At 51.9% G+C, this 70,132-nt stretch overlaps 1 protein-coding gene and 1 long non-coding RNA gene across 4 annotated transcripts; both read left to right on the forward strand.

Moving 5' to 3' along the window:
* The first annotated feature begins 3,833 nt into the window (after nucleotides 1-3,833).
* MYOM3 (myomesin 3) lies at nucleotides 3,834-56,372 on the forward strand. Of its 3 annotated transcripts, none has more exons than XM_069579051.1 (37): nucleotides 3,834-4,184; nucleotides 6,496-6,674; nucleotides 7,094-7,174; nucleotides 8,000-8,159; nucleotides 8,843-9,000; nucleotides 14,113-14,208; nucleotides 15,711-15,799; nucleotides 18,232-18,276; nucleotides 18,728-18,868; nucleotides 20,292-20,453; nucleotides 21,078-21,219; nucleotides 22,202-22,401; nucleotides 23,504-23,557; nucleotides 23,948-24,075; nucleotides 25,535-25,718; nucleotides 28,491-28,665; nucleotides 30,923-31,044; nucleotides 31,425-31,612; nucleotides 31,846-31,972; nucleotides 33,017-33,195; nucleotides 38,895-39,009; nucleotides 40,141-40,297; nucleotides 41,000-41,109; nucleotides 42,568-42,612; nucleotides 43,547-43,683; nucleotides 45,352-45,496; nucleotides 45,639-45,698; nucleotides 46,065-46,132; nucleotides 47,330-47,440; nucleotides 49,557-49,644; nucleotides 50,148-50,186; nucleotides 50,455-50,563; nucleotides 51,679-51,842; nucleotides 52,041-52,077; nucleotides 52,247-52,269; nucleotides 53,830-53,885; nucleotides 54,874-56,372. In XM_069579051.1, exons 2-37 carry the CDS (start codon nucleotides 6,514-6,516, stop codon nucleotides 55,132-55,134), a joined length of 4,317 nt encoding a protein of 1,438 aa, XP_069435152.1. In that variant the 5' UTR covers nucleotides 3,834-4,184; nucleotides 6,496-6,513; the 3' UTR covers nucleotides 55,135-56,372. The 3 variants fall into 3 exon arrangements, with proteins under 3 accessions (XP_069435152.1, XP_069435155.1, XP_069435153.1); XM_069579052.1 differs by having other exon boundaries at nucleotides 4,180-4,231; XM_069579054.1 differs by lacking the exon at nucleotides 23,504-23,557 and having other exon boundaries at nucleotides 4,077-4,184.
* A 4,608-nt stretch (nucleotides 56,373-60,980) lies between these two features.
* Nucleotides 60,981-62,793, forward strand: LOC138434398 (uncharacterized). Its single transcript, XR_011254765.1, has 2 exons — nucleotides 60,981-61,519; nucleotides 61,609-62,793. It is a non-coding gene; the product is annotated as an uncharacterized lncRNA (long non-coding RNA).
* Nucleotides 62,794-70,132: the final 7,339 nt, after the last annotated feature.

The following is a 70,132-nucleotide window of genomic DNA, read 5'->3' on the forward strand; positions in this document are numbered from 1 at the left end:
TAAATCCAAAGAGGGCAATGAAAAGGAAAAGGAAGGGGAGAGGGTATGAAGTATTTAAGAAGCACTACCCATGGGTTAGAACTTCCCAGAAGGCGAGGGCCTCCCTGGTGCTTCAGAGGTAAAGAATCTGCTTGCAATGCAGGAGATACAGGTTCAGTCCCCGGGTCTGGAAGATCCTCTGGAGAAGGAAATGGAAACCCACTCCAGTATTATTGCCTGGGAAATCCCATGGACAGAGGAGCCTGGCAGGCTACAATCCATGAGGCCACAAAGAGTTGGACACAACTTAGCGATTAAACAACAGCAAGCCGTGAGTTAAGTATTATACCAGGCATTTCATGCATTTTAACCTGATTTAAATCTCGTAAACATTCTTCAAGACAGGCACTCATTCATTCATTTTTAACAAGTATATATCAGAGACCGGGTTGTACACCAGCACTGTTCTTGGGGCTGGGGATACAGTGAACAAGATAGGCAGGCAATTTCTTGTTGTCTCAGAGCTTGCATACAATTTGCAGATAAAGAAGCAGCCCAGAAAGGAGGCCAAGTTCACCCCATTAGTAAGTACAGGTGCCAGAGGTTGGTATTTAAACCAAGGTTCATAAAGCACCAAGTCTGACCTCTGCTCTACCTCACGGCCTGAGGCTTGGTTGTGCTCACATTAAGGCACCCCAGGAAGAGTGAGGGCCTCACTGGGATTTGGTCTGCAAAGGGTTACGTGGGAATACCACACCCAAAGGAAGGCAGAGAAAGCTCTCCGTTTTCTTAGTCTCGAAGTTATTGGTGGAGCTCTCATTTAATGTTATTGGCAGTAGACTTTGTGCAACAGGCTTCAAGTTTCCTGATTTAATCATTTCAATCAGACTGCAAGGCAGGCATCACTGATCCCATTGTACAGGTGATAAAACCAAAATGGCTTAGTGACTTGTTCAAGATCATAATTTAGAAGTTATTCAAGATCATAGAACTTGTTCAAGATCATAGTGATCAGTAGCTCCTCCACCAGGCTGCTTTGGGGGAAAGGGGTTTATAGAACCAGTTTAAACGGCTGTCTCCTGCTGGATTGGAAACTCACACCTCTTGGTTTTATATACAGGTTCACACTCACTCCTCACAGTGAACGCATACATGTGGAAATCCCTTCTTAAGTTGGATCAGTATAAGATGGGAGAGAGCAGCCAAATGATCTCCCCCCAAAGGGGCTCTTAACACTGCAGTCAGGGATGAAGGGAGAATGCTTAGGAAAGAGTTTTCAAAAAGATCAGGAGACTAAGATTTTCTATTTTAATATTAATGTTTTTGTTGAGGTATAGTTTATGTATACAATATTACATAAGTTTCAGGTGTATGACAGTGATTCACAATTTTTAAAGGTTATATTCCATTTATAATCTTTATAAAATATTGTATATTCTCTGTGTTGTACAATATGCCCTTGTACATTATTTATTTTATACACAATAGTTTGTACCTCTTAATACCCTACCTTCATCTTCCCCGTCCCCTTTCCTCTGTCCTCAGTGTAACCGCTAGTTTGTTCTCTATATCTGTGAGTCTGTTTCTTTTTTGTTATGTCCACCCATTTACTTCATTTTTAAGATTTCATATATAAGTGATGATATATCATACAGTATGATTGGAAGGACTGATGCTGAAGCTGAAGTTCCAATACTTTGGCCACCTGATGCAAAGAACTGACTCATTAGAAAAGACCCTGATGCTGGGAAATGTTGAAGGCGGGAGGAGAAGGGGACGATAGAGGATGAGATGGTTGGATGGCATCACCGACTTGATGGACATGAGTTTGAGCAGGCACCAGGAGTTGGTGATGGACAGGAAAGCCTGGTGTGCTGCAGTCCATGGGGTCGCAAAGAGTCGGACACGACTGAGCGACTGAACTGAACTGACCATACAGTATTTGTCTGTCTCTTTCTGACTTATTTCACTTAGCATAACATCCTCCAAGTCCATCCATGTTGTTGCAAATAGCAAAACTTCATTCTTTGTTCTGGCTGAGTAGTATTCCATTGTATATTCTTACCACATCCTCTTTATCCATCCGTCTGCTGATGGACACTTGGGTTGCTTCCATATCTTGGCAATTGTAAATAATGCTGCTATGAAGATTGAGGTTCGTGCATATTTTTAATTAATCTTTTCATTTTTAAAATATGTAGCCAGGAGTGGAATTGCTGGATCATATAGTAGTTCTATTTAATTTTTTTGAGAAGCTTTCATATTATTTTCCATAGGGGCTGCACCAATTTATATTCCTGTGAGAAATACATGAGAGTTCCCTTTTAGGAGGCTGAGATTTTGGCTGAAGCACTCACTTGTGTGTTCTGTCTGTCTGTCTGTCTGTCTGTCTCTCTCCCCTGAGGAGTGAGTCCCCAGGGCACTGGGAAGGATGACAGGCTCAGCGTTGCTGGGCCCCTGAGGCCCCAGGAAGAGGCCAGGCAGGGAGCTGTGTCTCTGGAGTGGAGCCAGTACCGCCTTCCCAGACCTGCGCATCCCCTGAGACTGGCTCAGGCGCCCCTCCTGATCACCCCGTGCTGTAACTGCCTGTCTCCCCACCTAGATGAGACTTGTATCCCAATGGCCAGCATCTTCTCTCTCCTCCTCTGCTTCCCTAGTGCCCTGCAGGCCTAGGTGTGAATATTCGTGAGGGGAGAGGATTGAGACGGGGAGGAGGAGCAAAGGTCCGGAAGAAAGTTCCCCAGTGGCCACTCCGGAAGCTTGGGAACTTTGGATGGGGAAGGAGGAAATGACTTGCCCTCCTCGGCTGCCTGTGCCACATCCCCCAGACTGCCCACACAGCCTCATCCACCCCACACACACCATCGCACACCCTCACACCCTCACACTCAGCCCACACACCCTCACACTCAGCCCACACACCCTCACACTCAGCCCACACAGCCTCACGCCACCCCACACACACCATCGCACACCCTCACACCCTCACACTCAGCCCACACACCCTCACACACACTCCACACACACCTCATACCCTCACACACACACCATATACAATCATACACACATTCCACACACACTTCATACCCTCACACACCACACACACACACAGCCTCATACCCGCACACACAGCCCACACACAATATCACACACATCCCCACACGCATCTCATACCTTCCTACACACCCCACACACCCACACACCCACACACCCACACCCCCTCATACCCACACACCCTCACACACACCCCACACACCCACACACACACCCTCATACCCGCACACACACAGCCCACACACAATCTCACACACAACCCCACACACACCTCGTACCCTCACACACCCAGACACCCTCACACACACACTCACACACAACTGCACACCTTTATGCACACCTACACACACTTCATACCCTCACACACACACCCCACACACTCTCACACCATCACACACACCCCACACACCCTCACATACACTCTCACACACACCTGTGCACCCTCACATACACGCACACACACCCTCACACAAACACACACCCTCACGCCCCTCACCATAGGCGAGCAGGGCCAGTCAGTAGCTGCTGTGTGCCGAGTGGGGGTATAGAGACGAGAAGAAACCCACTTTTATTTTAGCAGTGATACCTTATGAGCACTAAAGGGTCCTTTTTCCAGTCACACATCATGTCTTCCTGATGTCTGGGGGCCCAGCCTCGCTGTCTCCACTTTCAGAAGGGGAATCAGATCTGAGAAGCTGCGTGTCTTCCCCAAAGCACCTGTCACTGGGGGGAGCCGGGGGAGGAATTCAGAGCAGAACTCCCAGCAGCTGAGAAAGCTGTCCCTGATCCATTTTCCATACACCCAGGCCTGAGCTATGAGCTTCTTTCCACTGCAGCAGGGGGCGAGGGTTGGGGAAGGGATGGAACCCAGGGGAGGAGCTGTCTGCGGGACGTGGGTGGGGGGTGTGGGGACAGCTCCACCCGTCACTGCGGCCCGGCAATGCTGGACCCAGGGAACGGCCCCTCCCCTTCACCTCCCCACCATAGTTCTCAGCCATTGTCATCACACTGCTATATTTAAGGCCCATGCAAGCTCCAGGATCACATTCTTCTCCCGGTCCCCGCTGAGTCTGGGGCAAGAAGAAGCCAAGGACCCTCTCATCCTCAGGAATCGTCCCCCCAGAGCCACCTGAGTGAGCACAGCTGCTTCTGTGAGTCACCTCCAAAGATCAGGGGAGAGGAGAGAGACCTCCAGATAGTGAGACCCTCAGCTTTTCATTCGGAAGTGCGGTAGGGGTGTGGGGGGTGCGGGGGGGATTCTGTGAGATCAGGAAAGAAGAGGCAGACTTATGCTCAGCCATGGAAATGAGAGGAGATTCTAGAAAAGAAATCCCTGCCCTGCCTCACTGTTCTGTGTGGCCCTGGGTCTTCCGAGCTGAGCCTTCTGTGATATGAAAGCCACAACACACCCCCCACCCCGCCCAGATCCCTTGGGGATGCCCTGGGAAGTGGAGGCTTTCCTGCAGGCATCGAGGATCAGCAGGGACCCGGGTGGGCTGGCAGGTCCGGCCAACCTAGAGCTGTCCTGGCGGAGCCCTGCTTGGCCCGCCCAGCGGGCAGGGGATGAGAGCAAGGCCGCGGGGCCCACATCGCAGGGCTGGGAGGGCGCTCATCCAGCCTGGACTCACTGGCACCAAACCCAGGCCAGCACTCCCGCCTCAGAAACTGGTGGGGAGCATTAAGCGCGTCCCCGCCTGCCCAGACCCCCAGGTAGGCTGTGTCTCCACTCCTGCCCACAGGACCCAGCTTCCTGCAGTCAGGGCTCAGAGTCTCTCGGGCTCATACGCTTCTCTTCCCATTCTGAGGAATTGGAGAGACCTCCTTGACCCTTCTCACTGGGAGATGCTGTCAGAGAGCTGGGGGATGGTGGGGGGGCATTGCAGACAGGGCAGTGGCCAGACTGAGGCTTGGGAGGAAGGTGGAGAAAATGGAGTGGGTGGGGAAGGCCACAGGGCAGGACCCCTGGTGGCTTTGCACCCTCACGGGAGGGCAATGGGGGTCGAGGTCCCCTCCTGACCCACCACGCATCGCTGACCCCTCCCCAGCAGGCACACACTGCCTTCTGGAGAGAGAGGGCTGGAAGGCTGCAATCTGCTCACGACCTAATCCCAAGCCTCAGTCAGCGCTTTAAAAAGAACCGATGTCTCATCCCTAAAGCCAGGGGTCTGGTTGCGGGCAGCCCAGGAGGTCAAGGATGAGCGCCAGGCCCAACCCGCTGCGCCCGTCAGGAACAGAGCATCCGGGGAAAACAGCCAGCAGCTGAGGCCAGGGAACGTTAACCCTCCGCTGCTGGGGCCAGGGCCATGTCCCAGGCAAGCCAGGGCCTCCCTCGCTGGCACCCAGAGGCTCTCTTCTGGGCTGAGGGGAAGAAGGCACAGAAAGAGCAGGCCAGTCACTGTCTGGGTGCAGGCAGCCTCTTCCTCGGGGGTGTGGGGGTGCTGGATAGGAAGGCCAAGAGATGACGTCCTGTTGTGTTCAGCAAGGTCATTACAGGAAGCCTCACGGGCAGTCCTTGGTCCCAGCTAGGTCACTGCAGAGTGACCCAGGCTCTCCTGGGGGTTCTTTTCTGGATGCCCAAAGGGAGCAAACTTTAAGGAACCAGAAGAAATAAATTCCCATTAAGACTGACCCTTGGCAGCCTGAGCCCTCTGACACCCCAGAATAGGCCTTTCCGGGTCAAGGATCTCTGATGAGGCCAGCATGCCCACCTCCCACATCACGGACTTAGAGACATGGCCCTCCACAGGCGTGTTCAGGTCAGAACACAATACACACACACACACTCCTCTAGCTTGGCCAGCAGGCCCCGCAGGAGAGGCGGGGACAGGGCAGAGCCTAACCTCACAGAAGCAGGCAGAAGAGGGCTAAGGTGCGGGCCTCCCCTCCTGTCTCCTTCGTGCCCAGGGTCTACATCAGGGCCAAACCCAGTAAGGACCTTCCCAGGTAAGAGGCCTATCCTAAATTCCCACCTGGAGGAGCATGGAAGCCAATTCCAGGGGTTCCACCAAGAAGCACCCTAGGGCTTCAGCATCAGAAGGTCCTCAGAGGCCCGGGGATAACATTGTACCCCAGATCCGGAAAAAAATGTACTGCAAGAACTCAGAGCCAGCTAGCTTGGGGCACCACTTTCCTCCCCAATTCTCCTTGCCCTGAACATCACAGTGCTCAGTCCCTCAAGTGTGGGAAGCTGAGGCTGGAGAAGGGAAGGCCTTGCTCAGACCACGTGGAGGGGCAAGGACAGAGCACAGCTGGAAGCCAGGGCCTGCTCCTCAATGCGGGGCAGCCCATGGGGTGGTGGGCGAGCCAGGCTCCCTGCTGGGTCTTGAGATCGCCTGCCTGCCCACCATAGAGAGACACCCCCGTCCCCTGCCACCAGCAGACCTCCGGAGAGATGCTGGCGGACGCCATGGGGAGGGGGCGGGTGGACACCAGGTGGAGTAACCTTGCTCCTCGGCTCTGCAGGATTTTGCTCTCGAAGCCATGACTCTGCCTCACAGCCCGGGAGGTGTGGGGGAGCCCCGGCCCCCGCAGGCCGTGCAAGTGCACCGGCGGGAGCATCGCCGGGAGGAGGAGCAGCAGGAGGAGCGGCAGCACAGCCTGCAGATGGATTCCTCGATGCGGAGACGGACCTTCCGCAGCAGGTGGGGCATCAGGGACCGCCCCCCGCCCCGCCCAGCCACCGCCCTTCCCCCAGGACCCCCAGTCTGAGCAGGGAGGCGCAGCCTGAGCTCTGCATACTCCAGTCCAAGCGGGGAGGCACAGTCCTGCTCTCTGGAGGCCTCCAGTCCAAGGCGGGGGGCCCAGCCCTGACCTTGGGAGAGTCCTGGTGGAAGGGGAGGGATGACCCTTCTTTTTGGAGAACCCAGTCTGAGACGGGAAGCACAGCTCTGCTTTGCTGAGCCCCCAGTCGAGGAGAGGAGGAATGGCCTGTTCTGAGACCACGGTTTGAGGAGGGCAGCACAGCTGTGCCTGCTAGCACCCTGAGGTGGGTGGATGGAGCCCCCAGCCAGACCCCCAGCCAAATCTGCAGGAGCCACGAACTCTCTTTTCCCTGGGGCAGTGAGGAAGAGTACCAGTTCAGCGCTGCAGACTACGCCCTCGCGGCAGCCTTGGCTCTGACAGCCTCCTCACAGACAACATGGTAAGTCGAGTGACCTTTCCAGAGAGCCCTGGGCTGGGAAGAGGTCATCTTGTCCAGTCCCCTGCCTCCCTACTGGGCTCCCACACTCAGCTTTAAAAAACGTGCCTGAAATTACACACCTAGAGCGGGTGACTAGTCGGAGGTTTAAGCCCAGGGCTGACTGATGGCAAAGCCCACTGCACCACCCTCTGATGGGTCCACAGGCAGTAGTGAGGGACCATCCCTAGGGGAGAGGATGGGGGTCCGTGCTTCACCACCCAGCTTCCATGGCGGGGAAGGAGTCTAGGGATAGAGCTAGGAGAAGCAAGTAAACCAGCCCACATGTCGAACCCAAGCCCTGAGATGGGATAGCCTCTAAGCTTGGGAGCATCCTTAGGCCTATGTCCTGCTCCTGGCTGGCCCAGAGCAAGTCACTCAGCCTATAAAGCAAGTCTCTACCCGGTCAAATGGGGAGACTAAGCCTGTCTGCTTGGTTGTAGTGAAAAAAAGAGGAACCATAGCTTGGAAAGACCCTTGTGAACAGTATCGATAATATTAAGCATTAGTCATTCAGTTGTGTCCAATTCTTTGTGACCCCATGGACTATAACCCACCAGGCTTCTCTGTCCTTGGAATTCTCCAAGCAAGAATATTGGAATGGGTTGCCACGCCCTGCTCCACCTTCTAAAACCCAGACCCATTCTGGGGATTTTGGAGGCAAGAAAAGATTAAAGTTGCCCTTGTCCTCAAGAAGCTTCAAGCGTGGCCGGCAAGGCCGGGCGTAGGAGAGGCAGGGCTAGGGCGGACCCCACGGGCTCTCAGCCTCGACGGCCTCTGTCACCGCAGGGAGGCCCAGCTGAGGCGCCAGACCAGCGCTGTGGAGCTGGAGGAGCGGGGGCAGAAGCGCGTGGGCTTCGGCAACGACTGGGAGAGGACAGAGATCGCCTTCCTACGGACCCAGTGGCTGCTGCGCCAGAGACGAGACCGGAAGGCGCTGAGACGGCGGGTGAGAGGGCTGGGCGGGGCCCTGGGCGGGGCCCTGGGACCTGCAGCCCTTCTCATGCTGCCCGCCCCGACCCCACCCCCTTCTCCAGAAAAGCTGGACCTCCCAGGGCCCCCACCTTCCAGCTGCACCTTGGGCAAAGCAATGACTCTAACCGAGCCTCAGTTTTCTCGTCTGTAAAATGGGCGTATGTGGTCCAATACTGAGCGTTGACATGGGAAGTAAATAAGAACACGCTTATAAAACCACTTTCCCAGTGCCTAGAACACAGAAGACACTCGGGAAATGTCAGCGATCTGAAGCCACCTCCGTACCCCATCCCTGGGCAGGACAGGAACAGCTGTAAATACTTACATGGTTGTTATCACTGCCCATGTTTTCCACACAATGACTTAAGTAATCCTCCCTACAACCCCACAGGAGGGTGGGGCAATATGATTATCATCCCCATCTTACAGATGAGGGAACAGAGGCCTGGCCTATGGTTGGTCTCATAGCTGGTAAGTGGCAGAGTTTGGCCTTGATTCCAGGTCAGGTCCCAAAGCCCCACGCCCTGCCCCCTATGCCATGCTGCCTCTCAGCCACTGGCAAGGAGAGTCCAGCCTGGTGTCAGGGGAGAGGTAACAGCAAAGACCAGGGAGGTGGTGCCCCGGCTCCTGGGACTCACAGGCCCTTCCTGCCTCCAGACAGAGGAGAAGGTCCGGGAGGCCAAGGAGCTGCGGGAGCTGTGTTCCGGCCGTGGGCCCTGGTTCTGGATCCCTCTGCGCTCCCACGCGGTCTGGGAGCACACCACGGTCCTGCTGACCTGTACCGTGCAGGGTTCGCCTCCACCCCAGGTCACGTGGTAAGCCCCCAGGGTAGGGGAGAAGGGGTCCTTGCCCTGCCTTCAGGCTCCAGGCCTCAGGGATCCCTTGAATGCGACTTCCTTACACCCACAGTTCCCCTCCAGGGGCCCGGTCCCTTCCCCAGAAGATCCCGCTGCCTTAGAAAAGCCACAGATCCACAGCCCTGAGCTCTGCCCTCCCCCCAAAACAGGGCAGCAGCTGCTGAGGAAGCTCAGGAGGGCTTATTCTTAGCTGCCTCCCAGCTATCCTGGGGCTAGAGCTCTGGGCCACCCAGGGAGCCGGCACTTGTGAAAATATGATTCTGGTGGCATGAGAAGGCAGCTGCCCCGAGCTGGGCGTCTCCAGGGTTGCAGGAAGATGGCAGAGGCATGCCCAGGGTCAGGGCAGGAGAGGAGGCAGGGAGGGTGGGGACTCTCAGTGAGAAGGAGCCCAGGACCAGCTTGCTCTCTGCTAATTCTGTGTGTGGTCTCAGCTATGATTCAGCCTCTCTGATCCTGCCTCAGTTTCCTGGTCTGTAAAACGGGTTGAAGCCCTCCTGTCCAGCTTGCCTGTGGTAAGGATTTAATGCCATGACAATGTGGAAGCCCTCAGAACTTGAAAGCTGCTGGGAAAGCAGGAGGTGCCATTCCTGGGAATGTACTCATAACAGAACCATGGAGTCGAGGCCTTGCTGGCAGAGGGGAGCAGAAGCAGGAGTCTTCTGAAGGGACCTCAGGAGGTGGGCATGGCAGCATCTGGGGTCTCACTTCACCCCAGAGAGAAATGTGTCATTCACACAGCTGAGTTCAGTCTGTCCTGAGCTCCCCAGGGTCTAAGGCCCATTGTCAGTATGCTGGGAGACAAGGAAAAAATTTCAACAAATATTTACCAAGAACATAATCTGTCCCAGGCCCTGGCTCAGGCAGTAAGGCACAGAAATGACCCAGACACAATCTCACTTCAAGGAACTCTCAGTCCAGAAGAGAAATGTCAACACAATGAAAAATATGTCCAAGGGTGATATTTGAGATAAGAGTGGAGGTGAAGAAGGACAGTAGCTGCCTCCACCTGGAGAATCCAGGAAGGCTTCTCAGACGAGGTGACATATAAGGCCGATCTCAAGGGTGTACAGACCAGGATTTTGGTAGGAGAGAGAAGATAAGCACATAAATAACTGAGGTCACAAAGGAAAAAGCAGCATCTTACACTTGAACCTCCCTTACACTGACCCAGCACTTTTCCTCTCATTTGAGCCTCTGGACCATTCATGAGGTTAGGACTATATCCCCATTTCACAGGTACGGATATAGAGGCTCAGAGAGGTAGTGTGACTTGTCTAAGGTCACACAGCTAGTGTGAACCCGAATTCAAATTCAGGTCTCTTGCCTCCCAGCCCAGATCTCTACTGGCCAAGAGAGTTGGAAAGTGATCATTACAGGTGTTTTGGGGTTTTGTTTTTCTTTAAAGCACCTATAATGCCTCTGAAGTGAGAGAAAGGGAAAGAACTTAGGCCAAGAGCAATAAAGAAAAATGTCCTGAGGGAAGTGTCATTGCTGGTCGCTGCCAGATGGCATTCACTCAAATTCTGTGGGGACCAAGGCAGGCGGTAGGAAGACCTGGGCTAAGTGGCAGTCAGCCTGGCAGCCAAGCCCTGCCCTACCCTGGCACCGAGGCCCACATCTAAGGCATTCCATGGGAGCCTCTTGGGAGGGAGACTTGTTTCCACCCCTGCCAGCAAGGTTGCCACAACAAGGAGCTGAGCATTCCTTGCAAGTGGTGGAGGCCAAGGCCAGGCCCACCTCCAACCGGAGGGACTCAGGGGGTCCCCGGGGCTCCAGGCTTTGGGGATCTGGTTTCCTATCATCAGGCACCTCTGGCAGGGCCAGCTCATCCTGGATTGGCCTCCAAAGCTTCATGCAGACCCTGGTAGAGACCCAGCCCAAGTCAACAGGATGATCCTGGCTCCCCAGGCTTCTCAGAAGAGTCCATTCATTCAGCAATTATTGAGCACTTCCTGAATGCAGGGGCAACAAGAGGGCATGTCAGACAAGGTCCAGGCTGGCTGTGTTTACTCTGCGGAAGTGGGTCCTGGCCACAGTTCATGAACATCAGAATCACTCTCCCAGGTCAAGCCACCTGCAAAAGTAAAGCTGACACCAAAATATGGCAAATTCCCTGGCCATCCAGTAGTTAGGACTCAGTTCTCTTACTGCCGGGAGTGCAGGTGTGATCTCTGGTCAGGGAACTAAGATCCCCCAAGCCACGCAGTCAAAAAATTTTTTAATTTATAAAAGAGGTTGGGGGTGGCGGGAGGAAAAGTACCCACTAGAATATGTAAGGGAAAATACACTTGGATAAATAATAAAAAATCTCACTCTTTTATGTAGGCCTTGCTGAGCCAGGCTCTGGGTTGGGCACCTACCTCAGCTGTCTTTTAATGCTGTTTTATGATTGGCAGCCATTCAGCCTCATCCACGCAGCCAAGCCTTCAAGGGCCTGAGGGACCAGCAGGAGACTGACGCCCAGAGCGGGGCAAAGAGAGAGCTGAGGTCCCGGGCTGTCCAGGTCATGCCCAGAGCTGCAGCTGCTGCTTTTTCTGGGAAAGGCAGAGGCTGGCCCAGGCTGAGGTGTTTGGAATGTTCCTGACAGCTGGGGGATGGGGGGGGTGCTGACCTTGGCCCCCCAGGCCTGGGAGAGGTGGAAAGACTGGGCATCCAGATTAGGCACCACCCTCCCCACAGAAGATTTAACTGGGCTCCTTTCAGAAGAGGGCACGGCCTTACGGCTGCCGTAAGGTGGGATGTGGGTACAGCAGTGTTTGGTTGCCATGGAGACAAACAGGGCATGGGGGAGTGGGCAGGTCCAAAGAAGGTGATATACTGAGGCTGGGGCGCCCTCTTTTGGCCAAGGCCTCCTCTTTGACCTCAACTGCCACTGGGGCTGGGCTTCCCTGGTAGCTCAGCTGGTAAAGAATCCGCCTGCAATGCAGGAGACGCCAGTTCGATTCCTGGGTCGGGAAAATGCCCTGGAGAAGGGATAGGCTACCCACTCCAGTATTATTGGGCTTCCCTGGTTGCTCAGATGGTAAAGAATCCTCCTGCAATGCAGGAGACCCAGGGTTCAATCCCTGGGTTGGGAAGATTCCCCCGGAGGAGGGTATGGCAACCTACTCCTGTATTCTTGCTTGGAGAATCTCATGGACAGAGCCCAGCGGGCCACAGCCCATAGGGTCGCCAAGTGTCGTCGGACATGACTGAAGCGACTGAGCATGCTCACACGCACACCTCTGGGGCCGACTCTTCACACAAAGGCCTCATGGACACAGAGGCCCAGAGAGGGGGAGTGATTTGCCCAAGGTCACACAGCAAACAGTGTCAGGAACCCAGGCCTCCTAACTTTCAGAGACATTCACTCATCAGATCTCCAGAACATACCCCAGCGGGCTGTGGGCAGAGGCAAAGACACCTGGCTGTCCAGGGCTTGCAGCAGAGGGAAAAACTTCACAGAAAATGAAAGGAAGTATCCAGGGTACAGTGGGGTGGGGCCGTGGTTGGGAATCACCTGGCAAGTTTCAAAATAACTGATGCCCAGATTCTACGCCCAGAAATTCTGATTTCATGGATCCGGGCTAAAGCCTGGGCATGGAGTTTTTTTAATGACTTAAAGAAGATAGATATTTTTCCCCCTTTCATGTAAATGTCTGATGTAGACAGGGCGGGGCTGCATGGCAACTCCACCCCTCAGCTTAGGGACTCAGGCCTGTTGCCATGCACTGCTGGAGACCTCGGGTCTTCCTGGTTCAAGATGGCAGCCGTATTTATGGCCGTATTCTTGCCTCAAGATTGGAAGGAAAGATGATGTGAAAACAGGCAGAGAGTGTTGTCAGAAGCAGCTGTGTGACGCTTGGACTTATTTCTGTTGACAAGACTTAGTCACGTGGTCACACCTAGCAGAAGCAGAGACTAGGAAACATGTTAGATCTACTTTAGAATAAGAGGAGAATGGCTGGTGGAGGACAGGGAGAAGTTTATGTTTTAATATTTATTTAATTTATACTTGGCTGCACTGGGTCTTAGTTGCAGCTTTTCTCTAGTTGCAGTGTAAGGGTTTCACTGTCCTGTGGCATGAGGGATCTTAGCTCCCAGCCAGGGATCAAACCCACATCCCCTGCACTGGAAGGCGGATTCTTAACCACTGGGCCACCAGGGAAGTCCCTGCAATGAGCAGATTCTGATGCAAATTCTCAAAGGCTTACATTCAGACTCTGAGCATGGAGATTTTTAAATGAGATGGTTGGATGGCATCACCGACTCAATGGACATGAGTTTGGGTAAACTCCAGGAGTTGGTGATGGACAGGGAGGCCTGGCATGCTGCAGTCCATGGGGTCACAAAGAGACGGACATGACTGAGTGACTGAACTGAACTGGTGATTTTAACAAGAACTGAGATTACAAAAAGGAAGAGATGGAGAACTTTCCTTGGTACCCCTTCAGAGAGGAAGGAAAAGCTGGAGACTGGTCCTTCAGGGTACCCCTGGTAAGGGAAGGGGCTGCTGCTTCTGCTAAGTCACTTCAGTCATGTCTGACCCTGTGCGACCCCATAGATGGCAGCCCACTAGGCTCCTCTGTTCCTGGAATTCTCCAGGCAAGAACACTGGAGTGGGTTGCCATTTCCTTCTCCAATGCATGAAAGTGAAAAGTGAAAGTGAAGTCTCTCAGTCGTGCCCGACCCTCAGCGACCCCATGGACTGCAGCCCACCAGGCTCCTCCGTCCATGGGATTTTCCAGGCAAGAGTACCGGAGTGGCGTGCCATTGCCTTCTCCGAAGGGAAGGGGCAGATACCCTTAATTATGGCTCCCTCTTCTCTGCCCTCCAGAAGAGAATAAACCCTTGAGCATCCACAGCCTTCAAACTTTACATATCTTATCCCATTTAATCATCACAACAACACTGCAAGATCAGTGCGATTATTCCCATTTCACAGATGAGAAAAACTGAGGTTTGGAGCTGCCCTGAGTCACACAGATGAATAAGCAGCACAAAACTGAGGTTGGGATCCAGGTCTAAGAGGCTCAGGATCCTTCCCGCTCAGAACCACGTTGCCTCCCACACTCCACTGTGTCTCCACAGGTACAAAAATGACATGAGAATTGATCCCCGCCTCTTTCCTGCCGGCAAGTATCGAATCACCAACAACTATGGACTGCTGACACTGGAGATCAGGAGGTGAGACCGTGAGCCCCAGAGAGACCCATGGTCCTGAGCCCCAGCACTACCAAGGCCAGAGCAGGTCCAAAACCCTCTTCAGAGCTATGAACCACGTCAGTCTCAAAATAGTGAATGTGGGATGGACCCTTCTTTAACTCCTATAAAGTCAGATTAAATAGGTCTGAAGTGGGGCCCAGGAATTGGTATTTAACAGACACCCCCATGTGATTCCAATGTCTTAGAATACACAGTGAGAAATTTGGACTTGGCTAGCAGCTAGGCATGTGGGGAGAGTTCCTTGCTGCGGCGAGAATACACACACATATACACACGCACGCGTGCAAGGGGAAGCAGAAGAGAGAGAGTTAGGTAGGCCTTTCAGGAGGTAGTGAGTCTTAAGCACAGTGTTGAAGGAAGAGACAGCGTGCTTGGAGAAAATGAGCGCAGTGTTCCCCAAAGTACGCCCTGTTCGTAGGAACTGCCAGGCGCCGAATTCCTCCAGGCACCAAGCCCTGTGCTCGCTGCTTTCAATACAGTTGTCAAGGCCCACCCTCATTCTCTCAAGGAAGCATTGTTGCATCCATGCGACAGATGAGAAAACTGAGGCTCTGAAAGATTCAGGCTCTTGCACAACTTGCACAGGGCAGGGCCTGGGACTGAGTCAGTTCTTTCCACCTGGGTTCTTTCCAATACACCAAACCCTCTACCTCAACCCACTGGGGCTCTGGGAGACACGAATATAAACAGGAGGCTCCAGAAGCCAAGTGGGGCCACGTGGACATAAATGCCTGACCCTACAAGGCTCCACAGGGAGGTGCCCTGTGGACCGCACCATCAGGGACAGCACGCAGGGCCGGGGCAGCCTCGGGGAGCAGGTGGAACTGACCTTTGAAACCAGAGGGATCCCTGCTCCTAGCAAGCAGAGGAGGAGAGAGGGCACCAAGGGGCCTCTCTGCTTGCCGATGGGGCCAGATACGCCCTACCGCCATGGTGGCCCTGGGATGGAGCCAGCCCCAGGCTCCACGAGGAACAGCGTTGGCCTGGCTGGTGGTGAGCCCCAGGCCTGGGCTTGAGAACACCTGGGCAACTGGCCCAGGTCTGGCACAGGCTGGCAGTGTGCCCAGGTTTCTCCTGCTCCAGGGTTCTGCCCGGGATATGTTGACAGAGCAGGGAGGCCATGCCCGAGAGCGGGCTTGTCCCCTTGAAGTGGGGCTGAATTCCAGTTGTTCTGTGACTCTGGACCAGTCACTTAGCTCAAATGATATCCTAACTATCGTATTTTCAAAGCGCTTTCACCTTAAGCCACCGTGTTATGTTTTCCCCATTTTTCAAAGGAGGGGCTGGAGGTGTGGAGAGGGACGGGGGCAGCCCAAAGGTACCCAGCTTCTCGGGGCAGGCCCTGACCTAGAGCCCAAAGTCCTCCCGTAACCGCCCCCTTCCCCACCCACCCTGCTCTCGGGACTTGAGTTTTCCGTGGAGCCCAGCAGCCTCAGGGAAACATCTCCCTCCCTCCTTTTCAGATGCACCGTTGAGGATGCAGCCACCTACACGGTGAAGGTCAAGAACGCCTACGGCCAGGCCTCCTCCTTTGCCAAAGTCCTTGTCCGCAGTGAGTCCTCCCGTGCCCAACAGGCCAGGCAGCCCACAGCAAACCCCGAGTGGGCAGATGAGGACGCAGGTCTGCGCCAGACTCGGGGTCGGGCAGGGGTATTTGTCCTGGGATTGAGTAATCAGAGCAGCCACCCGGACTCCTGCTTCCCCGAGGCCTTCAGAGCAAGTGAGATTATCCACCCTCAGGCTATACAACCTATATCCCAGTTCAGTGCCTGTTCAAGAGCAGGCTTGTCCCACTGGGTTGGGCTTGGGTCCAGACCCAGCTCAGGACCTCTGGGAAGGCAGCGTGGCCCCCAGCAGTCCTCAGGGGGCAAAGGCCGAGTCCTACCACCTCCCCTGCTGACCCTCACTGCCCTTTTTAGCTTCTGGTGTGTTAGCTCAGGCTCCTCCTGGACATTTATCAGAGCCCAAAGCAGGAGAGACCCTCGAGTCCACCAGACCCCAGACCACAAGCTTCCTCTGATGCTGATGGGCCGTGTGAGCCTGGGCGCCATCTCGCTTCTCTGACCTCCCCACCTGCAAACAGGGAGCCCTCCTGCCACCTCAGATGCTCCCGTGGGTTAAATGAGATGGTTTAGGTAGAGGAAATGGCAACCCACTCCAGTGTTCCTGCCTGGAGAATCCCATGGACGGAGGAGCCTGGTGGGCTAGTCCATGGGGTTGCAAAGAGTTGGACACGACTGAGCAACTTCACTCACTCCACTCACTCACTCAGGCGGATCTTGGCTGCCGCAAGCTCTTGGAGAAAGAAATCCTCCTCCCCACCCTATCAGCCCATGGCCCAGGCAGAGTCTAGCCAAGGAGGCCACACCTTTGAGCCTCAGTTCAGTTCAGTTCAGTCGCTCAGCCGTGTCCAGCTCTTTGTGACCCCATGGAATGCAGCACTCCAGGCTTCCTGTCAATTACCAACTCCTGGAGTTTATTCAAACCCATGTCCGTTGAGTCGGCGATGCCATCCAACCATCTCATCCTCTGTTGTTCCCTTCTCCTCCCGCCTTCAGTCTTTCCCAGCATCAGGGTCTTTTCAAACGAGTCAGCTCTTCGCATCAGGTGGCCAAAGTACTGGAGTTTCAGCTTCAACATCAGTCCTTCCAATGAATATTCAGGACTGATTTCCTTTAGAATGGACTGATTAGCCCAAGGCCTTGCCCTAAGGACCCAGAGAGAGAAACTCCATGTATGCAAATTCAAACACACACTCACACACACACACTCACACACACACACTCACACACACACTCACACACACACACTCACACACACACTCACACACATACTGGGTGGCAGGCAGGCTGGAGCTCAGCCGCACCCCCCCAGCTCTCATCATTCCCTTGTTAAACTGTCCTTCACAGCCTCTCCACCCCTCTTCCCTGTTCCCCAAATAGCTCTTGGGAGGCAGTTGTCCCCGCTGCCGGGCCAGGCTCTCTGGGTGGAATCTGAGCCATCCAAAGTCGAGTGCAAGGTCAGGCATGAGGCCCTCAGACCCTGCCTCCCTCTGTCCGCCTCTCCTTTCCATCACCTCCTCTGAATCCCTATCCCTCCCTCCATCAGAGCCTTCCCAGGGACAAGTGTCATGTGGTGGTTTCAGGCTGGTTGGGGTGCTCGCTGGGTGATCATGCCTCAGTTTCCCCATCTGTATTAGAGGATAATGATGTCACCAACAGACAAGGCTGCTGTGAGGATTAAATGAGTTAATAAGAGCACGTGGTGCGTACTATGTGAACAAAAACTGTTCTCACTGTCCCCTGGTGATCCGTGTCCACACCAACTTGGACTTCACCCTGAAGCCTCCAGGAGACTCTCCTGGTGCTGCCCTGAACCTACCAGAAATCCCAGTCTGACCATGCTCCACCCTAGGACTCTGATCCTAGCAGTGGGTGGGTTTTGTCCATGGCGATTCTCCAGGCAAGAATACTGGAGTGGGTTGTCATGCCCTCCTCCAGGGGATCTCCCCAACCCAAGGATCGAACCCAGGTCTCTCACATTGCAGGTGGATTCTTTAACATCTAAGCCACCAGCAAAGCCCGAGAACACTGGAGTGGGTAGCCTATCCCTTCTCCAGGGGATCTTCCTGACCCAGGAATCGAACCTGGGGTCCCCTGCATTGCAGGTGGATTCTTTACCAGCTGAGCTACCAGGGAAGCCCTTGGGAAGAAAAACACCATTTATTGAGCACCAACTGTATGCCAGGGTCTGGCTAAGGGCTTTGTTCATGGGAACTCAGGTATTCAGAACCCACCCCCAACCCCACCAGGTAGGACTCAGGAAGGTACAAAGGCACAGATAGGCCAAGGAATGTTCTCCAAGCCTTAGAGGGAGGCCCTGCTAGACCAGGAGTTGAACCCACACCCAAAGGCCACGCCCCCAAAGCCCAGTAGGAGTGAGGGTGCTGAGCCTTCTCCAACTCCCATTTGCTCTGGGTTTCAGCTTACCTGGGGAAGGACGCTGGCTTCGATTCGGAGATGTATAAAAGTAAGGAGGCTGGGGAGGGATGGGCTTTCAGGGAAGAGGTGTGTGGGGTCCCTTTAGAATATAACCATCCATTCCCCACAAAGGGATGTCCACGTGGGGATTGCCTATAAACTGTTAATACTTGTGGACTGGCTTCTGGGGGCCCCTAAGCACCCCAGAGCTGCCGCTATCCCCTGGGCTGTCCAGTGGCCAAAGCTGAATGAGAAAAAGGCAAAGCCAGACAAACAGATATTTGCCATTTCAGTTCACCTGGTCCCACCTAAAGAAATCTCTTCCCCACGCCGCAGCCCCCAGCATCAGGCTCTTCTCGTTAAGACCACCTGGAAAACTGTGAATCCTGACCCAGAGGAGTGGGGACACCCCAGAAGGGTCCTCCTCACTCCCATCTAAGCCCCAGGCTAAGCCGACACGGCCTCAGAAAACTGCTGTCCTAAATTTCTGTTCCCACCAGGACTGATGTTTGGCCCCAGCGTGGAGTTCACATCAGTGCTGAAGCCCGTCTTCGCCCGTGAGAAGGAAACCTTCTCCCTGAACTGCCTATTTTCGGAAGATGTGCTGGACGCCGAGCAGAACATCCAGTGGTTCCGAGACGGTGAGGAACCCCGGTCCCGGCCCCCAGCCTGCAGAGGCGGAGATAGACCCCTGGTGGAGAGAGGAACTCAGCTATGCCCCTCCCCCAACACGTACAAGCCGAGTGATGAGCGGGGTCGAGGCAGAGGGAAGCTGAACAAGCCAGGTGGGCTCAGATCAAATCACCCTGCAAAGGGCCACTGAGCATTCGTGGTGCCAAGCCCTGCACTGGGTGCCAGAGCAGGGGTAGGCACAGACACGCCATGAAGTCAGGGGACCCTCCATCCGAGAGAGGGCGGGAAGCCAAAACAGCTGCAGCCTCTGCCGCTCGAGAGCCTCTGGTTGAGAGCCCTTGACGCACTCACGACAACCGCCATCAGCACCCCCGGGCGAGGCTGTATGAAGCAACAGGAACAGAGGCCAAGCGCAGGAGGCGGGTCAGCCTAAGGAGGGTCAGGGCACTTGCCTCGGGCTTTTCAGAGTCCGTTTGTGGGTGCAGGCGAGAACTGCTACTCATGAGCTGGAAGACCTCTGGGGGATCACAGGCCAGGGCTGGGGAAGGCCCAGTCAGCTCAGGCAGGAAGAGACGGACCAGCCAGGGAGGAGACAGACGGCTGGACCTCCTGCCCTATTCCTGACCAAGCCGGCAGCCGAAGGGCCGCGAGTGCAGCACCCCCAGCAGCTTGAGCCTAGGGAGGTGCCCCTTGGGGGGCCAGGGGCAGAGGAGTAGAGAAGCCACGAGCCCCAAGAAACAGCTGTGACAACAGCCAAGATGTCCCCCAAACCCGCAGATCCTCGGGAACAGAGGTGCTGACAGGGAGGAGGGGCCTCTGCGGGGTCAAGGAGCAGCATGGTGCACAGCAGGACCTCGGGCGAGGCCTGGCGCCCCTGGCCCCTGCCCTGAGTCCCCGGCCCTCTCCCCAAAGTCCCACCTGCCGACCTCCCACCCTCCTCCCTGACCCTGACCCTCCTCACCAACACCCCAACCCTCTCATTAAGTCCTCTCCCCCTTTCCTGAGTCCCCATCCCCCAAACAAGCCCCCTCCCTTCCTTGAGCTCACAACCCCCACCCACCAAGCCCTATCTCCTTCCTTGAGCCCCCAGCCTCCCAAAGAGCCTCTGCCTCTCACACCAGGCCCCCACGGCTCTTGTTTCCACTTCCTCAGAGAACTTCCAACTCCTCACCGAGCCAGCAGCCCCCGGCCCCTTCCTCAGGCGCTCCTCACCCCCTACCCCCACCCCCACTAAGCCTGCTACAGAGGAGAGTTCATAGACCACCTTGGCAGAGTCCTGAAGGTCACCACCCCCTTCCCCAACTCCCCAGCAGAGCCTCGGTCTCTAGCCCAGCCAACCGCATCTCTGCCTGTGAACCCCAAAGCACCTACAGGTTCCCGGGTGAGCTCCAGATCGCCCAGGAGCTCACCCTGGAACCCCTCTCCCCACAGGGAGGCTGCTGAGGTCCTCGGGTCGCCGGCAGATCCTCTACTCTGACCGCCAGGCAGTCCTGAAGGTGGCCTGCGCCTACAAGGAGGATGAGGGCCTCTACACGATCCAGGTGCCTTCGCCCTTTGGGCTCCGGGAGCAGAGCGCCTACGTGTTTGTGAGAGGTAAGGGGTGGCTGGGGGAGGGTGCCCAGCCAGAGCCCAGGGACCAAGACTCTGCCTTGACCGACTTGCTGTGGGACATGTGGGCAAGCCCCCAGCTCCTCGGGGCCTCGGTGTCCCTGCTATATAGTGAATGAGGGTGTTGAGGCAGAGTCTTTCTAAGATTGCCCATGACCCTCCAAAGGGACCCAGCCTGAGAGTCTCAGGCTCGGAGGGAGCTGGAGAGGAGGGCTGAGGGTGGGCTGGCATCCTTCTAGTCCTGCTTTGCCGCTTCACCGGCTGGGTGACCTTGGGCGATTGGCTTTTCCTCTAGAAGAGTCAGTATTCCCACCTGCAAAATGGAGAGTTGCTCTGGGACTCAAAGATGAATTGTGCCAATTGCTCAGGCTGATGGTGTAGAATGGGCCCCTAGTAAACTGGACTCCCACCCACCCACCCCTAAATGCTGCTGTTTAAAAGAACAGGCTGTCATTCAGGTCTTGGTCTTCAAGATCAACTGCACCCCTGGGGGGCTCGTAAGAAGAGGAATGATGGATGGGAATGGGAGGGGGTTGGTTGCCGAGTGGACATCGACTGGAAGAGCCGCCCCTACTCTCTTCTCGCGTCCCCCGCTGTCCCGGGTTTCAGATGCTGCAGCCGAGAAGCCAGGGGTCCCAGGCTCCCCGTTGAACGTTCGATGCCTGAATGTGAACAGAGACTGCCTCATCCTGACCTGGACCCCGCCCAGTGACACCAGGGGCAACCCCATCACCGGCTACTCCATCGAGCTGTGAGTGGATCTCTTCAGTGGCAGAGCCCACGGGGGGAGATGGTCCTGTGAGAACAAGGGCGGGGCCACAGGAAACGGACCCCATGTCTCTCCTCGGGACAGGGCAGGAGGTAGGTGTGTTACTTAGGGGCAACAGGAGGGTGTCCACCTCTGGAGGCAGCCGCTGCCCCTGGACACTTTATGGCACGAGCTGACCCTGGGAGGGGCAAACATCAGTGCTTGAAGCCAGAGCACACAAGGCTTCGGTGGCTACTCGCCTCCCTGAGTGACAGAGACCCAGGAGCCCTGAGCCTGAAGGGAGGGGGCTTCCCAGGAAGGGGAGGGCCCGGATGCGCCGCCTCCTCCACCTGCCAGCTCCAAGACCCTAGCTGGAGGTAAGGCCTAATCCAACCACTAGAATCCTTACGACAATCCCTATCTGAGGGGGTAGGGGATGCTCTAATGCCCCATTCTACAGATGGAGAAACTGAGGTACACTGCCCCATCCAGCCAGTGTGAGGAAAGGCAGTACCCAGAGGGTGTAGAGATCCCAGACTCTGAGGGTCACTCTAGAACACACACCAGCAGGAGAGTGGACAGTCCTCGAGGGAAATGCTAAGTCACCCACTCATGAGCCATGTGACCTTGGGCAAGTCATCTCACTCTTTAAACTCAGAACCCATTGGTAGAATGAAAGTAATCACACCTGACGTCAAGGACCTTCAGGATTAAACAAGATGATGGATGTGATGGGCACAGCATAGCTCCAGCCCACAGGAAAGTTCCATGAAAGGTACTAGCTCTTTTGATTAGCATCCTGGTTGGTGAGAAGGCCTCCTGCGGACCCAAGGCTGGAGCCGGGCTTTTAAATGGAGAGCAGGTGTTTCCCTGGCCGAGACGAGCTGAGCAGGCAGCCCAGGGTGGGGGAATGTCCTGGTAGAGGGTCAGACTGGGAGGGTGTGAGTCACAGGCAGGGGCTGAAGCCGGGGCTTCTCTCCCACAGGTGCCAGGGAGAGTCCGAGGAATGGGTGCCATGCCACCAGGCTCCCGGCGGGACCTGTCGGTGCCCAATCCAAGGCCTCATTGAAGGCCAGAGCTACCGGTTCCGGGTGAGAGCCCTCAACAGAGCGGGCAGCAGCATCCCCTCCAAGGCTTCTGAGCCAGTTGTCATGGGCGACCGCGACGAAGCTCAGAGGAAGACAGGTGGGCACAGAGGCCCTGAGGGACATGCTAGAGCGTCTGTCAGGGCACACCAGGAGACAGGAGCCTGGGCCCCATTCCCAGCCCTGGTCCAGGAGACGAGACGCAGCCCAGCCCTCAGGAGCCCCTGGTCTCATGGAGGAGACACAGCCTCAGTGCAGTCGCTTAGTCATGCCCGACCCTTTGTGACCCCATGGACTGCAGCACGCCAGGCCTCCCTGTCCATCACCAACTCCCGGAGTTTACCCAAACTCATGTCCATTGAATCGGTGATACCATCCAGCCATCTCATCCTCTGTCGTCCCCTTCTCCTGCCTTCAATCTTTCCCAGCATCAGGGTCTTTTCTAGTGAGTCAGCTCTTCATATCAGGTGGCCAAGGTATTGGCATTTCAGCTTCAGCATCAGTCCTTCCAATGAACACTCAGGACTGATTTCCTTTAGGATGGACTGGGTGGATCTCCTTGCAGTCCAAGGGACTCTCAAGAGTCTTCTCCAACACGACAGTTCAAAAGCATCAATTCTTCAGCGCTCAGCTTTCTTTATAGTCCAACTCTCACATCCAAATATGACTACTGGAAAAACCATAGCTTTGACCCAGTCTCAGGAACCCCTAGTCTGACGGAGGAGACATGGTGCTGTCCTTAGCAGCCTCTCGCCTGAGGGGGAGATAGAGCTTGTCTGCTGAAAGAAACACAAATCTTAGCACCAGATGCTAATCTGGGTGAAACCTCAGCACCTTCTTCAGATGCCCTTAACCTGCAGTAGGGAAACTGCCCTGACTTAGAAGCTCCCAGCCTGGAGGGTGGAGGCGGGAAGGCAGCGAGTGGGGGACGCAGCCCTCTCAGCCCCGAGGAGTCACCCCGATGTGGGTGTGCTGTGCCCTCGGAATCCAACCCCATCGCTCCTCCTTTCTGTGCCCCTTTGCCCCCAGCGGGCAGAGCGCCTCTGGGGTCTGCGAATACCACCTGCCCGAGGACACACAGAGAGGGGCCGAGAGGTCAGGACCAGGAGCAGGGAAGGAATTAGCCCCCAGAGCAGGGCTGACCCAGCCACACACCCTGCAGCCCTTAGTTCTCCACTAACGGGTTCCTTTCTCCACCCTAGAGATCCCCTTTGATATGGGGAAAACCATCACGGTCAGCACAGATGACTTTGACGGTATGCGTGAACCCCCTGACACTTGGCCTCAAGACTCCAGCACCACCCTCCTTGTGATCTGGAAGCTGGGACAAACTGGCCCGAGGCAGAAGCTGTCTGTGGGCATGGGTCGGGTGGTGAGCGTGGGCGGGGATCCAGCTTGGGGGCCAGGCTCTCAGGGGGGTGACTGCGCCCCTCCTGGGGGACGCAGACATTGGGGAAAGTCTCCAGCAGGACATGGGGAGACCCGGGCTCTGGTTCCGGCCCTGCCCTGCGCAGCCTTCCTGGGTGACTGAAGCAAGTTCCTGCCCCTCTTCTGGGCCCTGGCCCTCTCTTCTATGAAGTGGGGGGCTGAGATGTGGGGTCTCTGAGGGCCCACACATCTCAGCCCCTGGGCGACTCTGATTCCAGACTTTGTGACCATCCCCTCACCCCCGACTAATGTCCATGCCAGCGAGATCCGTGAGGCCTACGTGGTTCTGGGCTGGGAGGAGCCAAGACCCCGAGGCAAAGCCCCGCTGACGTACTTCCTGGAGAAGGTATGGAGACCCCTAGGGCTCCAGCTCCAGGCCAGCCGGAGAAATAGAAACACTGTGGGACCAGGATGTGAGGAGGAGTGGAGGTCCAGGGAGGTGCTGAGAGACCCCAGCAGCATCCCCTGGGGAACCCTAATGAGAAGAGAATTTCCTGTCTGGAAGTCCTGAACATAGCCCTACACTGAGGCAGGGGTTGGATTAAATGACCTTTTCAGATTATCTACAGCTCTGGATGGGATTCGAAGTGTTGAGGGGAAGGGGCTACTGATATTTAGATGGAGGAACTGGAGAGGTCTCCCCGAGAAGGTGAGTTTTGAGTAAAAGCCCAAAGGAAATGGGGCTTCCCTCAAAGCTCAGTCGGTAACGAGTCTGCCTGCAATGCAGGAGACCCGGGTTTGATGCCTGAGTCAGGAAGATCCCCTGGAGAAGGAAATTGCAATCCACTCCAGTATTGTTGCCTGGAAAATCCCATGGACAGAGGAGCCTGGCAGGCTACAGTCTATGGGATCGCAAGAGTCGGACACAACTGAGCCAGCCAGAGATTTCTGGGGGAAGAACATTCCAGGGAAAAAGACCAGCAAGTGCAAAGACCCAGAGGCAGGAGTGGAGCCTGGCACCATCGGGGAGCAGCAGGGGGCCATGGAGCCTGGTGGGCGGACAAAGTGGGACGTGGAACCTGACCAGACAGATGGCAGGAGTCAGACCACAAAGCAGCTTTTACTCCGGGGCTTGGGAGGGTTCTGAGCAGACACTGATGGGATTTGACTTGTGCTGTAAAAGGATTCCTCTGCCTGTCATTTGGAGAAAAGATTGAAGGGAGTTAAAGGTAGAAGAAACAGGCAGACCGGATCAGAGGCTATTGAGATAGCCTCTCAGATGGTGAGAGACAATGGTGGCTCTGGATCAAGGTTCTGGAACGGAGCCTGAGAGAGGCAAACCATGGTTGGATTCTGGGTAAATTTTCAAGGCAGAGCCAGCTGGATTTTGGATTTGGGGTTATTTTTGGTTGGTTGTTTTGTTTAGTTTTTTGGCCGCACTGTGCAGCTTGTAGGGTCTTAGTGCCCCAATCAGGGATCGAACCTGGGTCCTGGCAGTGAAAGCCCCAAGCCTAACCACTGGACCTCCAGGGAATTTCCCCAACTGAATTCACTGGTGGAGTATATTTGAGGGTGAGAAATGAGAGAAAGAATCCAGGAAGGCTTCCTGGACTCTGACCTGAGCAGCTGGAAGGATGGGTGCCTTTGACTAGATGTGGGCAGCACTGGCGTGGAGGCAAGTTCAGGGTCAGTTCCACTGAATGTGAGATGCTCGACAGGCATCCAGGTAGAGACATCACGGAGGCAGGTGAATCCAAAGCTCAGATATTGAGGGGCATCCAGGGGTGGGGAGAGAGGTTAATGAGAGCTCGTGTGGGAAGTGCTCTCCCACTTAACCAACGCCAAGTTTCTCTCCTTTGTCACAGTCGGTCATAGGTAGTGGCACCTGGGAGGCCATCAACTCAGAAACTCCTGTGAAATCCCCAAGATTCGCCCTTTTGGATCTGGAGAAAGGGAAGTCTTACGTCTTCAGAGTGCGAGCGATAAACCAGTACGGCATGAGCGATCCCTCGGAGCCCAGCGAGCCCATCGCCTTGAGGGGGAAGCCAGGTACCTGGGATGCAGGAGAGGGGCGCAGGCCAGGCCAGGCTGTCAGCACCCAGCCCCCAGTGGCTGCAGGGACAGAGCCACGCACATTTCTCTGCTCCTGACCACTCTACCTATCACACAGCCGAGAAGCAACGTGATAACAGGCCTGTAAAGTTTCAGAACATCAAGAATTACATTTCCCTGAGCAAGAGGCTCTTGGAAGTACAGGCATTTTTCTTTTTTCAGATCAACAATTCGTGAGTTGCAGAATCCAGCTGGGTCTAGACAGGAGCTGTCTGTGACCAATGGCCCCTCAGGGCTAAAGGTCTCCAATCAGAGCCTGATCCCCCTCGTGCAGCCAGGATTGGGCCCCCTAGGCAGGCCTCCCACCCTCTCCTTGGTCCCACCCCCTAGCTCTGCCTCATCAGGTGGGACCCCTCTCAATAGCAGCACAGCATGGACCTGAGCAGGTCATTTCTGAGCTGCAAACCTTGATGTCCTCCCCTCCCAAACCTACTGTTCTGAAGGTCTGGTTACCGCCCCTGCCTCTGGCTCTTTCCTGAGCCTCCCAGCGGCAGCTCCACGCTAATCCTGACTTGCCAGGGTGCCCTCTCTCCTCTGAGGCCTCTGGATTGTGGGGTCTTTCTCTCTTTGATAAGACCAGACAGGTCCCTGGAGCTGCCATCACCAACGAGTCTTTTAAGAAACCAACTGCAGCATTGCCCATCTGAGAAGAGCCTGGTGTGCTGCAAGGCCTGTGTGGGGAAGATTGCCAAGTCCTAGATTTATAGTGCTCAATAATGTAGAAAAAAGATATATATATGTACATATATAAATGCATATATTCAGGCTTCCCAGGTGGTGCTAATGGTAAAGAACCTGCCTGCCAATGCAAGAGATGTAAGAGACGCAGGTTCTATCCCTGGGTTGGGAAGATCCCCTGGAGGAGGTGCATGGCAACCCACTCCAGTATTCTTGCCCAGAGAATCCCCATGGACAGAGGAGCCTTAGCCCACGTGAATGCATGTACATATTCATCATAAGTATAAGTAGGTTGGTGGGCAGATGGAGTTTTTTCTTTCATTCTAATCTGGTTAACGATTAAGCTTGATTCAGGGTCTCAGCCAGTGAGTGGTTTGTGATTGGATGTGGGCAGTCTCTGGACCACAAGGTAGCCTTAGGGCAAGGTTCTGGTACACTTCAGAGAAGGAAAGGAGAGGAAAAGAAGAGAGAGGAGGGGAGGAGAGGAAAAAAAGACAAGGAATTGACTTGTATTATGAAAGCGAAAGTATTGCCCAAAGTAGGAAAATACAAAAGAAGCAAGAGAGAAAGAGAGAAAGGAAGTGAGGGAAGGAAGGAAGGAGGGAAGGAGGGGCAAGAATGCCCCACCCCGCAAAATCCCGCTGGCAGGGTAACCACTGCGAGCATCCAGGTACCTGGGCTTCTGGTCTTTTGACCATGTGCCTACCAGTGCCTCTTCTTGAAAGTCCAATCAAGCTGTATGTAGAGCTTTGTATTCTACTTTTTAAAATTAATGTTATATCACAAACACATCCTCAGGTCTTGAAATCCTCCTTGAAATCAAGATTCTAGTGTGTGAGGACGACTCCATACATGGATGCCCTCAGCTCCAGCTCTTGCCCACTGGTAGAATCAGGTCTCTTGGATGGTCCCTGCGTGGCCTCCTTCAAGCCTCTCCCCACCACCCAGCATCCATCTACTGCCACACTGCCTTCAGCCTGAGAGGCTGAAGTTTCTGATGGGACCTCCTGAGCCCAGGACCCCAAGTCTACATCTCAGTACCTCCCCTGGGCCAAGTACAGAGCCTGGCTCAGAGTAGGCACTCAGTAGATACTGGGTTTGTGTTGGGTGGTTGCTGAGTTCAACCTTTGCCTGTTGACTTTGAAGGACCACTAAAACGCAAGGAGAATGTCCAGGGGAAATGGAAGACGAGGCTCTAGAATTCAAGAGAGAAAACAGGGCTGGTGGTAAAGCCTGGGGATTCACCTGCAGAGAGGTGAGGATTGAAGCCATGAGCATAGGTGGACCCTCCATGCCTTTCTTGAAAGAGTTCAAGAGAAACGGAGCAAGTCAAGGAACTGAAGCTTGGAGGAGTCTCAGATTTAGGGACAAAGGGAAGAGGGGAAAACATAAACAGGTGTGTAAGGAGTTTGAGAAATACAAAGAGTACTAGGAAGGTCCTGATCTGACATCTATCCATTTATCCATCCATCCCTCTGTCCATCCATCCATCCATCCCTCTGTCCATCCATCCATCCCTCTGTCCATCCATCCATTCATCCATCCATCCATCTGTCCATCTTTCCATCCATTCATCCATCTATCCCTCCATCCATTCTCCCATCCATCCATCCAGATCTCATTTAACAAATCATGGCAGACCTACCTCAAGGAACATTGTCTGAGAAAGCCATGAAAAATAACATTTCAAGGGGAAACAAACCATGTTTCCTAGAGACTGGAGATAAGGGCTGAGGAAAATTGTCAGATCTGGTAACTTCTAAGAGAGAAAGTGACAGTAAGGATTGATAAAAGAATCTTAATGAGGAAGTGGAAATGTTTGGAGGTGAAGACAGGACTTTCAGAATACAAGAGCCTGGACCGCACCTCTGGGACTAGGAAAGAGCTGCCCAAAGCCCCAGGGCATGTCTGAAGGGCTTGTGGCTACCCCCAGCCACCCCCACCCCCCATGCCTCTCTGCCTCTCCCACACCTCTCCCCCTTCCCAGCCATGTGACAGCATCTTCACTCGGCCCATATTTCTGTGTCTTAGCCACTCTCCCACCTCCAACGCAAGTTCAAGCTTTCCGAGACACACAGACCTCTGTCTCCCTGACCTGGGATCCAGTGAAAGACAGCCCAGAGCTCCTGGGTTATTACATCTACTCCCGGGAGGCAGGATCATCTGAGTGGCGAACAGTTAACAACAAACCCATCCAGGGCAGCAGGTGAGTTTGCGCCCACCCTTCCTGCCTCAGAAATAATAATAACGGTAATAATGATGAAGCCTGCCTTTCAAGACACAGTTGGGCACAGGGCACTGTCCTAAGCTTTTTCCATATGTTAGATCAATTAGTTCTACCTGCAATCCTATGAACTTAGGGCTACCTTTTTGCTTGTTTGTTTGGCTGTTCTGGGTCTTCATTGTGGTACACAGGCTTTTCTAGTTGTGGTTCACAGGCTTAGCTGCCTCATAGCACATGGGATCTTAGTTCCCCCACCAAGGATCAAACCCGAGTCCACTGCAGTGCTAGGCAGATTCTTTACCGCTGGACGACCAGGGAAGTCCCAGGACTGTTATTTTTATTGTCATCGCACAGAAGAAACTGAGGCACAGCACAGATAAGTAGCTTACCAAAACTTCCTTAGCTAGTGAGTGGAGGAACCAGGACCTGCCCCAGACGGCCTCTTTTCTGGCAAACCCTCTCTAAGGGCACGCTATTTGGAGATAGCAGGGACTGGCTAGGTCTTGTCCTTCCGGAAGCTTAGAGACAGAGAGGCAGAGCGTACAGGCCGGGAGGCCAGGGTCTAGGCTCCTCACCCACCCTCGCTCCCCAGGGACCTTTGCACAGAGACTCGCCCTCTCTGACCCTCAGCTCAGCCTGCCTGTGCGCCCCCCTACTCCCCTCTGAGCCTCCCTCCTCACTCGGTGGCCTCATCCTTGCAGGCAGGAGCCTCAGGCTGCTGGACTCATGACTTCTCTCCATTTTGAGGCCCTGTGGGATCAGGGACTCAGTTAATGACACATATCCCCCCATTCCATCCGACGACTGACCAGGCCCTGAGCGCTCCCCTCACCCTGGGCTGCAAGATCATTTCACCCAAAGAAAGAGACAGGACCTGGTGCCCCACTGGCTCATGGTGCCTCGCAGTCACTCACGCTTTGTCACCGCTAAATTTTGGGTTTGGGTCAAATGAGAGTCCAAGTTATCCCTGGAATGTCGTCTCCCCAAGGACTTGCATCCAGGTGGGCATCCCTGGTGGCGGGGGCGGGGGCTGAGCGAGAGTCACGTGACAGGAGTGGCGTGTCGGAAGAACGTGTCACACATGGGAGTGGCATGCCCCTCTGGTACATCCAGAGAGCTCATCACATATGTGTATCTCATCGGTTATGCATGTCAGGGCCGGAAAGAGGGTAAACACAGCTGCCCAGGGGTGTTGCCTGAGGTGATGGCCTAAAGCGAGCTCAGCTGGAAGGCAGGTCCTGGTTCACCACCATGCCATGAGCCCCTCAGAAGCTGGCTCACAGGAGATGCTCAAAAAAGGCTTGAATGAACGAAGAATGAACAGGCAGGCACTGCGCTGGGACTCAGGAGGCCTGGGCTGCAGCCCACTCCTGATGGGCTGTGTGCTCTTGGCTCACCTCATTCCTCCTGCAGAAGACCTTCCCTACCTGTAAAATGAAGAAACTGGTTTGATCCATAAGGGCCTCTCCAGCCTTCCAACATTCAACCCCTTGAGGTCAACTGACCGAGAGAAGCTCCCTATAGAACAAGATTTGCTCCAGGAAGATGTTGATAAGTGGAGAAGGGTTCACAATCTGAGTCTTACTGAGAAGGGACAGGATGGGAGGACATTTTTCTCTAAGCCAGAGTATCCTTGTATGCCTCTGGCTGATGATTCTCTTTGGGGGTCTTTAAAGGGACTCTGTTTTAGAGTCACAGCATTTGTACAGATAAAAAGACCACTCATGTTCCCAGGATGAGGCCCAAAGTCCTGGAAGTCTACTAGACTGCTCGGTTCAGGGGTTGGCTACCTGGGCCCTCAAATGGTACCTTTCCCAAGGTATTTGCTTTTTTTTTTTTTTAATTTTACTGCGATGGTGCACAGGCTTCTCTGTAATTGTGGCAGTGAGGCTTAGTTGCCCTGTAGTATGTGGGATCTTAGTTCCCCAGCCAGGGATTGAACCCGTGTCTCCTGCATTGCAAGGCAGATTCTTAACCACTGGACCACCAGGGAAGTCCTCAGGGTGTTTGCACTTTAATGACAGGCTCTAGAAGTCACAGCCTTTAAAATCTTAAGGACCTCACCCTCTAGGATGCAGGCATCACTTTGGGGGCAGGGGCAAGGTCTTCAGGTGAGAACTGAGGCCCTCCAATCCTCCCACGCTGGGGGCCACTTATCCCACACAGGGTTGTTCTAGAAACTTCAGGGATGTCTCCAAAGTGTTTGGCCGTCCCTGAAGGCAGCACATTTCTCTCCTAGGTTTACAATTCCTGGGCTAAGGACAGGGAAGGAGTATGAGTTTTGTATCAGGTCCGTCAGCGAGGCTGGAGTCGGGGAGAGCTCAGCCATCACCGAACCCATCAGGGTCAAGCAGGCTCTGGGTGAGTCCACAGGGCAGGTGCAGCCTGCAAGCCTGGAGGGTGGGCGGCCGTGGCCTGGGCAGAGAGCTGGGGGCTTATTGACCATCTCTTGGAGGGTCCAATCCAGAGACCACAGGGCAGAAGCCTTCCCGGGGGATCAGATGCTGCCCCTGACCACCCAATCCTTTGAGGAGAGAGTAACAGTGGCCTGAGACCAGCATGGAGGCCCAGGTGTCCTCCGTGTAGCAGAGTCAGAGTTATCAAGGGACACCGCCGGCTAAGTCAGCACCCTCAGAGAGGGTGGGCACCCACCAGGGGAGGCTCACCACCTCCCTCGGGCCCCCTGCCCAGTCTGGCCACGCGCTGGGAGCAGTGACCCTCACCCCCTTGCCTCCCTGTAGCTACACCGTCTGCGCCGTATGACTTCGCCCTCCTGAACTGCGGGAAAAATGAAATGGTCATTGGATGGAAACCCCCGAAGCGGCGTGGAGGGGGCAAGATCCTGGGTTACTTCCTGGACCAGCACGACTCCGAGGAGCTGGACTGGCACGCGGTCAACCAGCAGCCTGTCCCCACCCAGGTTTGCAAGGTGAGGCTAGAAGGCGGCCACCGGCCTGAGGTCCTGACTTACGCAGGCAGAGACCAGAGGTCGGGGCTGGAGGTTCTGAGACTGAGAGACCTCAGGCTCCTCGGCCTGCACGATCCAGCTGATTGTCAAGGGCAGACCAATCTCACCAAAAGTCCCCACAGACCTCCCGCTGTGAGCTCGATCCTCTGTCTCCCCAGCCTCAGCCTTCACAGTCTGTCTTTCTGCTCTTCAAGGTCAGCAACCTCCATGAAGGTCACTTCTATGAGTTCCGTGCCCGGGCCGTAAACTGGGCGGGTGTTGGCGAGCTGTCGGCACCCAGCAAGCTGTTTGAGTGTAAAGAGTGGACGATGCCCCAACCAGGTGAGTGGCTGGGAGGAGCCAAAGGCCAGTACCAGTCCTTGCCTCCCTCCCCAAAGCTAACCAGTGAAGATGAACATCACCGCCCTACTCTCTTTCCCCATCCTCTTCTACCAATGGGCCCATAATCTTATCCACAGATGGTCGTAACCCAGTTAGGTCAAGAGCTCTGACCTTGGTTGGCCATTGACTGACCCTGCACCCCCGTCCAAATTAACTCTCTAGCTCAGCACTCCATCGGAGCTCTGATTCTCGCCACAGGCCAATCTCAAACCCCAAAGGCACATGGCTAGGTGACCAGCTCATTCCAGTTTGCCCAGCACTTTCCCCGTATTATCATCAAAAGTCCCGTGTGCCAGTCCTGGACAAAGAGCCACATTAGCGTTCTCACAAGGTAGCCCTTCACCTCCCACTTAGGAAGGGAGGATGCCAACTTCCCACCTTTCCATTCAGCTCAGTTCTGTTTCTGCACAAACCTTTTACCTGAATGGCAGATAGTCACTCTGTGTGAGGCCTGAGACAACATTATAAACAACTGATACTTACTGGATACTAACAGGTATATTCTGTCATTAATGCTCACACCAGCACTTTTCTATAAGAACTATTATTATCCCCATTTTACAGATGAGGAGACAAGAGCATAAAGGTGAAGTAACTTGCCCAGAGTCTGCATGGCCTGAAAGGGTGGAACTGGGACCTGAACCCCACACCCTGAGCTTCTACATTAAACACTAAAATGGCAAAGAGATCAAATGGATGAATGCTGTGTGGGGGCTGGGAATGAGGAAGATCAGGGATATTTCCCAGAGGAAGTGCTACTGGGCACACTCTGAAGAGTTAACTCTGTTTCCAAGGCAGACCAAGCTTTGCCATGAAGCCAAGGCGGGCCAGGTCTCCACCAGGCCCTGAGCAGGCACTTCCAGGCCTGGGAGGGACCGGAAGAGGGACAAGCTTGCTGACTTACCACCCGCTTGCCTCCTGACTGTGTGGCTGGCATTTGGGTGCCTGGCTGCCCATCTCCTTCTCTCGCCCGTCTTCCCACAGGGCCCCCGTATGACCTGCGGGTGTTTGAGGTGCGGGCCACCTCCCTGATGCTGACGTGGGAGCCCCCTCTCTACCAAGGGGCTGGACCTGTCACAGGCTACCGCATCAGTTTCCAGGAGGAAGGCTCTGAGGAGTGGAAGCCAGTCACTCCAGACCTCATCTCTGGTACCCACCTGAGGGTGAGTCACCCCACTGCCACAGGATCCAGCAACTCCAGAACATCAAAGCTGGACCGGCCCTCAGAGGTCACTGCCCTCGCTTACTGGCAGCAGAGGATCAGAAAGGGGGTGTGGCTTAGCCAGGGTCACACAGCGAGTTCGCAGTAGGTCTGGCTGGCAGGTTGGCCTTAACTTGCTCTGTGCTGAGTAGTTCAGTTCAGTTGCTCAGTCGTGTCCGACTCTTTGCAACCCCATGAATCGCAGCACACCAGGCCTCCCTGTCCATTACCAATTCCTGGAGTTCACTAAGACTCACGTCCATTGAGTCCGTGATGCCATCCAGCCATCTCATCCTCTGTCATCCTCTTCTCATCCTGCCCTCAATCCCTCCCAGCATCAGAGTCTTTTCCGATGAGTCAACTCTTCTCATGAGGTGGCCAAAGTACTGGAGTTTCAGCTTTAGCATCATTCCTTCCAAAGAAATCCCAGGGCTGATCTCCTTCAGAATGGACTGGTTGGATCTCCTTGCAGTCCAAGGGACTCTCAAGAGTCTTCTCCAACACCACAGTTCAAAAGCATCAATTCTTCAGCGCTCAGCCTTCTTCACAGTCCAACTCTCACATCCATACATGACCGCAGGAAAGACCATAGCCTTGACTAGACGGACCTTAATCGGCAAAGTAATGTCTCTGCTTTTGAATATGCTATCTAGGTTGGTCATAACTTTTCTTCCAAGGAATAAGCGTCTTTTAATTTCATGGCTGCAGACACCATCTGCAGTGATTCTGGAGCCCCCCAAAAATAAAGTCTGACACTGTTTCCACAGTTTCCCCATCTATTTTCCATGAAGTGATGGGACCGGATGCCATGATCTTCGTTTTCTGAATGTTGAGCTTTAAGCCAACTTTTTCACTCTCCTCTTTCACTTTCATCGAGAGGCTGAGTAGACTCCTCCCTAAAAATTCACTTGTAATCAGCAAGGTGTAGCAGCCTTTGGGTGTGCATATCCCACTTTAAAACACTTATTTATTATTTACTTTTGGCTGTGCTGGCTCTCTGCTGCTGAGAGGGGGTTTTCTCCTGTTGCAGGGAGCAGGGGCCGCTCTCTAGTCATGGTGCACTGGGTTCTGATTGTAGTGGCTTCTCTTCTTGCAAAGCATGGGCTCTAGGGCATGCGAGCCTCAGTAGTTGTGGCGCACGGAGCTTAGTGGCTCTGTGGCATGTGGCATCTTCCCGGACCAGGGACTGAACCCATGTCCCCTCCATTGCTGGGTGCATTCCTATCCACTGTACCACCAGGGACGTCCTTGATAGGCACATCCCTCAAGCTAGGAATTCTGCTTCTAGGACTGAACTGTAGAGGAGCAGTTAGTCAAATGCACAAAGACTTCAGGACAGTGATGCTCACTGTAGTGTTGTTTATGAAGGCAAAAGTTGGAAACAGCTTAAACGTCCATCAGCAGTGGGTTTGTTTAAATAGATCACAGGGTATCCTTGATGTGAACTCAGTGCCAGGGAGTAAAGACTCTGGGAGTTTAAGGAGTAGCAATAGTATGTACAACAAGGTAGAGCTACTTGTACATTTTGACACAAAAATATATCCGTCATATGTGGCTAAAACAATGCACAATACAGAGCAGGATATTTAAATGTTCAGTTCAGTCGCTCAGTCGTGTCCGACTGAGCAACCATTGCAACCCCATGAACTGCAGCACGCCAGGCCTCCCTGTCTATCACCATCTCCCGGAGTTCACCCAAACTCATGTGCATCGAGTCGGTGATGCCATCCAGCCATCTCATCCTCTGTCGTCCCCTTCTCCTCCTGCCCCCAATCCCTCCCAGCATCAGGGTCTTTTCCAATGAGTCAACTCTTCGCATGAGGTGACCAAAGTATTGGAGTTTCAGCTTCAGCATCATTCCTTCCAAAGAAATCCCAGGATTGGTCTCCTTTAGGATAGGCTGGCTGGATCTCCTTGCAGTCTAAGGGACTCGCAAGAGTCTTCTCCAACACCACAGTTCAAAAGCATCAATTCTTCAGCGCTCAGCCTTCTTCACAGTCCAACTCCCACATCCATACCTGACCACTGGAAAAACCATAGCCTTGACTAGACGGACCTTTGTCGGCAAAGTAATGTCTCTGCTTTTGAATATGCTATCTAGGTTTGTCATAACTTTTCTTCCAAGGAGTAAGCGTCTTTTAATTTCATGGCTGCAGTCACCATCTGCAGTGATTTTGGAGCCCCCCAAAATTAAGTCTGACACTGTTTCCACAGTTTCCCCATCTATTTCCCATGAAGTGATAGGACCAGATGCCATGATCTTCGTTTTCTGAATGGTGAGCTTTAAGCCAACTTTTTCGCTCTGCTCTTTCACTTTCATCAAGAGACTTCTTAGTTCCTCTTCACTTTCTGCCATAAGGGTGGTGTTATCTGCATATCTGAGGTTATTGACATTCCTCCCGGCAATCTTGATTCCAGCTTGTGCTTCTTCCAGCCCAGCATTTCTCATGATGTACTCTGCATTTAAGTTAAATAAGCAGGGCGACAATATACAGCCTTAACGTACTCCTTTCCAGATTTGGAACCAGTCTGTTGTTCCATGTCCAGTTGCTTCCTTATGTTAGATAACATTTAATAGGGGTTTCCCTAGTGGCTCATGGGTAAAGAACCCAGCTGCGATGCAGGAGACGTAGGTTTGACCCCTGGGTTGAGGAGATCCCCTGGAGGAGGAAATAGCAACCCACTCCAGCATTTTTGCCTGGGAAAATCCCATGGACAGAGGAGCCTGGTGGGCTACAGACCATGGGTTCACAAAAGAGGCTGACACAACTGAGCAACTGAGCACGCAGCACGTAATATATGTATATCACATTGTATATTAATGACCACGTATGCATATACATGTTTCTTAATTTCAATGAGAAGCAAACTCTGAACTCTTTGGATAAATGATAAATGTGGCAGAATCACTGGTTTTATGCACCTGTGGCTTTTGTTTTCACTTCCACATGTGTAGAAGGGGAAACACAAACAACGCTCTTCTGGCATAACAAAGACGACTCCCGCATATTTGTCTTGTCAGAAAACAAGAGTGTCCGCTGAAGCATTCTTGGTGGTGATTTAGTCACTAAGTCCAACTCCTGGGACCCCATGGACTGTAGCCCGCCAGGCTCCTCTGTCCATGGGATTCTCTAGACAAGAATACTGGAGTGGGTTGCCTTGCCCTTCTCCATGGGATCTTCCCAACCTAGGGATCGAACCCAGGTCTCCGGCATTGTAGGCAGATTCTTTAACAACTGAGCTACAAGGGAAGCCCGTAGCATTCTTAACAGACACAAATTACTAACAGACAATCCATCGGATCACAGACTTCCAGGCCGTAGTATCTGTCTCTGGAAACAACATGTCTCACAGGCCTCCTTGGTTTAAAGAAAGTTCCATGAGATGTATTCAATTTTATCTTCTACAGTGCTAAGGAGAGAGGGAATATTTGCTCCCAGCAGGCAGGAGGGTGTGTGGGTTTCAGCCCCACAGGTGAACACCCTGTTAGCACCAAGAGGAAAGAAAAGCATGCTCGAGAGGCCTGAAATGATGTGGAAAGAAGACACTAGCAAGCAGACTACGGTGCGCGTCACATCTCAACATGGTCTGAGTACTAAGTCGCTTCAGTCATGTTCGGATCTTTAGGACCCCATGGACTGTAGCCCATCAGGCTCCTCGGTCCATGGGATTTCCCAGGCAAGGATACTGGAGTGGGTTGCCATGCCCTCCCCCAGCGGATCTTCCCAACCCAGGGATCGAACCTGCATCTCTTATGTCTCCTACCACAAGAGGGTTCTTTACCACTAGTGCCACCAGGGAAGCCCTCAACATGGTTTACATGCATTTAATACAAGCACTAATGGATTTTTACAATATTGGCAACTTTGGTTATCTCTAGGAGTGGAAATACGAGGGGAGCCTTCACTTTATATTCTTTTCTATTGCTTTGATATTTTCCCCAACAAGCATGCATTTCTTTCATAGTCAGAAAAAAATTAAAATAGTTCATTTTGAGACAATAATATTTAGTCTTAACTGAATCACAGAGGGATGAGAGCCCATGGGATGCTCTGAGATTCTGCAGCTGCTGCCCCCATGGGAGCCAGCTCCCTGCGATAGAGTCAGCCAGTGCCGGACAGCTGACCCTCGAGAGCCACAGGAGATGGCTGGTCCCTCTGCCCTCCAGGGTCAGGGAGCTTCAGTGACTTGGTGCTGTTCCTGCATGTGGATGATTGGCCGGCATTCACTCAACACTTCTGGACACCTCCTTAGTGCCAGACCAGGAACTAGATCCTGGATGTAAAAAGCTCAAGGCTCAAGTCACAGGCCTTGGGGAACAGGCAATTACAATACTGTGTGTCATACAATCGAGGTAGGTTCAAGGGATTCTGGGCATTCCAAGGAAGAAGGTAAGAGACTCTTCCTGGACTCGTCCCATGTGCCATGCTGAGTGGCTGAGGATGAGTTGGAGTTGCTAGACCAAAAGGAGGGAAGGGCATTCCAGACACAGGGCTCTGCGAGGGCAAAGGCAGGGAGGCATGAAGCAACGTGATGCATGGGGGACCCTGAGGAGCCAGGGAGTGAAGGGGGCACAGAGTGGAGGAAGAAGATGGAGGCTGAAGATGGTTGGGTGAGGGAGACTTTGGTACGAAGCCACAAAATCTGAAGTTCACCCTGAAGCCACTGAAAGAATTAAGTGCAATCAGACTGGCATCTTGGAAAGACTGGTAGAGGGAAACATAGACCAGGAAGGTGGGTCTAGAGGCAGAGGTGCCATTTAGGAAACTTGCACTAACCCTGGTGAGAAGAAATAACACTTTAATCAAGGCATGGCTGGGACACAGAGAGGTCACATTCAGGAAACGTTAGAGGGACTTCCCTGGTGGTACAGTGGATGAGAATCCACCTGCCAGTGCAGGGGACACAGGTTTGACCCCTGGTCCAGAAAGATTCCGCATTCCACGGAGCAACCAAGCCCATGTACCGCAGCTACTGAGTCTGCAGGGCCCAGAGCCTGTGCTCTGCAACAAGAGAGCCCACCGCAGTGAGAAGCCTGCGCACGGCACCTAGAGCGCAGGCCCTGCCCGCCGCCACTGGAGAAAGCCCACGTGCAGTAACAAAGCCCCACGTGCAGTGACAAAGCCCCACGTGCAGTGACAAAGCCCCACGTGCAGTGACAAAGCCCCACGTGCAGTGACAAAGCCCCACGTGCAGTGACAAAGCCCCACGTGCAGTAACAAAGCCCCAGTACGTCCAAAAATCAGTCAATAAATTTTTTTAAAAAAAGAAACGTTAGGGAAATACAATGGGAACTTTGGTGATGAGAGGTGTAGGGCTCAAGAAAAAGATGTCAGAGATGATCCCCAAGCTTCTTTCTGGGGTGACGGATGGAGGAGAGGCGGGGGGCCCAGGAGGAGAAAGAGTTTTCTTGTGAGGAAGCTGATGGTAAGCTAAGCTCCAAGCAGATGGAGTTCCGGGCGTCACAGGCATGCGAGGTGATCTCAGTGGAGATGCCTGTCTGAAGCTGGAGCTCAAGAAAGGAACAAGCCCCTAGCCTGTCCCCTCCCCCGGCAGCCTGGCACCCCCCAGGGGTGGATGGTGATCGATCAATCCCCTGCAGCCCGTGGCCAGAGCCTCTGCCCTCCTCGGGGCTCACTCTTACCCTCTCCTCTCCTCCAGATTTCCGATTTGCAGCCGGGGAAGACCTACATGTTCCAAGTACAGGCTGTGAACTCAGCGGGCCCAGGGCAACCATCCATGCCCACCGACCCAGTACTCCTGGAGGACAAGCCAGGTAGGGGGAAGGCAGGGGAGAATCCGCAGCAGGAAGATGGACCGGCTGGGCCTCCCCTCCCCACTACAGCCCTTCCTGCCCATTTCTCTCCCAGCCCCCACTCTCGTTTATTTCTGTGGGATCCTGAGATGGATCCTGAAATCTGAACACATGGTCTTCTTCTACAAGATGGGTCCTCTATCCTTGATACGCCAGGTTCCTAAACTCTTACAACTCTTAACGTGGATATTTAAAATAATAACCAGCTGCATTTCAGATACACCATGTGGCTTTGTCTGCCTTGCAGTCACAGGTCCCTCCTGGGTCCCCTCCTACCACACAGGCCAGACGCTATGTCAGGTCCTTACACTGTCTGACCCTCCCAACAAGCCCTTGAGAGAGCTGTCCTTGTCCCCACTTTTTTTTAATGTTTATTTATTTATTATTTTTGGCTGCACTGGGTCTTTGTTGCGGCTCGAGGGCTTTCTCTAGTTGAAGCGAGCAGGGACTACTCTCCAGCTGCTTAGCTGTGGCACATGGGCTTAGTTGCCTCACAGCGTGTGGGATGTCCCTGGACCAGGCAGGGAAGCATATTCTTAACTCCTGGACCACCAGGGAAGCCCTCATTGCCCCCACTTAAGAACTGACTTTGTTGTAGCTCAGAGAAGTTAAATGACCAAGTCACACAGCTCGTGTATGCCGGACTTGCTCAGTTCTTCTCACTATGAAGTGTGTTCTTTCCCCATTCTTTTAATTATTCATTCAGCAAGTATCTGACGACACCCACGCTGCACTGGGAACAAGGCAGTGATGAGACAGCAAGGTTCCCACTCTAGTGACAGGGGTGGGGACAGAGGGACAGTAAACATGTAAATGCTGAAAAAGTCAATGATAAGTGATAAGGAAATAAAACAGGGTGATAGGGTGGGGTAGGCATTACTTTAGCCAGAGTAGTCAAGAAGGGCCTCTGGAGGTGACATTTGAGCTGAGAAAGAGCCTGATCATGCAACGCCTTGGAGGCCACAAGAGTCTAGAGTTTACTATTTTATTTGAGTGCAATGGGCAGCTATTGGAGGCTTTAAGTGGGGAACAGGTCTTATCTGGTTTATTATTTCTAAATGTCTGGTACCCTCCATTGAATCCTGCCCTCAGATGCCCGGGAGATCGAGGTTGGTGTGGATGACGAGGGCTTTATCTACATGGCTTTTGAAGCCCCAGAGGCCCCCGACTCTGCCGAGTTTCAGTGGTCCAAGGACTACAAGGGCCCACCGGACCCAGAGAGGGTCAAGGTCAAGGAGGAGGCTAACAAGTAAGTGAGGGGAAGGGCACCACACCTAGGGCACAGGTCCTGGATGTTATCGGATGAATGGGTAAAAGCTCGCAGGTGAGACCACCTGGCAGGACCCCCAGTGATGAGCTTGAGGGGGCTGCATGGTCTCCCGTGAAGGATGCTGACTGCCACCTCGGGGAGAAGTGAGAGAGAGGGCAACAGACGGGCTGAAACGGTGATACTCATCTGGAGATCCTTTTTCTGCAAGAAATGTGCCTCTATGTGGCTGCTTCCAAGGAGACGCTCAGGATTTGGTTTCTAGCCTGGATACCAGCAACTTGCTCTTGGAACTTTTCTGCGCTCAGCTTCCTCATCAGTAAAAGAGGGGTTAGGATGTCAAGGGCCTCCAGGTCTTGCTCCTCCATCCATAGCAGCTCTGGCTTCAGCCCCGTCCAGCAGGAGACAAAGCTAATGACTTGAGCCCAAGGAGAGGCAGGCCTGGGGGATGTGGACAGTATGAAGACTGTTCCAGAGAGCCTGGCTAGCAAGGGCCATTGAGGGCGGCAGGCCAGACTGGCTCTGGGCAGGGGACCCCAGGAACGGGTAAGGAGGCAGACGCCCCTGTTTGGCCAGGGTCTGCGTCTGGGATGCAGGGCGTTCAAGGTCGACCTAGACTCCCCAGCTCCCAGGCTTCCAGGTCACGAGTCCCCTCTCAGAGCCTCTGCTCTGCTGTCTCTGCAGATCCAAGATCATCCTGAAAGATCCCGGCCTTGAGGATTTGGGCACCTACTCAGTGGTGGTCACAGATGCTGACGAAGACATCTCAGCAAGCCACACGCTGACGGAGGATGGTGAGGCCCCTTTCCGCCGCGACCACCCCAGAGAGACAGGCCCAGAGTACCAAACACAAATACCCCAGGGGCCAGCAAGAAGCCATAAAAATGAGTAAAGCAGAGATTTCAAGAGAAGTAGGTCCTCTCCCACCCACTCAGTCAGCAGGCCCATGAATAAGTATCAGTTGAGCACCGACCGCACTGAATCACATCAGTGAACCCCACTGGCAAAAATCGCTGCCTGATGGAGCTCATACTATTCTCATCTCTCTCTTTCCTTTTTCTACTATTGATAAAAGCAAAGGTACCAGTGAATTATTTCACTTCCTTCCGTAGCCTAAAAAAACAACAGTGTAAGTGGAATGATAAACTGCCAAAGGCAGTTAGTCTAAGGGGTGAGGATGGCCACAGGGAGCAGTAGGGGCCGTGGCCACCAGAGAGGGGAGGCTGGGCCTAAACTCATTGTCCTTGAGATTCACCCTCTGCTGTCTCCATAGCAACTGGGACAGCCATTGTTCTCCCTGCTGAACACACAAGGGGCCCTTTGATTTTGTTAAGAGACAGTTGGCAGGCGGATCCAGATTTCTATTCCAGTTCCACAATTTCCTGGCTGCTTGACCTTGGGCAAGTCATGATCCCTCTCTGGGCTCAGTTTTCTCACCTGTAAAAGGGGGTGGTAATAACCCCTGATACCCCAAGTGAAACAATGTTGTTATGCAGATACACTTACGTGGCTCCATGCAAGCTAAAGCCAACCACAAAAGCATAAAACCATCCACAAGAGCAGTGGGATTCGTTTTTTGGTTTGGGATTGGATGCTTGCCATGTGTCCAGACTCATCATACTCTGGACTCTAAGCTCACAAGGGACAATGAGATATGGGCTCTGCCTCTGCCAGTTCATTCATGCAACACGCATTTACTGAGCACCTGCTGTGTTCCAGACACCCATGTAGGTCCAGAGTTCAGCTTAGCAGGAGAGACAAACCTAACACAAGGAAGCAGTTAGCAATGAGATAGCACTGTGCCGACCTGCCCCAGACACGTGTTGCCTGAAGTACTCATTGAAGGGGCCAGACCCTCAGATTCTAGGACAGCATGTCACAGTGGATTAACAAGGGGGCTCAGGAGGCAGATAGTAATGCTCACCATCCACAGCATGGTGTGAGGATCACTGAAATCATGCAGAGATTGGCAGACAGTAGGTGCTCCTCTGGGGAAGTGGCACTTGATCAGGCCTTGAAGGACAAGGAGAATAAGCGATCTCAGGGGGGCCTACAGCAGCCCCTGAAGGCCCCTTGGTGCCCCAGAGCCAAGGCTCGCAATAGCCATCATCAACCTGTTTGGCAACCAAGTGACCCCGAGCTGAGTCTCTCGGGACTTTCATCCAGTGTGGATGCTAGAACAGTTCCCATGACCCCCACTAGCTCAGGGATCTCATTCTCTTTGGTTTCTTTCTTGCTCCTCCCTGTCCCAGAGCTGAACAAGCTGAAGAAGTTGAGCCATGAGATCAGAAACCCAGGTAAGCGATCCAAGCCTCCAGACTTGGGCAGTCATGCCAGGCCCACTGGGGTGTCCTGAGCAGAGCTGAGTCAGCCAAGAGCTAGACACTAGGCTGGTAGGGGGTAGGGGAGGATGGAGTCATCTTGGGGCTGGAGGGTCAGACACCCAGAGAGTCCTCAGTCCATAAAGGGAAAAGAGTGGCCAGCAGGGAGCATGTGGGGTGCAAGGGAGGGCAGAGTGAATGATTTCTTCTTCCTCTTGGATTGTGGATCATCTAAACCCCTGCTTTCCTCCACTGGCAAGGAGTAGCATTTATAGTCCCTGTGGCAGGGGTCACAAACTTGGGTGTATACTGGAATCACCCCGGGAGCTTTTCAAAATCCAAATGCCCAGGCCATGCCCCAGATAAATCAATCTCTGGAACGGGAGCCAGATATTTTGAAAGTTTATGGATGCAGTGTGGGATCCTGGGATTGAATCCCATACCAGAAAAAAAAAAATCATATTAGTAAATAGTGCCAAAATTTGAATATCTGTAGAATAGTATCAATATTAATTTCCTGGTTTAAAAAAATATACAGTGATTTGGGAAAGTTCAGGATACTGGAATTTTATGCCTGTTTTTGCAACATTTTTCAAGTCAAATGATTTCTAAATGAAAAGAAATAAATGAAATAACATGTTTTTTAAAAGTCCTTACGTTTCTGGTGTCCAGCCAGGGTGAGATGCACAGCCTCAAAGCCATAGGAGGAGGGTGAATTCCCTGAGATGAATTCAATCTAGGGTGACCAAATGTGGGAAACCCTCCCCAGACCCTCACCCTAGTTATGTCTCCACCAGACTCTGAAGCACTTTGCACATGGCATGTCTGCGCAGTGCTCAAGGTGGGGCTGTTGGGAGTGAGGAGGGGAGAAGGGTGCCCTGCCCACCCCTTCCTGTCCTCTCCCTCCCAGTGATCAAGCTGATCTCCGGCTGGAACGTTGAAATCCTTGAGCAAGGAGAGGTGCGGCTTTGGCTGGAAGTGGAAAAGTTGTCTCCAGCGGCTGAGCTGCATCTAATCTTCAACGAGAAGGAAATCTTCAGCTCACCGGTAACTGGGGGCTCAGAATCCCTAAATGAGGTCCCTGGCCCATGAGGTGGCCTTGCAGGCAGTGGCCTCTACCAGCCAGCACCTCCTCCTAGCAGACATTTCAGAAATAGCCACCTGCTTCAGCTGTCACAGTGAAGGAGTTGAGGTGGGGACACCTGGATGTTAGTACCTGGGGGGGTGGGGGCATGGGCAGGGATGCTAGACATTTGCCAATGCAAGGGACACTCCCACAAAGAATTTCCCATACCCCCACAATTTTTGAGTATCCTGACAAACATTCACAAGATGAAAAACCTACATTCATGCTTGTAATTATCCAAGCCTAGACTCTAACTCTGAGACACAAACACAATTTTTTTAACTTTTTTGCAGTGTTAATACACACTGATAGAGAGTTTTATTCTATTAGCCACATTACTTCTGCTCTTTTTTTCATTTTCCTGTTCTTGTACAGAATAGTTTTTGTTTACTTTGACTTGCAAGATCTTAGTTCCCTGACCAGGGATTGAACCTGGGCCACTAGACCACCATGGAATTCCCCCATACAGAATAGTTTTAATCTTTTTGCTTTTCTAACTTCTCTTAAATTAAAACAAATTCATTGTAAATCATGAAGCACCAGTGAGTGATATGAGCATCTGTGTATTGAAAAACATTACTTTTACTTCCTCTTCCTATTATAGTTGTGGTATTACATTGCTTTTTAAAAAATTTTGTGTGCAATAAGTTGTACTAAATGAACCATAAAAGTTGCCCATACTCAACTGTTTTTACTTACAAAGATGCCAATTTCAATCTCATGAGAGATTTAATCATAAAATGATCTTATTTGTGAATTCCATCTCCAGATGGCCAAGTGGCCGTCATTACATATGTGTTATCAAGAGAGGAGCTGGTTCTGACAAAGGAGAAAAGAACTCGAGGCTAGATGTCAGAAGGTTCATGTTCATCTCCTGTGGGTTGTGTGCCCCTGGACAGGTCTCTTCACCTGTCTGTGCCTCAGTTTCTGCATCTGTACAATGGGGTTGGTTGCCCCAGGATCAGGAGGAACAAATGAGAAAATAGAGAAAGTTTTGCATAAAGATGAAGCACGCATGACTTTCGCTCATGATAGAGGAAGCGTAACAAACTCTGGACTCAGCACACAGCACTGAGACTATAGAGAAACAAAACAAAACTAGCAGTTCCCTCAAATCATACATACAAGTGAAGCCAGAGCGAAGGTCCTAAATGTGGAAAACAAAACGTTTTGAAAATTGTTAGAATGTGACAAAATATAAACAAGTATTAACTCTGGGTAGCAGACACACAGGATTTTTATAACACCCTTTATAATTTTATGGGGAACTTTTGTCTATTAAACTGCAAAAAAAAAAAAAAGTAGAAAATAACCCAAAAAGTATGGCACAGTAGGAGATTGGGGGATTATTATGAACTGAAATTGACTGGGGCACAAGACTCTCCTGTGCCGGCGGGGCTCCAGGGTGTTCTCAGGAGCCGGGTGTGTCTATACACATGAAGAGAGGTATCCAGGACCCCTTCCCCAAACCTGAAGGCTTCTAACTTTACCACCCCAAGTCCAACTACACCCCGATTTGCACCCCCACAACACAAATTCCCTATAATTGGAAGACAGCAGAACAGACTCTCGTGTTTTGTTCTCCCCAGAACCGCAAAATCAATTTCGTCCGAGAGAAGGGCCTGGTGGAAGTCATCATCCAGCCCTTGACCGAGGACGACAAAGGGTCGTACACTGCCCAGCTCCAAGATGGAAAAGCCAAGAACCAGATCACTCTGGCGCTGGTGGACGACGGTCAGCAGTGCCCCGGCCCCCGACCTCAGCTCTCAGCCCTGGGGTCCCTCCCGCTCCATCCAGACGCCCCCCAACCCACTCCCGGACCTCCTCCTGGCTCACGCCAGTTCCCCCCCCCCCCCCCCACCCCCTGTGTTCACAGAGTTCGACAAACTTCTCAGGGCGGCAGATGCTAAGAGAAGAGACTGGAAGAGAAAACAGGGTAAGAGCTGCTGGTCCAAAGTCCAAAACCCTCGGCCACTAGCGCTGGGGAACCGCCGCACGAATGGGTTAATAGATCCCTCCGTCCTGCTGGGGCCCCGAGGGAGGGCCGCTGCCATTTAAGCCAGTGCTGTCCTCGTGCCAAAATGTGCCCAACCCCTAGAGTGAGCGCCTCCTTAAATTCTGCACCCCAGGGGCCTCCCTCGCCTCACCCCAGGCCCCTCCAGGGTAGGGCGGGATCCCGGAATCCGAGGGGCCTTTGGGCCTCAGGCGCCCCGCCCAGGCGCCTTCCCCCGTCTCGCCACCAGGTGGCGCGCGAGCCGATCCTGGCGCTCTGACCGCCGGGCGTGTCGTTGTGCCCTTGCAGGTCCGTATTTCGTGGAGCCTTTGCAGTGGAAGGTCACGGACGACTGCCAAGTGCTGCTGACCTGCAAGGCAAAGCCTCGCCCCCGCCTCCAGCCCTGTCCCCGGGCCACGTGGGCCCAGACCAGTGGTTTTCCCCAAGCCCAGTGGCTGTCTTAAGATTGAAGGAGGGAGGAGAAGGGGGCGACAGAGGATGAGATGGTTGGATGGCATCACCGACTCGATGGACATTGAGTTTGAGTAAACTCGGGAGTTGGTGATGGGCAGGGAAGCCTGGCATGCTGCAGTCCATGGGGTCGCAAAGAGTCGGTCTTGCCCCACTCCCCGGAAACTCCATACTCTGCTCTAAGTCTGATCCCAAGCAGGGGAAGAAGCCCCAGGCATTTTGCCTTTAACCGAGAAAACAAAAGCCCAGGGAGCAGAGTTGGAGTGAATTAGAGTGCGCTGGGTCAGCCTTGAGCTAGGTCTCCTAGCTGCCCTGGGGAGAGTCCGGAGGCCAGGAGTCTGGAAGAAAGAGAGCTCTCTGTAGATAAAGGGGGAGTCCCTGTGTCCCGCCAGACACTGTGCCCAGCATTTTATAGCATTATTTGATCTCATCTACTTCACAACCATCTGTGAGAGAGGCGTTAGGATCCCCACTTTAGGATGAAAAAGCAAGTGGGTAAGTAGCTCAAGACCACAGAGTAAGAGGCAGAGCCTGGAGCCGGGGTTTCACCGAGTGTGTCTGACTCCAGAGCTGGTGCTGCTGTTTCTCAGCACCCTGCAGCCTTGCAGATAACTAGGGGACGGCGCACTCCCAGAAGGGCATCCATTCAGCAAAATGAAGCACTCTGCAAGCCCTGGGCCTACAAGAACAAAGAAGTGGTCTCCTGAGGCCTCCAGCATCCCACAGTCCAAAGCAAGAGCCTGTGCAAACAGCATGCCTTGTGCTGTGATGGAGACATGCATGAAATTTACTATTCATGATAGGGGGCACTCTGGGGCGCAGAATGGAAGGCTTCCTGGAGGAGGTAATACAGCTATTTACAAAGAAAAATAAGGTAGGAAAGGGATCAAGAAGCAGAGGGAATGCCATTAGCAAAAGCCCAGAGTCCAGAAGCCATCAGAAAAGACACGCGGTGTGAGGAAGGGGTTGGCTGAGATTTAGGGGGAGAGCAAGGTGGGAGCAGGGGAGGGGGAGTCGTTCTTGTAAAAGAAAATTCAGATGAACTGAGGCTTCACTTAAAAGAGGAAGCCTGAAGGAGTCTCCTCACTCCTGACCTTCCTCAGGTGACCAATACCAAGAAAGAAACCCGCTTCCAGTGGTTCTTCCAGAAGAGACAGTTCCCAGCTGGTCAGTATGACCCACAGACTGGAGCAGGGCTTCTCTGCATCGAAGAGGTAAGTGCCGCCCTGACCTGAGAGCTCATGGAGTTGCGGTGCCAGGAGCACTGGGCAGGGAGTCAGGACCAAGGCGAGGCAAGTGAGGCACTCACCTCATGCACGCACTTTAAGGGGGCGCTAAAAAGCTCAGTAATCAAGATAAATAGCATTTTAGGCAATAAGTAAGTAAGTAAAGTCACACAGTCGTGTCCGACTCTTTGCAACCCCGTGGACAGTAGCCTACCAGGCTCCTCTGTCCCTGGAACTTTCCAGGCAAGAGTACTGGAGTGAGTTGCCATTTCCTTCTCCATGGGATCTTCTTGACCCAGGGATCGAACCCAGGTCTCCGGCATTGCAGGCAGACGCTTTACCATCTGAGCTACCAGGGAAGCCCTTTCTAGGCAATAGTAAGAATCAAATTAATGCCAAAATAAAAGACCATGGGGGAAAGCAATACCAAAATTGTAAATAAAGACAGGCTCAGTCATACTGATTTTTCCTTTTTGTTGAATTCCAGTCCTGGCCCTGCCCCTGACCATGTAGCCTTGGGCTAGTCACTGTCCCTCTCTGACTTCAGTTTTCACCTGTAACATGAGAGGGTCATGAGATTCCTTCCTGCTGCTGCAGCCTGAGATTGGGGCAGGAAGACTGTCTCCATGGGAGGCCGTTCTGGGCAGAGTAAAGCAGGCCTGGAGCTCACTTCTCCTACCCACTTCCTCCCCAGGGCCCTCAAAGGAGTGTGACCTGGTTAAGACAGAAATACAAAGCTCGTTCTTAAATATTCAATGTTTTTCTGCCCTGCCACTGATTTCTGTGGCCCATGTGCCAAGGAGTACTGCGCAAATGCAGGTTTGCTGACAAGGAAAGAACCAATGATTTCAGGGTCCTCACCCAAATCTCAGCCAAAATAATGACAAGTTGGCCTTTGTCATCACAGTGCAGGCCCTTCCACAGGGCTTGGCTTCAAGGAGGGGCTTAATTGCTACTGAGTCTTGTCATAACCGTCTGGCCTATTTGTGCGAGAACTTTCTGGCTTCCAAAAAGTTATCTCCCTTGATCCTCTTGGAAACTGTAGCACGTGGTCAGGGCAAACTTTATGCCACCATTTTACAGATGAGTAAACTGAGACTCAGGGAGTTTAAGTACCAAGATGCAAGGCTCGAGAGTGGACCCAAAAATCTCTCCAAACACCCTCCACAGAATGTGGCTGGGGCTTTGGCGCCTTCACTGAAGGAGCGGGGAGGGAACACAGGGGAGGACTGTTGGGTTTTCAGTCCTTTGATCCCCAGGTTAAGAGATGCTTCTTGAGGAGTGGGGTGGGATGGGTGGGAGGTTCATGAGAAAGAGGGCATATGTATACCTATGGCTCATCCATGTTGATGTATGGCAAAAACCAATACAATATTGTAAAGCAACTATCCTCCAACTAAAAAGAAATAATTTTTTTTTTAAGAAATGTGTCTACCTCGGATCCTGCCTCAAAGCACACTATGTGGAGATGGTTGCAAGGGGACCTTTGATGGGTCAGGGAGGCAGATATCATCCTGCCCCCTGCCCCCTACCCAGCCCTTGGAGGAGATGCTGCGTAATGAGAGGGCGCAGTTGAACTCTGACCTTGCTTTCAAAGCACAGCCCAAGTTCTTGCTTTGCTAAGTGTTGACCCAGGCTTCTCGAGGTTGACAAGCATGTGCCAATAAGGATCCCCTTGTCCTGAGCAAAAGAAAGCATACCTCTTCTGAGAGATGCAGAGAGACCCCTCCATCCCAGGCCCCACAGAAGCAGGGCAGCTCTGGTGGAGGGTGCCCCCGGCTCAGCCCGGCTCTGTGAGGAGGACTCTCTGCTCTGCTCAGAGCAGCTGACTCAGAATCCCCCTGGGGGAGGGGAGAAGGGAAGGGGGCGTCTGTTTCTGCCCTCAGGCCCGCCTCCCTGCCCCACCTCCAGGCCCAGACAAACTGAGAGCTTGGAATCAAAGGGCTCTGGAGCTGGAAGGAGCCAGAGACAGCCCATCACAGGGGGGTAAACTGAGCCCCAGGAGGAGTTAAAGGGGCAGGCCTGAGCCCAGGCCTCCTGATTTGCATCCATCGCTCTTTCTGGAACCCACGCTGATACTGCCTTCTCTCCTCCTTCCTTCCAGCTGTCCAAAGAGGACCAGGGTATTTACAGAGCCGAGGTTTCCGACGATCGAGGGGAGGACGATACCATCCTGGACCTCAGAGATGAAGGTAGGAGCTGGCGATGTCAGAGATGGGCCAGAAGGGTCTCTCGCTGAACCAAGAGATGCAGTCTGTGATCCCCGTGTCACTGGGGGCAACTGAGGCCCAGGGGGGGTTAGGTGACCTACCCACAGCTGCACAGCAGGTCAGGGCCAGGGAGGGCCCAGCCTGTGTGATGCCGGAGCCTGTGCTCACTGCCCTGCCCCACGGCAAGCCCAGGCTTCTTGATGTGGAGTCTGGGTCCTCTGCTCTGCCCCACAGTGGGCCCCAGGGTCCTCACCAGGCCGGCAGGCTCAGCCTGCAGGAAAATCGTCAGCTCAGCCCATCTGTCCTCCATCTGCGTGGCCCCACCCCATCCGTCATGGAGTGCCCTGGGTCCCCTCCTCGCCCTTACACCTGCATCCTCAGAGCTGCTCATAAGCTCCACCAGCCTTTTCCAAGGCCGAGCCCACCCTGGTGCGTCCCTAGGGGAGCCCCCCATATCAGTTGACCATTCCCTCTTCTCCCTCCAGCCCTGGATGCCATCTTCACTGAGCTGGGCAGGATCGGTGGTAAGAAAGCCCCACCCACTTTTGCCCAGCCCTGCCCTGATGCCACAGAGCCTCGGGGGGCCTCCAGCCATCCTTGGCTGCCAGGGTGGGGTGGGTTTGGACTCCAACCTCAGAGACTGTCGTAGGGGGTCGCATTCCTGCCCCGTGACCACACTTGCCTTCCCCCCACCGCACCCCAGAGCAGGGGCAAGCTGGCTGCCCCCCAGATGTGATGTCCAAAGGGCCTTGGGGAAGACTCAGCCTTCTCCTCTGCCCCTCCCACCCCCAGCTCTCTCTGCGACCCCACTGAAAATCCAGGGGACGGAGGAAGGGATCCGGCTCTTCAGCAAGGTCAAGTATTACAACGTGAAGTACATGAAGACCACTTGGTTCCACAAGTACGCTGGCCTTGCCCTGGAGTTCCAGGAGGGAGGGGGCCAGCACCCGCCCCCGAGCCCAGTCCTAAGGGCTTGTCAGAGACCACCGCCCACCCCCACCCCCGGTCCACAGAGGGAGCCCGGGAAGGAAACAACCGTCAGAGGGGCTAAAGGGAGGCTCCCCCGGGAAGGTGGGCACCCTGGTGCTGAGAACATTTTCTCAGTGTCTCCATGGCCACGGGAGGACTGTTGTCTTAGAGCAGCACCTGGGAACTGAGCGAGGGAAGGACTCAGGAAGGAAGGAATACCAGGTGGTCACGTGGGTCGTGGTGCCTTTGTGGGTCTCCGCAGCCTTAGCACACTCAGGCAGCCAGGCTGAGGGGAGACAGGCAGGCAGAGGGACCTGGGGGCTGACAGCTAACGCAGGGCCAGGCCTTGAAGGCAGGATCAGGCATTGAGGACTCAGCCGGAGCTAAGTGACCCCAGAGAGTTTGGGAGCAGAATTTTCCCAGTACTGCTTACGTGCGTACCTCAGCCTCGTGGAGCAGACATTATTGCACCCATTCTGGGGAGGAGGCTAGACTGACTTACTCAAACTTGTCATGTGACTGAGACCAAGGCCAAGTTGAATTTCAGAACAACAAAGCTCCTTCTCCAGACTCTCTGAGCCCCGTGACTAAGCCCAGAAGTGTCACTTTTGCAGCACGACACTGGGGCCGTGGGCCAGGTGTCTTTAGGTATGAAATTTAAGTAAAGGAAGGGAGTGTATACAGTTTGTAAGAGCTTGGGGCCAGTTATTGTGGGAAGAGCTTCTGGGAGGTTTTTTAAGATGAGGAGAAGGATGAGGTGAGGAAGTGGCTCCCATGGGTTGGGTTTGGGGAGGTGGCCACTGATCCTGGAGCACCGTTTTCTCAAGGTCCCAGCCTGCGGGACATGTCGCAAATAGAGACGCATTACAGGCACAAGCCTTGGTGAATGATGAGTGGATGAGTGGGTAGATACTTATCGAATGTCCCCACACATTTAGAAACAAAACCCCAGGAGAGGAGTCTGGGGCAGGGGTGCCTACAGCTGGGCAGGCAGCCAGCCTGTCCTGGACACAGCCCTGTTAACCATTGCTTTGCCCTCACGTTCAGAGAGAAACGCCTGGAGAGTGGCGATCGGGTGAGGGCTGGTACCACTCTGGATGAGATCTGGCTCCACATCCTGGACCCCAAGGACTCAGACAAGGGCAAATACATCCTGGAGATCACGGCTGGGAAGGAAGTCCGGCAGCTCTCGGCTGATCTCTCAGGGCAAGGTGATCTCTCCACCCGTGTGGAAACCTGTTTAGAAAACCCTACAATCTTTGGGGGCACTGCCCCCAAGAGAATGCTGGAACAGAGAGGAGGAGCAGTCACAGCTGGGCTGGCACCTGTGGGTTGCAAAGGTCAGGGGGGTGGAGTAGAGGGATGGTGGGGGGGATGCTCTGACGCAGCTGTTCCCCTCCTTCTCGTAGCTTTTGAGGATGCCATGGCTGAGCACCAGAGACTGAAGTAAGTTCCCAGCGTGATCAAGGCCCCTGGGGTGCCTGCACACAGGACCCTTCCTGGGAGGTGCAGCTGGCTGGATCCGCCTTTCCCCTACCACCCCTCCCCCAACCGCGGGCAGGACTGTCCTTTACATGATGGAACCCCAAGCCCTTTTTCCATTTCTGTTTTCCAGAGCCCTGGCCATCATCGAGAAGAGTAAGTCCAGCCATGTTGCCGCGGTTTCCTGTTCTGAGCTGGGGGTGACTTCCCAGCCGCTCACAGCTCCTGGCAAGGCAGCTGGAGCCCGGTTGCCCAGCTGTGTGGCTGTGTGGCTCTGGGCTGTCACAGAGCTGCCAGGAGACCTGGGTGGCAGCGGCAGCATGAAGACAGGTGGATAAGGAGTCCGAGGATACCTGAGACCGTGGATGCACCCAGCATCCACTCGGCTGACGTCAGAGGGACTCCAAAGCCAGGGGCGGACAGGACCAAGGCTGCGCTGGTCTTTCTGATCGAGGCCTGGGAGGGGGCGCCTTTAAAGCTGACACTGGTTCTGGCTCTTGGGGCACTAGGGTCTCAGCTAATCCAGGACACAGCCTCTGAGCTGCCCAGGGGCACCACCAAGTCCATGCGCTGGAGCTTTGTCAGGTCCCCACAGCCGGTGCTAAACCACCCCATTCCAGGAGGCTGGCTTACCGGTCCCACGGACCCAGCAGTCACTATGGGCCTTTTCAAGAGGGAAAGACTTCAGGCAGCAGAGCAAAGCAGCTCCGGACAACCTGAGAAAAGAAACTGACCATTTGCGGTCATGTGTAGGAGGAGGGATTAACCCTATATGGCTTCTTGTTCCCAAATGTCCCCACTTGGCAGGAAGCGCAGGCTGTTCGTAACTGAAATCTGGAAGGGGGTCAGACATCTGGGGTCTAAGGGCAGTGAGGAGCCCTCACAGGGGGCGGCCCAGCTTGGTAAGAGGACCAGAGGCTGAAGACCCGACTCAGCCCATCACATCTCTGTCTAATTATTTCCGTCCCACAACCCATCCTGGGATTCCGAGTCGCAGGACAGGACACCCACTGCAGGACCCTAACAGCGGGAGCCTGCACTCACCATTTGTGGTCGCCGGGACTTGTGAAGTCCAGAGTCTGGGGTGGTGGATTGTTGCCTGGTGAACACTAAGCCCACATGAAGGTCCATCTCTCCCCCTCCCCGCAACCCTGATCTAGGGTCCTCCTCCCCTACCTCCACTGCGGACACCAACCGCTTCAAGGCTCTTTGCATATCCCTGATCGTGATCCAGGGGCCGTTCCCACAGCCTTGACTTCAGCATACAGGATATGTTGGCTTTCTGCTTAGAGATTTACAGCCACCTTCTCTTCCTGCCCAACCACCAGGGCCACCGGCTCCCCTCCCTTGACCAGAATCAGTGTCCCCAAAGCTTCCTTCCTGTTCCCTCCCTTAGCGGGATCGTCACACCTGTTCTGTGCACTTCGCCAGTTTAAGGCTCAGAGCAATCTTATTCACCTTCTCTCCCAGTTCTCAAGGGGAAGGGCACCTCACTATCACCTCCAGGTACCACCGACCATGATATTAACCTCAAGGCAATGACAGAAACATGTCCTCTATCTTCTGTTTGTAAAGGCAAAGAAATAACGTAATACAGGTTTAAAGATGTCCACCCCAAACAATGCCAATAGGAAAGGAAGCATTGCTGAAAAATAAACCTCAACTCCAGGTAAACGTTCATCACGGGGTGGGGGATCTTGTTTTTTTCCCTTCCAGATCGTGCCAAAGTGGTGAGGGGGCTCCCAGACGTGGCCACAATCATGGAAGATAAGGTACCGTCGGCCCCTGGCCCACAGCCAGCAGTCCCACCCTGGGCTCCCTCCCACATCCGTCAAAGAGCACAAATCAACAGAGCTCTGTGGACCCCAGAGCCGGAGGGGCTGGTTCCGCCAGAGTCTGGCTTAGCGGCCACCCCTCGCTGGTCACACGTATGGTGTGTGGCCTGGGGGCGGGCTGCTGTTCCCAGCTTCACCCCATCTCTCCAGGGGGCCCTGGATGTCACAGGCTTCTCTCCGTGAACTTCAGTTTCTGCAGGAGTTCGACTCGATGAGCCCGAAAAAGCCCTTTCCAGACTGAAATCATGCAAGCCTAATACTCTAGCAAAGAACAGCTAACGTCTTCATGTTGCTCACCTTGTACCAGGCACTGTTCCATTTTTTTAACCATGGAGGCAACCACATGGAACAGTGTGTTATTACTAGTCACCCTTTATAGCTGAGGGAACAGAGGCCCAGAGAGGTTAAGGGACTTTGGTAAGGTCACACGGCTTAAAGGAACAGAGCTGGGAGTCACACCCAGACAGCCCAGCTCCAGACTCTGGGCATTTGCCCATTACACTACAGTGCTCTGCATGGAGGACTGCTCTCCTGAGAATTTTCAAACTCAATTCTTAAAATCTTTATTTTATCTCAATTCTTAAAAGCAATCTGGGCTTATTTGCCCGGTAAAATGATAATGAAGTGTACAACAGAAAGCAATAAAGCGAAGTCCATGCCACTCTAGGGCAGGTCGCTGCTCAAGTAATAAAGATCTGAAATTCTAGCAAGCATTCCTCTAGAATAAAGTTGAGAATGGAGGATGCGGGGCTGCAGTAAAATGCCTCCCTTTCATGTTATTACTTTATGGGTTACAATAAAGCACACATAATTAACTTGTCACAAGGAGCAACTCGTATGGGAGCTCCCTGGGAATGTGAAGGCAATGCCAAGGGTTAGTCCCAGAGGGTGAGACTGACTGTTCCTTTCCTGCCCTTTCAAACAGACCCTGTGCCTGACCTGCGTCGTCTCAGGAGATCCTGCCCCTGAAATCTATTGGCTGAAGAACGACCAGCCTGTCACCTTCCTGGACCGCTACCACATGGATGTGAAGGGTATGGAGGTCACCATCACCATCGAGAGGGTCAACAGTGAGGACAGCGGGCGCTACGGTGTCTTTGTCAAGAACAAGTATGGGTCTGAGACAGGCCAGGTGACCATCAGCGTGTTCAAGCATGGGGAGGAGGAAAAGGTGCTGCAGATGTGACGGTCGGATTCAAGCACAGCCTGAGGTCTAGTCTGTGTGGACTAGGAGGGTCAACCAGTGGGTCACAGCCTGGCACAGGCCACAGGGATGAGACTGGAGGGGAGGGAAAAGGGCAGAACCCAGGGCATGGGAGTGGGTGGAGTGGACACACCCAAGTGGAGAAGCAAAGATGGGGTGCTGGGAGGCCTCCAGGATTGCAGAATCAGGACTGGACTTGGACTGGAGGATTTATGTGCTGGACTGTTTCAACTCTAAACTCTCCGTGAGCCTTGCCTTTTTCATCTATCAAATAGGAATTCCTACTCCTAGGGATTCTTTATGAAAACTCCTTGAAATCATATATCAGTGGTTCTCAATGGGAGGCAATTTTGTCCCCTAGGAAACAGTCGGCAGTCCAAATTTGGGGTTGTCACAACTGGGGGTGTCCACTGGTGTCTAGTAGATAGAAGTCAGGAATGCTGCTAAATATAATAGCTCCCTGCCACGTAGAATTCAACCTTAAATGACAACAGTGCTGAGGCTAATGAGCGCAGCCATAAATGGATATATCACAATACGCCTTTTTGAGGATGCTGTATTTTCAATGAAGTTCAGCAAACATTCATTTGAAATGTTGCATATGCCAGGCTTGTGGATGGCACTGGGAGCCCAAAGATACATAACATGTAGGCCCCACCCTCAAGGGCACCTCAGCCCAGAAGAGACAGACCTGGGTGCAGATGACTCCAGGGCAAGTCAGATGATCAGAATTCTAAAAGGTCCAGATAAAGTTCCACTGGTGGTCAGAGGAGGGAGGCAGGTGTTCGTCCCAACTAGGGAAGGTGAGCTTTAAAACACCTTCATGGAACTAGCGGAATGGGTTGTTAGGTCCTAAAAAATGAGTGGGATTTGGTGATGGTCATGGGAGGAGATTTCGGGAGCAGGGGTTCATGAGAGCAAAGGTGAGGCGTGGAGGTGATACCACCTGGGTGGCCTGGGACACCACATTGCAGAGTTCAGACCTTCAGGACTCCCAGCTCAGGGCCTCTGCCTGGCAGGACGCATACTGGTTGGCCTTGCTTCCCAGACCTCAATACAGAGCTGAGCATTTCACCACCCTCCCGTTTCCTTGTTTAAAATCAGATGGGGAGGGGAGGGCATTTATAAAGTTAGAGATGTTTGTTGTAAAATTTTGGATAACCTTGAAAATGATGAAGGAGAAAATAAAACTCATCTACACTCTCAGTACCAGAACATAACACCCACCTCTGATTGCTGAAATGATTTCCGAATTTAAAGATAAAATGAATCACTCCTGCATTTACCACCCACATGCGCATCAAGGCATGATGGGAAGCTTATACCCCCAGCAGCAACAGGTGCAGTTCAGGCCAGGTGTTCAGTGATGGCGGTGGGAGGCAAGGAGCTGGGGTCCTGCCGTGCCTGGCTGGGAATCAATATGGAGAATTGAGTGGGTCTTGGAGGCAAACACAGACAAGCTTGAAGCCAAGATCTCTCTGTGTGATCTTGGCCATTTTTTCCCCCCTTTCTCTGGGCCTTGATTTTTCATCCATAAAACAAATCTGAAAGATCATTTTTTAAGGCCGTTTCAGCTGACCCTAAGATTTTGATTATTTCCCCAGAACTTGGTTCTCCTTTGCTTTTCTCTTCTTATGACAATGGGATGAAGAAAAAGGTCCTGCCCTCATTCACTCTCCCAGTCTCATACTTGGAATCTCAGAGGAGAGACTCGGCTTCTTTCATTTGTCCGTGAAAAATGTTTCAAATTTCAAAGAAATCGGGATGCACAGTATCCATGCACTTTATTCGTAAAACCAGAGCAGCCTGACATATGCTTACGTAGGTTCTTCATCTTCACACAGAGCACCTCCTCTTCTCCTTCATATGATCATCACCCCAACACAGGGCGGCAGGCAGGCCGACACTCTGATGGAGACAATAAATCTCACAGGCACAGCACTTAGAAGGTTATGAAGCATTCTCGTGTCTCAGTGCTTGTCAGATCCAACGGAACATCATCATCGGCCCCATTTTTACAGACATGACATGACAGTTGAGAACCGAAGTGGTACACGGCAGAGTTAGGACAAGAACCGGACTCCCTGGGTCCTGGTTGGGAGGACATTCTGCTCTGCTACGCGTGCAGAGGGGTACACAGGGTCCAGGGACTTCCCTTGTGGCTTACAGACTTCCCTGTTAGCTCAGACAGTAAACTGTCTACAATGCGGGAGACCTGGGTTCAATCCCTGGGTAGGGAAGATTCCCTGGAGAAGGAAACGGCAAACCCACTCCAGTACTCTTGCCTAGACAATCCCATGGACGGAGGAGCGTGGTGCAAGCTACTGTCCATGGGGTCGCAAAGAGTGGCTTAGCTGCTAAAGAATCGCCTGCAATGCAGGAGACCTGGGTTCAGTCCCTGAGCTGGGAAGATCCCCTGGAGAAGGGAAAGGCTACCCACTCCAGTATTCTGGCCTGGAGAATTCCATGGACTGTATAGTCCATGGGATTGCAACGAGTCACACATGACTTTCACCTTAACAAAGTCCAGAGCCCAGAGGTGAACTCTTGCTGTGGTTCTCACTAAACCCCTGAGAATCGCCAAAGTGCTGAGTGAGCAGATCAGTGAACAGGTGTATAAATGGAGGTGGCTTCTTGGCCCCCGTGTCCAAAACGGTAAAAATTTTCTCCACGGGGAAGCAGAAGGCATTGGAAGTGTCCGCAGCAATTTGTCGTGTTCTTGCCAGAGAAGCACCTTCCGGTTGGCCCTGATTAAAACATGGTGTGATCGCCCCCTGTTGGTGGGGAGTAGGTTTTGCAGTCATCAAAAGCAGTGCATCGTTAGACTGGAGATGTTGGGAGCTCCTTGATTTGGTGACAAGCCAGTTTGGGGGCAGGAGTTGGTCCCTGCTGTGCTGCATATGGACAGTTTTTCTTTGTCCAGTCTCCTGGGTTAGGGTCCCCTGCCTCCCGGAGCAATCTTGCTGAAGACCGGGCTCCTCATTGTCCTTAATTGCTCTGCTCTCTTTTCTCTACTCTACCTTCTACAGAAGCCAGGCTCAGCCAGTTTTTCCACTGGGCCCTTACCTAGGAGGACTGTGGACAGGGAAGGTCAAGGGTGGGGCAGTGGGGATGGAGGTCCCTAGGACCTTTCATTGTTCTCTGTCTCAGCTCCTCCCACTTAACCCCAAGTAAACCTCAAGTACCACTCAGGTGGGAGAAATGACCCTACAACCCTGCCCATGCGCGTGCTTAGTCGCTCAGTCGTGTCCGACTCTTGCCACCCCATAGACTGTAGCCCGCCAGGCCCCTCTGTCCATGGGATTCTCCAGTCAAGAATACCAGAGTGGGTTGCCACTTCCTTCTCCAAGGGATCTTCCCAACCCAGGGATCGAACCCAAGTCTCCTGCATTGCAGTCAGACTCTTTAACCACTGAACTACAAGGTGGGAGAAGGGGCCTTGCTAAAGAATATCGTGATTAAAAAAACAAAAAACTTTCTGTCTGGTCTTTGCTCTTGGCTTGGAATATATAGCGCCTAAACCCTTGGGATCTCCAGGGTGGGGTCTCCAGACGGGTCTTCAGACAAAAGAGCGTCTTTTGTATGCTGATGAGATGGTTGGTGACTGGAGGCCCTTAGATAGCATCAGGATGGGAGCTGGTCACCAGAAAGATCGAGGTAGGACTAGAGGGTTGGAACTTTCAACACCTAGCCACCTCCATTGCCCTCTGGGGCTGGGAGAGAGACTAGAGATTGAGTTACTCACCAATGGCCAATGATTTAATGAATCATGCTTAAGTGCTGAAACCTCCATTAAAAATGGCTGAATGACAAGATTTCGGGGGGCTTCTGGGTTTGTGGACAAATGGAGGTGCTGGGAGGGTGGTTGACGTGAGAGGGCATGAGAGCTCCCCAAGCCCCTACCCCCACCCTGGGGACCTCTTCATCTAGGTTGTTCATTTGTATTCTTTACAATAAACCAGAAACTGTAAGTAAAAGGTTTCCCTGAGTTTTGTGAGCCATTCCTGCAAATTATCCACTGAGAAAGGAGTCATGGGAACCCCTGATTTATAGCCAGTTGGTCAGAAGTCAGGTGACGACCTGGGGCTGGCATCTGACGTGCAGGCAGCCTTGGGGGACGAAGCCTCTAAGCCTGTGGAGTCTGAATGTACCTCTGTGCGCTCAGTGTCAGAGCTGAATTGAACTGTGGGGCACCCAGCTGGTGTCTGCAGACTTGGAGAACTGGTTGTTGGTGTTGAAAAAACTCACACATTTTGTGTCCGAAGTGTTGTGAGCCAAAGCAACTCAGAGTTATGAGTCGACCACCTCCCCATGGGTTCCTTTCCATTTCCATCTATTCTCTATTTCCTGAGCCCAGGGTAGGTGGTTGGTGGCACTCCATCATTCAACAAACCCAGGCACCCCAGCTTCACCTCCATAGTCTGCAGTCGGAACCACTGGCCTTGACTTTATTCTCCTCTCCTCAACCTGTCCCCGATAGTCTCCACTCCTGCCGCCAGCCTGGGTTACTTCCAGCATCCCGCTTTCTGGACCCCTCTGATTCTTCCATAGCTACGATGCTCCACTGGCTCATCCTGGGAAGCGTCTCAGTTGGGTTCTGCCTGATCCCTGGTACCCTCGTAACCGAGCAAAACCCTATGGTGCCTTCCCAAGACAGATCTCTCGCCCATATCCTCTGCATTAGCTCCTCTCTGAAGTACCTAGATAATAGTATCTGATGCCTATTTCCTGAGTTTTTCAGATACTAAAACCACAATCAAATGGGGAAAATTTGACTACTTGATGATCATGAGTACATAGCTCACAGACCCTCTAGTGCCTTGAGCACTAGATTGAGCACCTTCAACCAATCAGAGAATTGTGCAGGAGTGCACCCCACACCCTGGGATGCCCCTCCCACACTTCGCCTTTAAAAAAGGTTTGCTGAAACCCTTCGGGGGGTTCAGGGTTTTAGAGCACGAGCCACCCGTCTTCCTTTACAATAAATGCTGCGTTTTCCTTCATCATATTCTTCTGTCGATAGATTGGATCTACTGCTCCCTGGCGAGGGGACTCAAGCTTGGTTTGGTAACACCTTTGGGCCTTACAAATTTGGGAACTTTTGTCTCTTATCTGTGTGTGTTAAGTCGCTTAGTCGTGTCCAACTCTTTGCGACCTGATGGACTGCAGCTCGCCTGGCTCCTCTGTCCATGCAATTCTTCAGGCAAGAATATTGGAGTGGATTGCCATTCCCTTCTCTAGGGGATCTTCCAAACCCAGGGGTCGAACCCCAGTCTCCAGCATTGCAGGCAGATTCTTTAGCAACTGAGCCACCAGGAAAGCTCATCTGGCAAAGCCTACCAGCCGACACACAGTCCCAACGCTCTCCAGGAACCCTCCACTGATCTCCAGGAACCCTCCACTGACCTCCAGGCCTGCTGGGCTTCCAGGGAGCCAGGCCGGACACAGGCTGAAGGAAGGCCCACCAGCCAGTGGGTTCCCCCCTGATCACCCCAGCAGCCCCCACCCCCACACCCATGATGCCACCTTTCACACACCAACCCCAGGCACTGATCCTTGGCCTGAAGCACTGAGAGCTGTAAACAGGAAGCGCATGAGACGCAAGAACCCTGCTGGGAAAAATGCCTGGCCTGTGTAATAATTAACCTCTCCCCACTGGGCCTCAGCCACCGCTCATCAGATGCTTTCAATACCTTAAAACTTCCAAAGCACTTCAAGCAACTTGGGTGATATTTGCACGCCAAAAATAGTTTCAGAAGCCACACTCCCCAGATGTCTCTAGCTAGAGGAAGCCAGATAGTTTATTTTGAGCATTTGAGAAAAGTTTCGATTCTGAGGCGGGAGGCGTTTCAGCCGAGAAGGGCCCTGGCTTGAGAGCAAAACAAATTGCACAGCCTGCAAGGAATGTGCCCCTCCTCTCCAGGGCCTCCCAGAAGCCCTTGCACCCCCAGGCTGACTTTTTCTAGCGCAGCTTCCTGTCCTAGCAGTTCTAAAGAAAGAGAAACACGGGGCCACACAAGAGCCTTTTCATTCCAATTATAGACATGTTGGTGGTGAAAGGAGCCTTTGGGTTTGCTTTAAAATACTCCAGCTTAAAAAAAAAAAAAAAAAAAAAAACTTCAGAGGAAGAGGAATAAAGGGAAATAAAAGAAAAAGTAAAACACTGATAATTCTTGAAATGTGTAGTGGGTACATGGGTACCATGCTCTCTACTTTTGCACTTATTTAGAATTTTTTTCATAATAAAAAAAACGTTAAAGATTCCACAAGAAACAAACCCTTGGCCATCTTTTCATCTGGAGTCATCTGAGGCGTTTATCCAGCAATGGGACACAAGGTGTCTAATTGTCAAGGACCTTAGACACAGGTGAGTGAGCACAGCCGTTGGTCTCTGGCAAGCAATTTATACAGCCTGCTCTTTTTCAATCTCACTAATTAAAATTAATGGCAATGTAGGTGTCCTGGACTGTGAAGAAAGCTGAACACCGAAGAACTGATGCTTTTGAACTGTGGTGTTGGAGAAGACTCTTGAGAGTCCCTTGGACTGCAAGGAGATCTAACCCATCCATCCTAAAGGAGATCAGTCCTGGGTGTTCTTTGGAAGGAATGATGCTAAAGCTGAAACTCCAGTACTTCGGCCACCTCATGCGAAGAGTTGACTCATTGGAAAAGACTCTGATGCTGGGAGGGATTGGGGGCAGGAGGAGAAGGGGATGACAGAGGATGAGATGGCTGGATGGCATCACCGACTCAATGAAAGTGAGTCTGAGTGAACTCCAGGAGTTGGTGATGGACAAGGAGGCCTGGCATGCTGCGATTCATGGGGTCGCAAACAGTCGGACACAATTAAGCGACTGAACTGAACTGACTGAGGTGTCCTGAAAGAAATAATGATCAAGTCATGACTATAGGGTTTTTTGTTTTTTTTTTAATTGCACGTCCCAGTGATCCCATTGACTCTGCATTCATTCCGCACAAGCTTGGCTGAGTTTACCATGTGGCAAGAATATACAGAACTAAAGCTTGGTGCTTATAATCTGAGATCCAGTTTTGCTTTACTTGATGTGTGTGGCTTAATTAAGTCATTTAAAGTTTCTGTATCTCGTCTGTAAAGGAAAGCTGCTGTGAGAATTAAATGAGGGGATGCGTGCTGAGTAACTGGCGTGGAGCCTGAGAGGACCGAAATAAATGGCATATTTCCCCACCCACCCACTCCCTGCAGTCACAGTCGCTGGGGAAGATAGAGGGGCTGATCCAGCTCCCACAGAATTCAATGGTTCCTTCTGCACTATTTTGACTGATGACAGTACGGACACTTCCAGAGACAAGAGCCCACAACCTCACAGGGAATTTTTAAAGTAGCATCTGTTGTATCCTTCCAATGATAGGAATGATAAATGGTTGTTGTAGAAAAATTGGACAAGACAGAAAGGAACCAAGAAGAAAAGCAAAAATATCCATAAGCGCAATAGACTTGTGGTTGCCGGTGGAGGTGGGGAGAGGGCAGGATTGGGAGTTTGAGACTAGCAGACACAAACTATTACGGAGGATGGATTAACACCAAGGTCCTCCTGTATAGCACAGGGAACTATGTTAGATATCCTGTGATGAAACATATGGAAAAGAATATGAAAAAGAAAATATATTTGCATAACTGAATCGCTTTGCTATAGAGCAGAAATTAACACAACATTGAAAGTCAACTATATTCAAAAAATTTTTTTGAATAAATCCACCAACCAGAAATAAGTACAATGGAATAGCTGTTTAATAGCTATCCTAACAGATATTGCCACCTCCACCTCCACCTCTTCTCCATTGCCACCTCTACTCTAGAGACTGGGAAGTGAAATATTCCCTTTCACCAGGCTCCTTTGTAGCTGGGAGCAGCCATGGGACCCAGTTCTGGTCAAAGAGACCTAAAGAGAAATCTGCTGGGGCCCTTTGGTAGGGTCTTCATGTTCCTGATAAAGGAGACAGACACTGCAGACACCAGACTATTGCCCTTCCTCCTTCCTGCCTCAGATGCGGACACGATGCCTGGAGCTGGGACAGCCATTTGGTGACCATAAAGAAAGGAGGATTGCAGAGTCGCCAGCCCAACATCACCAAGCTGCTGATGCCAGATCCTCAGATCCCCAGAAAACTTTATAAGTGAAAAGGCACCATAACTCAAGGTTTCCAATCCTTTGAGCTAAACTTCACATACAACTTGTTAATATGTTTTTGATATATTTCTTACCAGTCTTAACAGAATTGAGAAATCTTACACATAATTTTACATTCTCTGTTTTTTCCTATGACATGAAATTGTAAAATTTTTCTCACATCACCCGAAAAATTCCAAAACCTCATGTTAATATTTGTCTGTCATGTAACTATATATCATTTCCATGTTGCCAGAAATAGTTTTCAATTTTTTGCTAATAAATAAGCCTGAGATGAATATCCTTATGTATAAATCTTTGCCTGCATCTCTGAAAAATTCTCTACGATTCTAGAAAAGGAACTACTGAGTCAAAGTACATGAATTACTAGGTCGAAAGCAGACTAGCTGCATGGCAGGAGTGGAAGCCAGCAGCCAACTGATGGTGCCCTGGGCTTCCCCGCAGGGACACAAATCAGAAGCTGGTCAATCACCCAGTGCACATTTATGGAGTAGCTATTTCACTCCAGGCTTTCTCCTAGACACTGGTGATACTGGAGGTGGCAATATCTGTTAGGATAGCTATTAAACAGCTATTCCATTGTACTTATTTCTGGTTGGTGGATTTATTCTTATTTATTTATAGTTGACTTTCAATGTTGTGTTAATTTCTGCTCTATAGCAAAGCGATTCAGTTATGCAAATATATTTTCTTTTTCATATTCTTTTCCATATGTTTCATCACAGGATATCTAACATAGTTCCCTGTGCTATACAGGAGGACCTTGGTGTTAATCCATCCACAGTAATAGTTTGCGTCTGCTAGTCCCAAACTCCCAATCCTTCCCTCTCCCCACCTCCACGGGCAACCACAAGTCTATTGCGCTTATGGATATTTTTGCTTTTCTTCTTGGTTCCTTTCTGTCTGACAAAGGATTACTGAAACAGATGTGGATCTTGCCCGCATGGGAAATACCATTTCTCAGATGGCTGCCCAGAAGGACGGTGACTGGTTTTTCTGGAACCATGGCCAACTAATGAATGGAGAGGCTCACCATAAAGCTAAAAGGCAAAAACCAACTGAGAAAAATATTTGGGATCTATATAGAAAATATAAGGCTCATGCTTAACATATAATTACTGTCCAAATATTTCATGACTGGTATGCAATCATCAAAAATAATGAAAAATATTTAAACGTGTGAAGAGATGTTCAGGATAGATGTTAAAAATCAAAAGGCAGATTTCAAACAGTATATTCAATGTGAACATATTTAATGAAAATTAAAATTGTATATATTTTAGAAGACTAGAAGAATAAACATCAAAATATTAACAGTGAATTCTCTAGTGGTGGGATTATCATTGATATTTATTTTCTTATCTACATTTTCAAAATCTCTGTTATAAACTTGCATTATATTTTAAACAAGAGAGAGAAACAAAACTTTTTAGTGTTTTTAAAGCTACCGCAGGACTTCCCTGGTCTGGGAAGCTCCATGTGCCAAGCAGTGTGGTGCAAAAAACGAAACAGATATGCACCCCATCTCTGCCAAACTAGCCTCTCCATAGTCTCTGCACTCCTGGTTCCACGATCCTGTTTTTTTCACTCTCACACCATCACCCATCAGTGCTTGTACCCTCACTTCACAATCATTTGAGACATAAGCCTAACCAATGGCTTTTAAATTTCAGATACTGAATTTCACCATTTTGGAATTATCATCTGGTTTTTTCTTTATTTGTTTATTAGAGTTTTTATTTCTCTATCAAGAGTTTCCTGTCTTTCATTATGAGCCTACTTTCCTTTACAGTAAAGAACTAGCTATAACAGTTACTTTAAATTCATTGTCTGATCATCTCAGTGTCAGCCTCTTTTGATCATCTTTTCTCTTGAAAAAAGAATCACGCTTTCCTTTTCTTTGTGTGTCAAATAGCTTTGGAGTTCACTTTGAGTATTACGTTATGAAGACTCTGGATTGTGTTATATAGCCCCTGCAGAGTGCTGATATTTGCAGCTATTGTTTTGTCAGGTAATTAACTTGGTTAACTCAAAATAATAAACACGGTCATTGGGCAAGCCGTTCAAGTGTTGGTTCGCTTCTTTTAGCCTTAGATGAAGTTTTGTCCTACGAATGTATGAGTTAGAGGTTGGCCAGAAATTGGTACAGAGCTTACAAAGAACTCCTCTCTCTGTCTCTCACCTTGCCAGGGTTTCCCCCTCACTTTTCAGTAGCTGTTATTGCCTTCAGCTCCGTCCTCTGGGGTTTCAGGTCAGAAATGCTGCAGGTTTTCTATTGAAATGTTAGATGTAAGACATAGAACATTTGGAAATGTGCCCCTTTAAACAGTGCTGACTGCAGTATGCTACAAGGGATTTAAAAATGAGAAACTCATCCTGGGCCATTCCCTTCTCGCACAGTCAGACACGACTGGTGACTAACACTTTCACTTTACTTTCATGCTTCGTGAGCACTCTGACCCTCTGCTGGCTACACCCTTTTCCATGGGCCAAGGAGTCTTTGGAGCCAAGGGAACGTGGTTGCACAGAGCCCGTGACATCTCCCCTTGCCAAACTGTGCATACAGTACCCAGAACTCAAAATTCTCTGATCAAATGGTTCGGGCTCACTTCCAGGACCACATGGACCGCTTCTGCAGATGTGGAAGACAAAATAAAGGCTCTTCAAACATGCCCATTTAAAATAAATTTTATGGGGAGGGAGATAGGAGGGGGTTCAGGATGGGGAACACATGTACACCCATGGCTGATTCATGTCAATGTGTGGCAAAAACCACTACAATATTGTAAAGTAATTAGCCTCCAATTAAAATTAATTAATTAATTAATTTAAAATAAATTTTAATTTATTAAATTAAAAGCTGGACAAGAAAGACATAGTCCAAATGTAAAGAAACAGATCTAAATTAGAACAGGGGAGCAATACACAGAGCGGGTGGAGATGTGGGGAAGATGGCTCATGTCCCCTTTGAGAACAGTATTGTAGTTAAGCATTTGGACATGGGTGCCAATTAGAGTCTGCATTAAACCCCAGCTCCACCACTTAACCTCTCTGTGGTTCAATTTCCTTGCGCATAAGATGGGGATTCTATTGTACTTTCCTCCTTGGATAGCTAGCTGTGAGGATTAAATTAATCATTATGTGTAAAGCACTTTGTAATGTGCGCAGCATATGATAATTGCTCAAAAACAGATCCAGTTCAGCTCAGTCGCTCAGTCATGTCCAATCCTTTGTGACCCCATGAATCGCAGCACGCCAGGCCTCGCTGTCCATCACCAACTCCTGGAGTTCACCCAAACTCATGTCCATTGAGTTGGCGATGCCATCCAGCCATCTCATCCTCTGTCGTCTCCTTCTCCTCCTGCCCCTAATCCCTCCCAGGATCAGGGTCTTTTCCAATGAGTCAACTCTTCGCATGAGATGGCCGAAGTATTGGAGTTTCAGCTTCAGCATCATTCCTTCCAAAGAACACCCAGGACTGGTCTCCTTTAGGATGGACTGGTTGAATCTTCTTGCAGTCTAAGGGACTCTCAAGAGTCTTCTCCAACACTACAGTTCAAAAGCATCAGTTCTTCGGCACTCAGCTTTCTTCACAGTCCAACTCTCACCATACACGACCACTGGAAAAACCATAGCCTTGACTAGACGGACCTTCGTTGGCAAAGTAATGTCTCTGCTTTTTAATATGCTATCTAGGTCGGTCATAACTTTCCTTCCAAGGAGTAAGCGCCTTTTAATTATCAATTTATATTACTCCCAAGGAGAAAATTGAGGGGGAATGATATGGGAAAGACATGATCAAAAAATAAAATATGTCATGATTTTAAACAATTGGTGATGTGTATGAAAGAATTCACTTGAAATTAACCCTGGGGATATTCTTCTTGAGTGACATTGAATTAGCAGAAAAGAAAATGCCATTCTAGCACATTACTTGGCTCTATTTACATAATGATAAATATGTAAACTCTGTGTATTAGAGATCAAAAGATAACTGTGGAAAGCTGATGGAAAAGGAAAGATGTTTATGAAGCTCAAATACATACAGCATATCAAAATGACAACAGGAAGAGGCTGCAGGTTGTATAACCCACAAGAAGTCAGTTGCTGCTGCTAAGTCGCTTCAGTCGTGTCCGACTCTGTGCAACCCCATAGATGGCAGCCCACCAGGCTCCCCCGTCCCTGGGATTCTCCAGGCAAGAACACTGGAGTGGGTTGCCATTTCCTTCTCCAATGCATGAAAGTGAAAAGTGAAAGTGAAGTCACTCAGTCTTGTGCGATTCTTAGCAACCCCGTGGACTGCAGCCTTCCAGGCTCCTCTGTCCATGGGATTTTTCCAGGCAAGAGTACTGGAGTGGGGTGCCACTGCCTTCTCCAAGGTGAAGAACTAAAAACAGAACCATTTAAAGTAGCAGATTCCAGATTGCTTTCTGAAGATGAGAAGGCAATTAACAGCCCTTAGTTTACTTGGTATTTCTCCAGTAACAATCTCTGGTCCTGAAGGCAGCTTCGGGGACAGGCTATGTGAGTTCAAATCTCAGCTCACCTATCTTGGCCCAATCACTTAACCTTTCTAGAATTCAGTTTTTTCTTTTCTTCTTCTTTTAAAATTTGTACTGCAGTAGTTGCTTTACAATGTTGTGTTACTGTCTGCTGTATAGCACCGTGGCTCAGCTATACGTACACAAATATGTCCCCTCTTTTCTGAACTTCCTTCCCATGTAGGTCGCCACAGTGCACCGCGTGGAGCTCCCTGTGCTCTCCAGTAGGTTCTCATATCTACCCTATACACAGTAGTGTATACACGTCAATCCCAACCTCCCACAGAATTCAGTGTTTTCATCTGCCAAGTGGTGACAACAAGCGTGCCTACCTACACTGGTGATTTTAAGTCTCCCCATTCTCAATGGATTGGTTGGAGCTGGGTTTTGAGGCAATTCAGCTTCCAGCAGAGCTTTTCCTTATTTAACTCTGAATCTGAAATTGAAGTGAATATGTTAACAGAACAGATTACACAACACACAGCTCACTGGCCCGAGAGCTCAGCTCTCCTTGGCAGCTGGCAGCTGGGGCTGGGCCCCCTGGGCAGAGTGACTGGCGGCTCAGCAAGACTTGCTGCTCCTGACCTTGACCGCATGAGCTGGCTTTCCCAGCTCTGACTCCTGTGACGTCTTTAGTTGCTTCCCTCTTGCTTTGGTACCAATTTCACAGGATATTAAACTTGCTTAATAAAGTTGTCTTATCCATCTGGTGCTTACCACATGACAATATTTCTAAATCTTTTGTATTCTCAGGAAATAAGAATAATGCTTTGAGTACCAGATGCTGCACTAGCAAATCATTTTTATACATGCACACGTACACAATTACGCATCATATGCACGTACGTGTGAGGGCATGTGTGCTCAGCCGCTCAAGTCCTTTCCGACTCTTTGTGACCCTATGAACTGTAGCCCACCAGGCTCCTCTGTCCAGAGAATTCTCCAGGCGAGAGTACTGGAAAGCATTGCCATGCCCTCCTCCAGGGGATCTTCTCAACACGGATAAAATCAGGTCTCCTTCGTCTCCTGCGCCACAGGTGTTTTTACCGCTGAGCCCTAGGTACTTACATATATATACAGAAATATATTTTATTTATGTTGACCAACTGGTCTCTACAATTGCCCTTTAGTAGATATAAACCAAAGGACGATCAAGGATTTAATTGATTCATTAGAGACTACACAGCTAGTAGATGGTTGTGTTATCAACCAGGGTTCTTGGCCTCCTTAATCAATAGAAATTGATCAGAGGCCAGACAAGAAATTCAGGCAAGGTTTTGTTGGGGCCCCTGCTACAGCAGGGGGAAGGGGGACAAACAATAGTTTCCCTTGCTTGGTCGCTCCTTAAGGGGAGTGGCGAGCTTGTTCCTTATATGAGAGTGAGGGTAGGGGTATGTCCAGGGGTTGGGCCAGAGGGGTGGCTTAGGTGTTTTGCCCACCGCTTAGCACCCAGTGCTGTACACCACTGTGTACAGGAGGCATGCACAGTACTTTGCTTTTGCTCTAGGTTTTTCAAAAGTGGCAGTTGGCTTTTTTGGTCTCCTTGTGTCTTTTGTCCAGAATTGGCCCCAACTGCATGGACATGACTGAGCGACTTCACTTTCACTTTCCACTTTCATGCACTGGAGAAGGAAATGGCAACCCACTCCAGTCTTCTTGCCTGGAGAATCCCAGGGACGAGGGAGTCTGGTGGGCTGCCACCTATGGGGTCGCACAGAGTCGGACACGACTGAAGCGACTTAGCAGCAGCAGCAGCAGCACATGTGCCAACTCGGCTATTTTTAGCCCCATACCGTTTCTTTGTACTTTGTTGCTCAAGGAGAGGTGTGCTCAGGTGCAAGCTTTGCAGCACTGCACCAAAGGGCCCCAGGCTCCAGCCTGGCTCAACTGAGCTAAGAGTCAAAGCCCAGGCTGCCAGCTCTAAGGCTCTTCTGACTGTGAACCACGATGTCTATATAACGCCTTTCACGTTCTTCAAGATATCCCCTGAAAACCTGGCACATACATTATTCAATTCAAATAGCTAGCTGGCCCTGGCCAACACAGCAGCCACTGGCCACGTGTGACCCGTGGACACCTGAAACGTGGCTGGTCCAGACTGAAATGTGCCGAAGTATAAAATATACACCAATTTCTAAGACTTCCCTGGTGGCTCAGACGGTACAGAATCTGCCTGTAATGCAAGAGACCCAGATTCCATCCCTGGGTCGGGAAGATACCCTGGAGAATGGAATGGCAACTCACTCCAGTATTCTTGTCTGGAGAATTCCA

The sequence above is a fragment of the Ovis canadensis genome, chromosome 2, assembly GCF_042477335.2.
Source record: "Ovis canadensis isolate MfBH-ARS-UI-01 breed Bighorn chromosome 2, ARS-UI_OviCan_v2, whole genome shotgun sequence".
Lineage (NCBI taxonomy): Eukaryota > Metazoa > Chordata > Mammalia > Artiodactyla > Bovidae > Ovis > Ovis canadensis.

What these genes read in the sequence shown, in the direction of transcription:
- MYOM3 (XM_069579051.1), top strand. Translation starts at nt 6,514, where the DNA reads ATGACTCTGCCTCACAGCCCGGGAGGTGTGGGGGAGCCCCGGCCCCCG. An exon ending in CCTCCACCCCAGGTCACGTG is followed by an intron (nt 9,001 to 14,112) that starts GTAAGCCCCCAG and finishes GTGTCTCCACAG; the next exon opens with GTACAAAAATGACATGAGAA. An exon ending in CATCCAGTGGTTCCGAGACG is followed by an intron (nt 18,869 to 20,291) that starts GTGAGGAACCCC and finishes CTCTCCCCACAG; the next exon opens with GGAGGCTGCTGAGGTCCTCG.